Source organism: Electrophorus electricus, chromosome 23, assembly GCF_041902795.1.
Source record: "Electrophorus electricus isolate QZ-2024a chromosome 23, ASM4190279v1, whole genome shotgun sequence".
Taxonomy (NCBI): domain Eukaryota; kingdom Metazoa; phylum Chordata; class Actinopteri; order Gymnotiformes; family Gymnotidae; genus Electrophorus; species Electrophorus electricus.
The window spans coordinates 9,054,875-9,115,822 of record NC_137519.1 but is presented as its reverse complement, the minus strand read 5'-3'; the positions used below and the strand labels follow the sequence as shown (position 1 = coordinate 9,115,822).

The 60,948-nt window shown below is 39.7% G+C and overlaps 2 protein-coding genes across 5 annotated transcripts in view; one reads left to right on the top strand and one right to left on the bottom strand.

The window, feature by feature from the left end:
- Window positions 1-346: 346 nt before the first annotated feature.
- lrrc4cb (leucine rich repeat containing 4C, genome duplicate b) lies at window positions 347-28,170 on the top strand. Of its 3 annotated transcripts, none has more exons than XM_027013790.3 (2): window positions 347-763; window positions 23,234-28,170. In XM_027013790.3, the coding sequence occupies exon 2, from the start codon at window positions 23,288-23,290 to the stop codon at window positions 25,181-25,183; it is 1,896 nt and encodes a 631-aa protein (XP_026869591.1). In that variant the 5' UTR covers window positions 347-763; window positions 23,234-23,287; the 3' UTR covers window positions 25,184-28,170. The 3 variants fall into 3 exon arrangements, with proteins under 3 accessions (XP_026869591.1, XP_026869589.1, XP_081562561.1); XM_027013788.3 differs by lacking the exon at window positions 347-763 and adding an exon at window positions 6,856-7,944; XM_081706435.1 differs by lacking the exon at window positions 347-763 and adding an exon at window positions 14,609-14,629.
- Window positions 28,171-55,586: 27,416 nt separating this feature from the next.
- hsd17b12b (hydroxysteroid (17-beta) dehydrogenase 12b) overlaps window positions 55,587-60,948 on the bottom strand; it is a 16,015-nt gene continuing 10,653 nt past the window's right edge. For both annotated transcript variants that reach the window (XM_027013829.3, XM_081706320.1), the window contains exons 8-11: window positions 59,916-59,997; window positions 57,977-58,042; window positions 57,641-57,790; window positions 55,587-57,228 (exon numbers count right to left, since the gene is read on the bottom strand). In XM_027013829.3, coding sequence (XP_026869630.3) covers window positions 57,121-57,228; window positions 57,641-57,790; window positions 57,977-58,042; window positions 59,916-59,997 — 406 coding nt within the window. In that variant the 3' untranslated portion in view covers window positions 55,587-57,120. The remainder of the gene's footprint in view (window positions 57,229-57,640; window positions 57,791-57,976; window positions 58,043-59,915; window positions 59,998-60,948) is intronic.

Here is a 60,948-nt window from a genome sequence, read left to right as displayed (position 1 = left end):
GTGGATAATAAACACAAGCATCAGAATATAACACCTGGAACCCGTCAAATGTTCCAGTTTAAGAATGATATCCTTGCTCCTGGTTCGATCGAATAATTCTTAGTATTCACTGCAGGGTCTTGTCTTAGAAGCTGAAAGCATTAGTTGTCTTTGAGAGATATGGACTGTGGAGCCGATTTGTAGTCTAGACTGGTCTCCTCACGTGTGCCAAAGCAAGAGGGAGAGAGAAAGTGGGAGAGTGAGAGAGAGAATGGGGGTGGGTGGATGAGAGGAGAGAGGGGAAAGGATGCAGGAGAGAACAGAATCTAATGCAGCGCAGTGTCATTTATCGGGGAGGAGAGCACCACGCACAGACAGCTATGATGTTTCCTAGTGGTGCATTCCTCGAATGCATCAACCAAAAGAGAGGAGCATGCCACACTTCAAACAGCAAGTCAAATACAGGGAATACAGCATGCTTTTTCTTTTTCCTCACCTTTTTTTCTCCTTAAGCCCATACTGGGAATATCTGAGGACAAGTGTGTGTCTCAGTGACAGGAGTTCTTGTTAGCTCCAGTTGCAAAGCTGAGTCACCAGAGGACTGCTTATGGGGGTGAAGCATTGTTTGATTCTGGCTGCCATCTGGTATGCCTTCATTGCCTGGGGATATGACTGATAAAAGACAGGCCGTTGTGGATGAAAGCTTCATGGGCTGCTGTACCAGGATTGTTGTGAAAAAGAAGGAAAAAGAGAGAAGTGTCTGGAGAATGATCCATGCCCTGAAGTAAGGATTTCAATGATTTATTGCACACTGTTTTAGTTGATTGTGGAGGCCTGGTGAATTTCTTAGGATTTTTGTAGTTGTTGTTGTTGTTGTTATATCGTGGCTATTCCCCAATGTTGAAATATGAAATGGCTTATTGTTACAAGTGAAGGAACTATATACATAAATGTTTTAGACAAATTTATGCAAATTAATTTAGATATAAATAGTAAATAGTGCATGAGGCTCCAAAGTGGATGATGTCTGCTCCTGTTCCCATTTGATACTTTTAATTGTAGACTGACCAATATAAAGAGATATTATCAGAAAATACAGATCATTATTTAGGTGCTTGAAAAAACTGCTAATTGCAAATTAATGAAATGGCTCTTCTAGTTGACATAATGAAATCTGTCTAAGGCCCTGAAAATCCAATTTTCAGGGGCATTCACCTTCATCAGAATGACTCAATAGGGAATGAATGCCATAATCAAGCTAATCAACTCATCTACTCCACAATTCTGAGATGGTTCGTAATTTCAAGTAGGCCACTAACAGGACTAGTACTTGGAGATCTAACATCAAGGGGATCAAAAATCATGGAGTGCTGAGGTCTAAGAGATTTTTGTTTCAGAGTTTATATATATATATATATATATATATATATATATATATATATATATATATATATATATATATATATATATAGAGAGAGAGAGAGAGAGAGAGAGAGAGAGAGATAGATAGATAGATAGATAGATAGATAGATAGATAGATAGATAGATAGATAGATATAGTATTGTGTGGGAAACGACATTTAGGTGATTCTAAGACCAAAACAGGATATGACTGTATTGTTCCATTTATTCCTTTCCTACAAGCAGCATCCCAGCTTTAGAGAGGCCTTCATAAAGGCCTTTGTTTAGATATAATGCATATGTGATGGTCTACTGCTTGAATTCATAAGACAATGTCCATGTTGTACCACATACGCCCAAACCGACAGACCAAGACTTCTCATTTTTCTCACTCTTGCCCATGAAGGTAAACAAGAAATGTGCAGCATAAGAAAAAAAAAAAAGTCATAGTGTATGAAGTGAACAAGCACAAAGTACATTCCATCTTCTCCAGGTTCCTTTTTGATTTCATTTGGCTTCTCTCGCCCCTCGTCCCCACACTACATGGGAAAGGGCAGGGGGTCGGACTGCTGTAATGAAGGCTGACAGATCAGACAAGTCTGAGAGAGGTCTCAAAGCCCAGCTGAGGGAAGGCGTCTCTGGAAGTGTAAGGCATGATTGAGACCTGCCGAGGCACAAACCCAACAGCGGGGCCATGGTTTGCCCTTCGGTTGTCTCTTAACAATCACATGCCTCTGCTTTGTTCAGTGAACCTCTCAAAGACATATCAGAATCTATAATGCATTGTACACACTCTGAACTACAAGGCCTTTGTCCCGGTTTAGAGTTACAAAGCTAAGGAAGCCAACTGACCGTGAACCATAAACTTCTGAAGATTCAAGGCAAATATGGGGAAGCAGGATTCATCACTATTTATGACTATTGTCTATGTACTGTGTTACCCATTGTTATTTGATAGTTGGTGTGATAAAAGTAAAAAAAAAAAATAATAATCTGTTTGTGGGATGAGGGAGAGATTGCTTATGCAATAGAAGCTAGTGCTGCCAATATGGATTGTTACTGCAAAATAATCTGTTTGATTTTCTGTAGACAGAAGAATGAATTAACTCTGGCCTTGAATTTATACATACATGAATGATACATTCTCAAGGCTAGACCTTCAGGTTGATATGTCACATTAAACCACTATGGCAGAGTTAAGCACACATGCAGGTATCTGGTCTTTCTTTCTTTATCACCACCCTGTATCTTGCTGTAAGATGTGCACACATCCAGTCTATAATGTGCACACACCCAGTGCACACACTCTCAGTCTATAAACTGCAATTTTACTTATCCAGTGCCAGTGAAGTGATATTTTCCTGACACATTAAATCAATTAGAAATCATTCAATCTTTCAAATCAAGCACAGTAAATGAAGAGCCAGTGGTTCGTGTTACAGGACACAAAACCTTACTTATGTCCTTATTTTCTTATTTTAGGTCTAACAAAATAGATTTTCTTTCATATTTATTATAATGAAATCTGCATTTTAATAAGATTTCAAAAAACTCTTACAAATTGTGAGGGGAATTATATCTAACTTCAAAACATCTCACTAAGACTATGGCCTTGATTATGGGAGGCATGCACCAAACATGCACAACTTTAAAGACATCCGTTCAGCAAATTGAACTTCTTACACAGCGAGGCCCTCCGGGGTCTACTCTCTGTTTCATCCACTATACCACAAGGACTTGTTTGGAGGAAGCTGCTCTGTACTTAATATTCCAAACTGGCTTCACTTTGAAAGTTCTTTTGGTTTTAATCAGGCTGCTAAATATTTGCAATGATATGAGAGAGCCTCAATACACCCTTTTTTTCTTTCCCTCTAGCACTGAAGTTTATCCTGAACGTCTTGAGGATGATCTGTTCTGCCTTCAAATGCATTATAGATGAGTTGTTTGGCTCTTCCACTTTACTGTGCCCCTCAGTGTTAATCTGCTTGATGTGGGCAGTGTTTTATCGTGTTTCGATTTGGTGTTTCCTGTTCTTTAAAGCCTGGACAGGGCATCATATTTACAGAGAAAATGGATAGTTTCCATTATCTTTCTTTCTCTGTAAATCTGTAATCTGAGTACTAATGAAGTGGCACTTATAACAAAAATGTAATGAAATGATCTGTAAACACATTTTCTACACATGCACACAACTGTCTTGATAAACTACTACTCTAAAATAGCACCTATGCTTCAAAACCTTTTGGTAATGCCATCAGTTTTCCAAACAAAAGTACAAGAAAATCTAGATAGAGGGATATTTCTTAGTTAATACAAGCCCTGTTCTTAATATTTACACAGTGCATATAAAGGAAATTGCCAAAGCAAATGAGTAAATCTGTGACTAATTTTAATGCTGGAGTGAAAGCCCACACTATGAGAAAATGGTCTTAAGCAAGAAGGGCATGAAGTAGCAGAGAAGAGGCTTCCACTTCACTGAAAAACCTGCTAACTCTTCAGAGGGCATGCATTTCCTGTTAAACATTTCCACAGTTTAAGATTGTTAGCTAGAGGAAGACAAAACAAGCTTTACTCTAAATGTAAATTATCAAGAAAATGATCATTCCTAACCAGCTACTATGAAGACCTGATTATATTCTTTGACAATTGCAACAACTGTAAAACTTCTTTCTTTTAAAAAATGGCATTTAAAAAAATCTAATTGGAACACACTAATTATCCTACTATGAAAAATGGTTATAACATGAATCACTAGCCTGGGCATATAAATTATAACCTACATTTGAGCATTTTTCACTTATCCTGACATAATTTATACTGTGTAACTTAAAATAAAACACATATGAAAATGACCTACTCTACAGTGCACTACCCTAGAAATGGCAAGATACATGAAACATACATTAGGTGCTTCCTCTATAAGTCCCCTCTTCATTTGGCCCTACAGAGGCTGCCATTCACCCTGTTCAATTATGTTAGCACTTCTCATTGAACAAAAAGCGACCAGCCTTCTGGCTTCAGTTGGCCAGCAGTGAACTTACACATATTCAGATCATAACAGACTGGTTTCCTTAGCCTGTTTGTTGATAATTAATGTCTTGTTCTAGCAAGGAAGCACATCTGTTATATACAGTATGTGTGTCCTTTGACTCTCTGTTGGTAGTACTCCTACTTAATGGTACGAGAAGTATTTACAGAAACAACAGTTACCCTGTTATGTTACAACAAATAATTTCTCCCTAAAATTTTTAAATATAAAAACAGTGCCTTAGACTCACCTCTAAAAAATCTCTCTCTCTGTTCCTGCTGTTCTACTACATTGTTAGATAGCTTATACATTTGAATATCCATACACTGTCACTCATAATACATTTCATTATAGTTTCCTCTTTGACAGAGTCATCTGTTAACGCCATATGAAAAATGCTTGTTGATTCTTCTCTGTGTAATATGCCCAGAAAGTTTGTGACAATAAGCCCTGTGGTTTACCTCAGTGCTATTTTCTCCCCAGTGCTGAATTTATTACATAAATGATTTTTTAAGGCCTGTGTAAGTGTTGCCCAGTCAATATCTCTGATTTTCAGAACACAGTATTGTCTGCACCCAGTGTGCCACCATGTTGGCATTGACCCACCCCTTCTGGAGTAAATGCATTGTTTAAGTACTATCTGAACTCCTTACGCATATTCTGTGGGATTCATCACTTGAGGATTACTGATGAATAAACAGCTCATTTTATTCAGAATCACAGTCAACCTGCTGTTAATCCAGGTATCTCTATCTAATATAAGATACCTTGAATCAAGACTAGACATTCAGGATCAATGTAAAGGGGAGATGATTCTGAATTTTAAAAAGGGTTGTCATACATAGGAAAATGATCAGTGAATGGGGGAATTGGCTATGTAACTCCGAAATGATTCCTCTTTCATCTTCATATATACTGGAAAGGTTTCTATATTAAATGGTTTATGCATGGCTGGACAAAATCAGAGAATTAAGGTAAAATTTATTTTATTTACTTAAACTAACTGCAGAGAAAAATTGGATGGCACATAAAAAGCAGACATACTGGCTGGCTGGCTAGATGACTTTCTTGATGAGTAGGAGGATGAATGATACTTAAGCCAGTCACCCATGCCTGGACTCTCCAGGGATCCTGACTGAGCTGGATGTGATGTGGCTGTCTGTGTGATGATCCTTGACGGTCCCAGCCTCTCAGGGAGGCCAGCTGCTTACAGACAGTGCAGGTCTGGTGCTACAGTGTCCTTATGAACACTGCTTCAACCATTCACAGCACGTTTCACCCACTCTGCTGGTCTGAAACCTCTGGCTTGCCTAGAAAAACCTGTCAACTTTTAGGGGCAAACTTTAAGAGTTGAAAAGGAAAGCAGGAGCTGACAGTTTCTAAAGCTTCTAGGACTGTCTTTCAATTATTAACACAGCTGTCCCACTGCTCTTGTTTTTTCTCCTGTATGCTTAAATATTAAATGGCTCCCTCCAAAGAAAAAAATCTATATGATAAGGCCCATGCAGAGAGCAAAGGCTGAGCTGCATCCTCTGAACTCAACGAGACCTATCCCATAGAGAACACAATGCCTTTCAACAAGACTCGAAGTGTGAGGAGGAACTTCTTTTGCAACAAGTCTAAACTCAGAAGCAAAGAAATGTTGGAGTAGATTTTCCTCTGCGTCCTTATCGATGTAGAGGCTGTGTGTGTTCTGCTTAATCAGTCAAAGTATGATCCAAGGAATGTTCTCTGTCTGGTTATAAAACTTTTCAGTGTTTCATTCCTACCTCATATTCCCTTCAAGCATGTGGAGAATGTTCCCTTATTAAATAATGGAGAAAGCACGGTCAGCGTTTAATTTTCCAGTGGAAAAAAGTGCTCACTACAGCCGGTGAACAAAGTGCCCTACTTTTGCTGAATGAACCGGTGCACGTTCAGTCTAATAGGGTCGTCATAAAATATTTTGGTTCACTGGTGTAAACAAGCTGACGTGAGCTGTTTAATTTTCATTGCCATCTGCCTGCAGTAATTTCTTGAGATTTTCAGAAAGATCAGTGCTTCTGTGTGTATGTTGTTGCATTGGTACTATCACACTCTATACGCTATACTTTCTAAACAACCACTGGCAAAGTCTTGAACATATAACTTTACAATTCTAATGGAATTTTTTTTTTTTTAAACTTTGCATATGTAAAGGACTACATGAAATGTAATGCGATGCGTCTGCTCTGTGCCCAAAAAAATCTCATGTGATTGTGATTCAGTTTAATGCTGATTGCAGAATAACTGAGGCAATGCCGGTAGGTGGCAATCCTACATCGTGTCCATCTTATCAAATAAAAAAGAAAAGATGCCCATTAGCGCTCTCCCTCTCTCGCACGCGCACACACACACATAGCAATTAATAAAGTTAACTTAAATTTATACTATTCAAATCTGCATGACTTTTGGTCTTGCAGGGAAAAACCAGCAGGAAAGGTTTAGAGACAGAAGTAATTTCGCCTGATTTCGCAAAAGCCGTTCAAAACAAATGCGCAGTAGGTTTCTGGTCTGATGTAGCATACTCAAACCTGGAACAGACCTCGTTTGCTTCAGGAAGTGCCGTAGATGTTAAGGCTGAAAGCATACCCTGTCTCCGACTGACTGGGGTGTTTTTTTCGATTCTGTAGGCGGCTGCATTGCGATTTCACCGTCATCTTCATTTATCTTTAGTGCTATTTTTTAAAGGTATAGCTAGCCGACGTATTCTGCGCAGTCTAGTACCAGTAGGTAGGCTTTGGTGTGGGTGGGAGAAATCTCCAGCGCCAAATTATCTCAGTTTGAATGCAGCCACTGACGTTTGAAAATGAGTTCGTGCGATTCTCGAGGAGCACCGGTGAGGAAGTTAAAGTCGTAAGCATCGCATTATTTCGCCTACGCTGTTTCTTCAGCTCCGCAAGGAAACGTGCGTAATTATCGGAATTTTAGGTTTTCTATTTATTAAATAATCTGTTTCACCGCTGAGGAGAGCTCTGCAGTCAACATTTTGTGAACGAAAATCGCTCATAGCCTACAGTTTCCAAGGTGCGAGTTACAGCATGATGAAAAGTCTGTAGTGTACCTGCGAGGCGACGCTGTAAGACATTGAACATCGGCGAAGTCAGCGCGTTATATTTAATTTATGGATTGCCGTCATGGCTGAGAAACGATGTATCGGTTTAAAAGGAGGTCTATTTTCGCGATCTCTTATACAATGGGACCTTTCAAATAACTGCTGGATTTTTTCCATCGGAATAAAGCACCAGCAAGGCTTCTGAGAATACCAGTGGTGTCTCTGGATGTGGATACCAGGCAGCGTTACGTTTGCGGCAAAACGTTGACAGATTTATTCCCCATTTATTATTGGGATTTTTTACACCTACTTTGCTTATCAAAGGCTGTTCGGCTATTGTAAAAAGCGGCTGGCCCGACATCTCGGTAAATCGTGCATGGATTTTACATTAACTTGAGGTTGATGAGGCTGCAGTGGATCATCTATGTATAGTGACATCGTTTGCTTCTCTCATTAAAAATGTGTAAGTAGAAAATGTGTTTTCAAAACGTCGTATATTAGCCGTTTTCCCACCTATTGTATTTATATTTTCTTAGTTTATTCTGAGTTTAATTCAAATGCATCAGTGCTTCATCTATCTATCTATCTATCTATCTATCTATCTATCTATCTATCTATCTATCTATCTATCTATCTATCTATCTTCCCTCTTTATAAGTCAGTGTAAGCACGAAGACATGAAGGGTGATTGACATTCGTAGTGCGACAGTGTGCTTGTAGAATTGGGACCCCACCACCTCCACCCTCCTCTTCTGTTGCTCCAGTTAGCGTTACTTTTGCTAGAATATGGCGTTGGGTCATTCATATTCTGCTCACATGTGTAGGCTTTTGCAAAGACGCAAGAGGAAAAGAGGTACCGTGTGTGATATACTCTTGACATCTTATCCTTACTGCTTCCAATAAGCAAACGATATAAAAGGCATCCTAAGGGCAGCTTGTGCTGAGTTTGTTACTCATACAGCCACAACATGGATCACATCCCTGAACACGTTATCCTATCTCCAACACATTTCTGATGGTGATTCTAAAAAACCCTAGCAAAGGGTGACAGCTCACACAGTACTGTGTAGTGTTTCTTCAGCATTTAGCCCTATAAGGCCCTTCAACCTGGTTGGAGAATGGCCAGGTGACAGTGTGAGCTATATGTACTATTTGCATTCCTAACGCACAAGGTGAGAGCCTAGGCTGTACATTGGCACTTGAGGAAGATTATGTAATTTCAGTGGATGATTCATAGTGGTGGGATGTTGCTTCCCTAATACTGTTTGGGCATGAACAGTTTGACAGGAGCTGTCTTTCCTGGAAAGGTACTGAAAGCACTCTGGCTTCTCCATGTTAGACCATTAAAGTAGATGGACATCACAAGACAGTTGTTTATGTACACAATAGGTCTAGTGCTTGACTAAATTTAATGGGGATTCTTCTTTTAAAATCCATGTGAGTCATGATCAGGGCTTAATATGTGTCTAGAAAACACTGCTTATTTCATTGCCTGTTTGTAGAGATATCAAACAAATAGAGTCAACTGAGATAATTGCGTTTAATTGGTACTCTTCTGTCTATTCCAGTTCCGGAAATGATGTGCTAAATATAAACATCATCTCTCCAAGGAAAGATCTGTTACTATCATAATGTAGAAAGATCTGTTACTATCACAATATGAAATGCTACAGTGCATTCACCTACACATCAACACAGTGATGTAGATGGCTCCACCTTAATTCAAGTTGTATGATTTCAGAATTTAAAACATATTATGTATTGGCATCTTGGAAGCATAAAATAAGGCTAACATGATTGTTTTTATTATGATTTTACAGTTGTCCTTATGATTCTAGAGACCAAGCAAGCAAGTGCGTTTATGGAGGGATCCAAAGCCCATAGCTTAGTCTGTATAAAATGTGATTAACTAAGCATGATTCTACAAGCCCCTTAATATGAGGGAATGATAAAGGGCTAAAATCTTAGTTTTCTGGATCGCAGACAGAAAGACTAACTCTTATTATCTTATTACTGCCAGAGCCATAATGCTTTTCATAGAAATTGCTTGACAGATGCTCTGTTTAGTTTTTTGCATTCTGGCCCATAATCATCTTATCCAGCTTTAATGAATGGGACAAATATCAGAATTTGTATAAGAAAAAATAAATCCACTAAAAAATTAAAAGCATAATCGCATTTAGACAATACATTTACTCACTCATCTATGTGCTTGCTGCATAGCCATGGGGTGTGGTGTTTTAAATTACACTCCAGTATGACATGGTAAATGACAGATTGGGGTGTGGAATGTTAATTTCAGCCTTTGGGTCATGCCTGGTGTGGTTTCCCAGAAACACTAACCAAAGGTCGGGTGCTACACATTTAAGTGCATATTAATTGTCCTTGTAGCATTGTAGGTGATATGATTATCATCTTCACCACTGTTTAAACACATCACCAATGAAAACAGTTATGTCCTACCTAGACCTGGACAGAATCTCCCTGTCCTGATTCTTCATGGACAGTCCCTTTCAGGGCTGCAGCTCTAATCTGTTTGAGAAATTGTTACTAAAATGATAACAAAGTGCAACTTGTGAAGCTTTGGTTAATATTCAGTGTCAAAAACTTTCCATGAGAAACACACTCAATTTTTTCAATTGGGTAATCAATTGAATTTAGCCCTCCACTCTTGGCAGTGAAATACTAGCCAGTACTACAGTACATTTTTGATTGATGGCATTTCCTCCAAAGCCACTCCGAAGAACAAGGTTTAGCAGAGGTCTGTGGTGAGGATGGGCTCTAATGTGGTAAATTAAGTTCCCCCAAAGCAAGGAGGGTGTGTCTTTGAACATTTAGCCAATATTGCACCCATTAACCTAAGTAATGCCTGCCATTTAAATGAAAGTAGAGCAGTGAAATGCTCCAGCTTGACCTGATGCTACATGAAGTCCATTTCTAACGTGGGTCAGGTATGGAGTACTCACACTGCATGGAGACATTAAAAATGTACAGTTACAGACAATGTAATATAGCATACAAAGACTTATTTTGAAATGCAAAAAAGGGAGTCAGAATCAGGCTGTTGTTTTATTTTACAAATTCATTGCAGCGGTTTCCTGCAGTGCAGATGCATTTGGGCAAATATGTACAACTTACAGGTAGCTTATTCCTCAGTATAGCAAAGGTGATGACATAGACAGAGAAAAAGTCCCACCAGCAGTGATTCAAGAGTCTGCTGATCGCCCGGCCTTACTCTCTGTTCATTGCATTTAAAAAAAAGTCATGGTCCTTTATTAATCTTGTATTTTCCATATCCCTCAATCCCCACTGGAATATAAAGCAACAGCAGCATGCCAATGGAATTTTAAGTGGGAGAGTGTTCCTCTCCAGGTAAAAATGCTTGACTTGTGAACCATGAGTGCCAAATCCGCAACACCTAACACTTGTTGGATGCTGCCATGCTTATGTCAGTTGTTGTGAAGCATAATAAAACATTGAATTCTGTTCTCTTGTGCTTGTTGACCATTTTGGGATTCTTTCATTGTGTTTGAGATGATGTGACCACTACAGCCATCTTTTTTACAGCATTGATGGTGATGTACAGTTTTTGGTTGTCCTGAGCAACATATGAACAGTATTATGTGTAATAGTAAGACACTTAGCTATACAATATGGCTTAATAAAGTACAACCTTTTTTAAACAAACAAATAGCATTATTCACAATTAAAAAGAAATCTTTTATACATTTTTGAAATTAGCTTTTATAGAATCTAAAAGATCTTAATATATATATATATATATATATATATATATATATATATATATATATAAACATTGACTAAGAAAAAACAGAACTAAAAAAAATGGAACTAACGCTTGCAGTCAGCAGATAGAAGGGTCTGGTTTTAGCCAAAATGGGTGACGCAAATTGCTGGTATTTGTCAGGAGGTTTTTATCAAGGGAGTGCAGTAGAATGCCACATGAGAGTGTTACTGCTTTTGGCTTGCCTTTGGTGATTAGCCATTTTTACATCTGATCTGCTGCCCAGGATGATTTAATCTCAGGTACTACAGGGCCTCCATTCTATGTCTAGGTTTGTTAATACTGTTGCAAGTCTAGATACTTTCCATGTGTTCATGGTTTTCTTTCAGTCATTGTCAATGTAACAATAAGTGCTTTTTCCCAATAACAACAATGACCAAGTTTATGTATGGCTCCTGTACCAAGCAGATACCCATCTGATCAATGGGGCTGTCCATAACTCTATGTTCTGCCTGGGTTTTTCTTTTGTTTTTGTTTTTTTCACTTTTATATCCCTGTAAGGCTAGTCTGTGCTTCAGTACATCTTTTCCTGCATCAGAATCAATTATATTAATCTCCAAATGCCTTTTCTTGTGTAATTTCACTGAACAGATCACCTAATGTGCAGTATATTAGTAAATGGCGACCGGCAGAGATCGAGCGGCAACTTTGAGCATTGGGGGATGGGACAGCGACCAAATGATGGCAGATGAGCGAAAGTCTGAACAGGCTGCAGTAGTTGAAGTCCCACAGCAGATGTCCGACGCCATGCGTGGATGCTCTGGAAAACCCTGTCTGAGGGGCATATGGCACACTGGAGGAGATCCAAAGTATTTCACACACGCGCAAGCATACAGGCAAAAACTGGCAAAAGTTCATCTGTTTAGAAGGCTCCCAAAGTTAGACACGTGTGCCTTCTCACAGCGTCTTATTAGGCAAACATCTCATTTTGACAACAAATGGATATTGGCTGTGTTGCTCTAGTGGGCCTTGCTGACCATAATAAATGTATCTGTGGTTTCAGAATACGCTGCCCTCAAAGTTTAATCAAAGCTACAGTCTGTTTCATCTTGAAATTCTGAAGTAATACTTTGTCTCTTGATTGTTAATTTAGGAAGTTTCAAACATCACCATATCCCACTAATGACCCAAACAGTATAAAATTGTAATATTTGTCAAGATTAGTCATCAGAGACGGAGAGGGAGCTGTTCATGTGTCAGCCTGGATCGTGAATATTGATTTGCCCTGATTGCACTATATATTTGTCATTGCAGGCATGGTGCATGCAGTATAAATTTGGGTTGCTCATTATTTTGGAACCCCTCTCTAACCCCTCCCGTGGACATCATTCGCTTCTCTCTTAGCATATTTCTGATATTGGAGGGAAACTGGAGGGCAGGTGGCTTTTTCAAGCTTCTAAGATCAGTTGGCATGAATTCTCAAAACAGAAGGATGTCAAAGCAAAGCGTGTTTTAGAGGCTCTTATATTAGAGGGTGTCTAGAGTACACACTGCTGAAGACAATGATGAGGGATGAACTTGTTCCACAATACCAAAGGGAGCCATCGACATTTTCCAGCATCTGAGATGTGCAGGATGTAAACAATGATCTCTGGCCCCAGTATTCCAGAGTTATAGAGCTGTAAGCATTGACATCCATGGAGTAACACAGCCAGTGTTGCACTGGAGCAGTTACTGCTATGTGCACTTGTATATGTATTCCCTGAAATACATATAGTCAGAAAATGTGCGATTTTTTTCAGTGACAGACCAAAAAGGCAGTAATTTATAATATGTAGAGTCTGTGCAAGCAGGAGGAATAAATGTGATGCACTGCCCTGCACAGAGAGTCAGTCTGAGGCCCCATACAGACTGGATTTATGTGTGCTGCTCTGCCAGCTGCAGAGTGCTTCAATTGGCCTGGCTTCATGCAGAGTCAATACTAATGACTGAGGAGACTATACGGCCACAGTGAGATTATAGCTCTGAGGCCGCAACTGCGCCTATTGTCATCGCAAGCATAGAAAGTGATGGTTACCACGGTCTGACTCTTTTCGTCTCTTCGTAGAATTGTCTGTGCTATACAGTCATTAAGGCTAATGACTACCCAGACATATTTGTTTTGAACTGTGAAAAATACCGACATCCCTCAGCAACATGTGGGCGTGGAGAATATCGTATCGGAGGCGGGAAAAAAGCGGAACAGAATGCGTTTATGCCATTTTGCCAGCGGAGCAACATCGACGAACCGAGACAATATCATGCTCTTTCACCACTCTTTCACCACGTCGCTTAGCTTTGGTAAAACAGGTTTGCGTTTTTAATTTGTGTTTTGTTTTGTTTCGCATGTCGTGTAGTTAGCATGAAACATTGGAGCCACATTTTAGTACTACAGATGAACGTCCGGTTGGAAAATCTACCAGTGGCCGGGGGGGTTCGCGCAAACAAGGTCGTCCCATACGTCCTTCCATGAATCAGACGGAATGTCACCACTATGCTACCTCATAACAAAGCTTAAACGCAAGCCTGGGTGGACCCTTCGGATGACCAGCATGCACTCCATACCGGGCCCTCTCCGCAGGATCGCTCGATATAGTGACAAGTTAGCAAGCACGATAATGATAACGGATAGCGACTCACTAACGTGGTCTCCGATGAAACCGAGCGTGGTGCCTGATGAGTAAAGTAGCCTGTCGTGCATTAATTGCCCTTAAGGGGCCACTTGGCTGGGCTTGAGACTGGCTGCCTCCACGCCACTGAAGCATGTCAGTATGCTCGAACAGCAGAAGATATTTCAGAGGATTGAGAATATGTATGCGGGGATAAACTCTAGAAAAGCAGCGCCGTGCAAGCAGTGGTTCCCTCATTTGCGCCTATGCAGAAGGGTCAGGCCATCCCTCTTTCTTGCTTTGTCCTTTCCATTCTCCTCCTGCCCGCTAGCGCCGTGCTCTTCATTATCGCAGACGAACCCCATACACAGCCACACGACGTTCTCATGGCAACCCTTTGCTTGTCAGCGCCGCTTGTAATGGTGTGGACATTGGGACTTTTTTTTTTTAAAGATTCGTGTCAGATATTTCTGTCTGTGCCTAAATTATAGCCGCCCCTGTTCAACTCCATATGTCTTCTTTGTGAATCAAATGAGGGAATATACTACGGGAGTTCAATAAAGAGTCATCTACAAAAGTAATTTCTGTTTTAGATTTTGCATTTAATTACTATGCATAGTGACTTACCTAATGAATAATGAATGTGGCTCCACACTCTATGTGCTCTGACTTTTAATGCAGTGCTTTCACTCCTCCTCCCCTCTTTCTAGAGCCAACATTACCTTGACTGAAATCTACCAGCTAAGTAGAACCAAGTAAATATTCTTATGTGTTTGTTTTCACACGTTGTCGGAAAAAGACCAGCTGGTAAAAAAAACGTAGTGGGGGGGGGGGGGGGGGGCAGCTTTGTGAACTGATTCGTCGCTGAGTTTGACATGGAGAAATGGAGATCTGCAAAGGAATGGGAAGTCAGTTGGTCAGATGTGCGCTGTGTTACTGTGTGTGCAGGCGCATGCTTCTCACATGGACTCAAGGGACTTCGGGAGTGTGGCCATGAGAAAGTGGAGCGTCGTGCGCTTTGCAGTACTAAACATTCTCCTTTTATATATATTGGGAAAGGAACTGTTTTTGCAGGTTCACTATAACACCATAGTGTGGTTGCCAGAGCAACCTATGATTGCCTGGCTCCGTGATTTAAAGAAACATTGGCTTTTAATTTAAAGACAAGTTTAGTTGTACACGGCCATTATTAAAAGATAGTTATTTTTAAGACAGGCACCATAAATGTCAAGAAAGTCTATATCAATTTGCTATTGCAAGCATTTAAAAGTGACTGCAGTGGCTCAAGTGCAAACGCATGAATTATTCCTAAGCAAGCTGTCTGAGCGAGTGTGTGAGTGAGAGTGTGTGTGTGTGTGTGTGTGTGTGTGTGTGTGTGTGTGTGTGTGTGTGAGAGAGAGAGAGAGAGAGGGAGAGAGAGAGATAGTTGGGGAGGATTGGGGTGGGTAGGGGTTTAGTACATGTATATAGAGCACTGAGTCACCACTGCTGTGCAACAGTCTGGACACAATATGGGGTCCATTTGCAGAATTAGAAATACAGCAACTTGAAAGGGCAAGGCCTTCGTTTTCACAGCAGCAACCAGTGGCATGGGTTTTTACGATATCACTTAAGCACGACTCACTTTGTAATGTCCCTCCCCAACCCATCATGCAGGTGCCAAGCAGATGCTGAATCTATCGACAGAGCTGTCCATATGTCTCAGCTGTTTATAGGCAACACCTTTAGGGGATTTTATTCAAGCCTCCTTGCTGTGGTTCCAAAGCAACCAAGCATGCAATAAAGGAGGAGGAGCTGTGGAGGAGCTTTATTTACAGTGATCAATGTTCTAATCTTTGTAAACTGCAAACAGAATCCAACTGAGAATTCAGCATAGCAATATGCTGTAGATACCTTTGATTCACATCTGCTAAATGTTTATGACTGCTTTGTCTCTGTGAGTTGTAGAAACCATGTGTTGAATCTGTAATTTTCTGCTAAGATTCTGTGAATGAAAATGCTGTGCATTATTCCTATGCATTTTACAGATGCAACACTTTATTTTGAATTACAGATTAGCTGTGCATAGAAATATGGTGGTTCTGGTCCCATGCCAAGCAGTATTAAGCCTGCACCAAGCTTTAAGATGGCTGTGCCTTTTGGGGGGCTTTTAGCCTGGTCAGCGCTCTGTCTCTTTGATTCTCTATCTGAAGAGTGAAGTGAGCTGAAGGGCTTGGGCCAGGGAGTGATCACTCTTTACTCAGGTAGTCCAGATGAAGAGCCTATCGTGCTCTGCCACTCCTGAAGATTAGATGTGCCTTGGCTTGGTGACCATTTCCACAGGGAATGAAGAGGGAAACAATAAGTGATTTAACCACATGCACCTGGTGTCTCACCATTCTGCTTCAGTGTTTATTTGTTGTGTCTGGGAATAATGTTTTCCAGGTCCTTTGTATTGGCTAGCCCTGCAAGTAATGGAGGGTGTGAATGCCTTGCTAAAAACTCAACCAGGGTACAAGGAGAACATGCAAGAATCCCTTCCCCCCTGGATGTGTGGTAGCAGAAAGGTGGGCTGTTGCTAGTGCAGCCACTGCAGCACTTTTGTCTAGTAATTGTATTCCTCCTCAACTTCTTTCCGTATTACAATATAGATTTTCTCCCTGGGTTGTGTTAGGGGAGCAGCACATAGTTCTGACAAACACTTCCCCATGGACAGATTATCTGATACAATGGTGTTAAGGTCCATTGTTATGAAGATGACTAATAGCGTTATATGAGTTGCAAATGTGATGAAGTCCTTACCTTTCCCAATGTGCTCTGCTCAGAATAACTTGATGGGAATTTCAATGCATGGCAACTGCGCCGGCATTAATTTGGAGACAGGAGCTTTCAGCCGCCATGTCTACCACTTCCATACTGCTGTACGTGCATGTGTTTAATTTCATTCCGTTATAGCCCCTCTCTACGGGACACGCAGGACAGAGCAGGAGATTGAATGCTTGCTAATCCACATTTTATCCTCACCTGCCGCAGTGCTGTGGGCTGCGGTTTTGGCAGAGATCCTGACAGTTTAAAAGTGCACCAATATTTTTGCTAACAAGGGTTTCACACAGTCCCAAAACATGGGGGTGCACCAACACGCAGCCTATAAATTACCCTGGCACATAGCACTCGCATCCTTCCCCATATTGTGTCTGACTCTGAGATGAGTGTGGGGTTAACATGGAGATGCCGCACCGTTCTCCCTCTCTTCCTCCTGTCCGAGGCTGCTGTGTGCTGGGTGTGATGGCTCAGTGACTGGTGTCTGAATCTAAGACCAATCGTAGTCGGTACTGCCCCTCAGCAGGATCTAATTATTTAATGATTGTGCATAAAATATTTAATGTGACATGGTCTAATCTGGTTAGATTTGATCATGTTTATGTCATGTTAACAGTAGCAACCACTGGGTATTGCACAATTACAATAAATGAATGTTATTGTATCAAGAATGTTATCGTATCACTCATTTGCCCTCTCTTGCTCATTAGAAAGAGGTGGCTAAATTAATTAAGTTGATTCAGCCAGTGCTGCTAACTTTTCATTTAATCATCTAAAGAAACTAACAATGAATTAGCAAAATGTAAAAGCTCTGTATTTATTTCCATGGATGCTGAAAGCTGCTCTGCAATGGATTAGCCACTAAAGCTGTACTAATGAAAATTAGAGAGACCCAATAAACCTGCAGCCAGTTTTTGTTTTAGAGCTAAACTACATAAAAGTGCATTAATGTAAAGTATTACTGCCTAGGTAACTGGAGATTAATGGCTGTTTCAAAATTTGATGAAGTACATTATCATATCCACACTAAAAATTAAGTCTAAAAAGAACCAATTTATTTTGCCACTACTCTGAGACTTTTTTCATTAATGTCACTTTCATATCTCTGTCCAATACTCACCAAGTCACATGACATAATTTGCACAATTTATAATTAGCTACCTTGTTTTGTCTGTTTGAAGGGTATTACTTGCAGTACACAATGGCACATTATATTATGGGTTTTGTTTGTGATGCTCCTTATATAATTATCAAAATGATTCTGTAACCAGAAGAATGCTGGAAATTGAGAATACCACAGTGCAATGAATCAGATTGACCGGGATGATCGATTTGTGTTTCTGGTGAAGTTGGGGATCCCGATCATTTACACACAAATACACATTTTAGACGGCACCTGCCATAATCAACATGCTTTGTGTTTGGATGTTACTTTCACCTGAGGCTCTGCCGAACTCCACACAATTACTGCATATTGATAAGCACAGGCATTACTTGGTCTTCAGCAGAAACATTAGGACAGTGCAACTGGCTCTCCCTGAAATCTAATCCACCCACGCCACCAGACACAGCCAAATCAAGAGGGAGTGGAGCAGCATGACTGTGCCAACTTAATTAAGTTATTTATCAGTGTCATTATGATAATGTAGGCAGCATAAGTTAGTTTAGCACAATCTGATGACTATGCTGATTAGTTTGAGCTTCACACTCAACTAGTTTATGGAACAGTTCTCTGCAGTTTTGGGAATTTGGAATCCCCCAGTGATATGTACCCATTTCCCGTAACTAAACAGCCTGAAGAGTATTTCTAAAAGACAAGCGAATTATTGACTTTTACATGATATTGAGTGGTAGCCTATTCGTGTTGAGAATTGTTTCTGTTCAATGTTTCAAAATAAAAAAATGACACAGTCATTCTTTGTAGTCCCGATGCTGACTAAGGGAAATATGGGCTACCTCATTTGTTTTAAAGAAAACTGCAAGTCAATCATTTCACCTTTGCCCTCTTCATAAACTGGATTTAGAATGAATTTAATGGCACATTTGTTAATAATCAAGGATCACTAGCTTTCTTTGGATTAAAAAAATCCTCATTTTTGGTTATATTCAGATTTTCTGGAATCAGAATAGAATACATTCACTTAGAATTGTCACTTTGTGCAACCAATCATTGTGTTTGACACTGATATACTACTGCCTACAAACATTTCCACTGTGAAAAGACATTTCCACTGTGAAATGGTCATTTAAGCCCTTTGTTTAATATTATTGTCTACTCAAGGTGAACATACCATGGACCTTTACAGCATTTCAGCCTTTGTAAATTCTAATGAGCTCTTGCATTTGTAAAGCCTCGTCTTTGGCTGCTGCACACTCTCCCCATTTAAGTAAAGACCTTGGCACACAGCCTATGAGCCAAACCTCTCTAAGCCATTGTTTCCAGGCCCTGAGGAGCCAAAGGAATGTCTCCTGAGAACTCACTGTTGTATGTTGTTTGTCCTTTTGTAGATCTAGGGCATTTAAAAAAAAAAGGCGAGTACACTCCATAGCTTTGTATGTTGTGAGCAATTTAGTCAAGGTACTTATGAAATGTTGTTCCTCTAAACTTCTTAGCATTGCATAGACTTTTGCTATGCAAGCAGGAAACACATAGATTATCAACAAATTTCTATATATTGGCAGTTATAGACTTCATATAAAAAAGTTAATGTTGACCTGCTAAAGCCAGTTTAGTGCAGGTTTTTAACATGTTGCCTTTTATTGCATACATGTGATACAAGCTTTCAGGAGTTTAATTCATGCTGGAGTCTGTGATGTATTCATTCTAATAAATTGTACCTGTGCACAGAATGTCTGATTTCTTATCTAATTCATTTTTTTCTAAGTTTTCAGATGTTTTCAGTCAAATTAACTTTGATCTAAATTTGGGTAGCCAGAGATTCAGTAGATATTTAATGTGTCACAAAGCCTAAGATTTAGTAAAATAGTCATGACCTATCCAGTTGTAGTTAGATAGTCTGTTGTCCTTGCAAAGTTGTCTTCATGTCCTCCACAGAAACCAAAGAATAAAATCACCTGTCAGATTACAAACTTAACTGGGGGGCACACAGTGTAGCATAAAATTACTTTCAGAGATAAATGATCTGCTATTGTGGATATTAAATGCAGGATTTACCATTGAATATTTTATCTTCCCAGAGGGAAGGAGTCTCAGTTAATCATGAGAATCATTTTTTGAACTTGTTTTTGCTTGAATAGTTTTATGAACTAATTATACAATGCCTAAATGCAACTCCTTCCAAATTATATTAGCAATCCCAGCATCAAACCTAGAAAAAAACTTTCTCACCTTTTATTGGGTAAAGAGAAGAAGGTCAGCCTGCATAACGCAGTTTGTCCAGGAAGGGCTACTACCTCTCCACTGTTCTTTTTTGTGCTATAATGGGGAGAGTGGATGTTAAGAGAACATTGTGCATTGCCTTCCCATAAAAAAATGACACATTTTCTGATGTCTGGGAGCTCATTGGAAAAAACCTGTTGGCCATCGATTGAGAAGTTAAATGTGGTGGATGATTGATATGGAGGTACGGCCATTCTATCAGAGATTCTGTCTTCCACATCCACTCCTATGGCCGATCAATAGGGCTTTTTACTGTCAGATATTCTTAGGTAATTGGATGAATGAACCAGTCAGACTTTGGCTTTGGTAGTAGGCAGCAACAGCGTGTGTGTGTGTGTGTGTGTGTGTGTGTGTGTGTGTGTGTGTGTGTGTGTGTGTGTGTGTGTGTGCGTGGCTGTCCCTGACATGCTTATATTCTCATATGCTTACACATGCAACGCCCACTACCATGTCCTCGCTAGGGCTGTGTCGAGAATGATCTGCCACCCAAAGAATTACTAACAATGAATGGGGTATAGGTGTTGGACTGACTACACTGCATGGCACCCGATGGGCTTAAATGCACCTATAAATACAATAAGTGGTTATTTCTAATCATACGGGTGATGTGTGTGTGTTTTTTATAGAAGCTTGCTTTATTAAAAACACTCCAAGCCTTATTTCATTTCAGAATTTTGAATAAAAATTTTCAAAAATTCTACAAGCTCAAAGTGACATTCATCTCTCCACCTTTAATTAAATGTGTAAATGCTGATCAGGCAGATTGGATACACTGATATTTATTACCTGTAACATGAGCCAACTAAGGAATACAAATGAGCTCACTTATGGTATAACTCAAATTACTTTCTGAGCTATTTAATGTTTGCATCACTACATAATTCAATAAACACTGTTGGTCAACTTATGTGAATAGTTTTTCTGCTTTAGATTGGAAGACAATATAAAATTACAGTTCTACACAAATCCTTTTGTCTTGTATTGGTATTGAAATGGCATCAAAAAGAATTATTTAGATTCTATAAAACTAGTTCATCTATTACATGGCCTAAACAATACTATAGTATGCGCATGGTGCTTTGTGGATGCTGATTTGCCGTAGCTCCTTCAGATACCTACAAGGGTAAGCAGCAAGAGATGTCTCACACTCTATATTAAGGTGCCGTGGGTGTACTTGAATGCTTTGAAAAGCACCACTCTGTACTTATGTTTTGGTTTTGGTTTCAATGCCACAATACCCCTCAGATGTGTGTATATATTTACTGTTTACAAGAATGTATGCAAGGAAAATAAACCTTACAGTAAATTAACATTTACTGCACTTATTGTTCATTTTGATATAGCCTCTAGTTTAGCAACCAATCATTGCCCCTAAAAATTTCTTTATCTTCTTCATAAATTCACTGGTTATTTTTGGTTTAAATAAACAGGCTTCTACTAGGACATGGCCTGATTATGTCGTGCGCCTCATTAAAAGTGTGTCCCACGGAAAACCCCTCAGCATCTCATAGCAGAGTCAGTTATGCTGTTGCTAAGTAGCATTTCCTGCTGAATGCAGAGATTAATCATCTAAGTCTCCCTGTGACTAATTCAATCACATTTTAGCATTTTCCTAGATTGGGAGATAATATGCAAATCTGAAGCCAGTGCTTTTTCAGATGCAATTTCTCAAAGATTCAACTTCAAATGAACTTTCTGGTCAGCTGCATCAAAACCTCGACACCCAACATTTTGTAAATACGAGTGTCAGAATGCTTACTGAGAAGCTTTTGAAAAAAATCATGACTTTAGACATATTTCTTAAAAGTATTATAGTAAGCACTTTGAACTCTTTAAATATGATCATAAGAACAAAGTGTATTGGGGAAACTTACCCAAAGCCTTTATTTCACTATAGGTCCAACGCAGTGACACACATCAAATGTGCAGTGCACTTGGGTCCAGGCAGAATGCTGAAGCTAGTGCCATTGGCACTATTCTAGGCACCAGTGTTACTGATGTTACACTGATGAGAAGATTGTTGGGGAAAAATCACTAGCATAGTCTCTGTTCTTTGTATATGTCCTGGGGTCCTCAGGTTTTCTCCATAATGGGGCAGTCATTCAATTGATCTCATATGCATAAACGAAGTGAACTGTGCATTGGGAATGCAGTGCAAATTATGCTATTGTTTTCAGCATTTTGTTCAAACCAGTAATTAACATTAGGTTTTGTTTTGTTTAGCTTCACTGAGTGTGTTTAGGTCAGTCACCTGTGTGCCAGTTATCCAAATATTTTCAGAAGCATTATCTTATCTTTTCTGCACTTTCTTTCTTTCTTTCTCTTTCTCACCCAATCTCTCTCTTTTTCTTTCAGACACACACTAGTGCACTATATTTTTAGAGTGGAATACTGATATTAGCACATACTTACGTGAAAGATAATAATCTGATCATTCATAAGAACCCTCTGAGAATGGGGACTTAGCTGAAGAAGTGTTCTTAAACATATACTTTGGTATTGGCACATTTCTAGTGAATGTTGCTTTATGTCTATAGCATCCTGTATAGTACACACACTGAAATCCAATGGAAAAAGATGTCGCTTATCCAGCACAGCCCTTCAGGGACCTGTCTGCTACCTCATCCACGTCTCTGGCAGCATGTTGTGTCTAGATTTCCATATGTCTCATTTTTGTGCAGTTGAGTCAGGATTCAGTGATTTAGGATGGTAGCTCTTGACTTGCAGCTATTTTTGCATTTGACACCTTATTACATATTGTCTTTGCTAAAGGATATTTGCTTATTTTTTTAAGTTTGAAGAACTCATTTACTCATTTCATGCCTTTAAATATCTATCTGTTTACATGGCATGTTTAGTAAAGGCATAATTACTACATTAAAGTCAATTTTGGGATTGTCATATAGACATTTGATTGTGTACATATTGAAGAATTGCACATGCACAGATTTAAGATGGTGAGACTGTAAAATGTCATTCCTTCTTATGTGTGATAAACCTTAGGAAATTATTTTAGTACAGAGGGAATAATATCTAAGCTTTTGATTTTATGTTTAATCTACGTAATCTAAATGACTGTCTTTCAATGATAGTAGCCAGCACATTTAGAGACTCTGCAACATGATATTGCTTTGTTAACATATGCTTTCCTCTTCTGCAGGCTGCTTCATTACAACATTTTGCAGAGAGAGAACCAGCAGACAGTAAATTATGAATGTTGAACAAGATGACCTCTTACCATCAGCGCCAGATGATGAGAGGTCCTAGATGGAAAGGGGCTTGGTTTGACCCCTTATTCATCCTGCTATTGGCTCTGCAGCTGCTTGCAGTGGCAGGACTGGTACGGGCCCAAACCTGTCCCTCTGTGTGCTCCTGTAGCAACCAATTTAGCAAGGTAATCTGCACGCGCAGAGGACTCCGAGAAGTCCCTGACGGAATCTCCACCAACACACGCTATCTGAACCTTCAGGACAATCTTATCCAGGTCATCAAGGTGGACAGCTTCAAGCACCTACGCCATTTGGAAATCCTACAGCTCAGCAAAAACCACATCCGCAACATTGAGATAGGCGCCTTTAATGGGTTAACCAGCCTCAACACCCTGGAGCTCTTTGACAATCGCCTCACCACCATCCCAAATGGAGCTTTTGAATATCTCTCTAAACTCAAGGAGCTGTGGCTTAGGAACAACCCGATTGAGAGCATACCTGCCTATGCTTTCAACCGCTTGCCTTCCTTGCGAAGGCTGGATTTGGGTGAACTTAAGCGCCTCACCTACATCTCAGATGGAGCCTTTGAGGGCTTGAGCAACCTCCGCTATCTGAACCTGGGAATGTGTAACCTCAAGGAGGTCCCAAACATTAAGCCCTTGGTTCGACTGGATGAGCTGGAGATGTCAGGGAACCAACTGACCGTGATCCAGCCTGGTTCCTTTAAGGGTCTCAGTCACCTCCAAAAGCTATGGATGATGCATGCCCAGATCCAAACTATAGAGAGGAACTCTTTTGATGACCTGCACTCATTAGGTGAGCTCAACCTGGCTCACAACAACCTCACCTATGTGCCCCATGACCTTTTCTCTCCTTTGCGTCATCTGCAAAGAGTTCATCTGCACCACAATCCATGGAATTGCAACTGTGACATCCTGTGGTTAAGCTGGTGGCTCAGGGAGACTGTGCCCACTAACACCAGCTGCTGTGCCCGTTGTAACTCTCCTCCAAGCCTCAAGGGGCGCTACATTGGTGAGCTGGACCAGAGCTATTTTCAGTGTTATGCACCTGTCATAGTTGAGCCCCCCACTGACCTCAATGTGACTGAGGGAACATCAGCAGAGCTCAAATGTCGGACAAATTCACTAACCTCAGTTAGCTGGTTAACACCAAATGGTTCTATTATGACTCATGGGGCATCCAAGGCACACATCTCAGTGCAAAATGATGGAACATTAAACTTCACCAGTGTCTCAATGCATGACACTGGTACCTACACCTGCGTGGCCAGCAACATGCTGGGGAACATTTCAGCATCCGCTGTCCTCAATGTGACCTCCATAGACAACAGTGGTGTCACCTACTTCACCACAGTCACTGTTGAGACTATAGAATCCCCAGTTGATGGGGAGAGCAGGACCCCAGTTCAGCCTTCCTTTGCCTGGGTGTCATCCTCAACTACAAGGGGAACCCCCATTTCCACAGAGAAAGCCTACACCATCCCTGTGACAGACATAGATGTGGAGGGGCCTCTAAATGGTCTGGAGGAAGTGATGAAGACCACCAAGATCATTATTGGCTGCTTCGTGGCCATCACGCTTATGGCCGCCGTCATGCTCATTATCTTCTACAAGATGCGTAAGCAGCATCACCAGCAGGACCATGATGGGCCAACGCGCACAATCGAGATCATCAATGTAGACGAGGAGCTGACAGGCGTCCCAGCAATGGAGAGCCACCTGACTCTTCCCCCGCTGGAGCATGACCATTACAACCATTACAACTCATACAAGAGTGCATACAACCATGCCTCCACCTTCAGCTCACTCCACGGTTCTGCGCACGAACCTTTACTAATCCAAGCCAGCTCAAAAGACAATGTGCAAGAGACACAAATCTGAATCCTTTGCTTTGAACAACACAAGTTGATCTGTACTAACAATGTTGTAGGTTTTGGTGGCACACGTGTAGTGGCGACCAAGACAGTGTGGAAGATGTGTTACTGAGAACTGGGATGTATGTATTATTTGAACAAGTGTCTTTACGAGTGATTATTTATTTAAAGATACATGTAGTGGCTGAATTAAAAAAAAAAAAAAAGAAGTTAATATCCTTTTTCCACTTGTACCTATTTTTCTTTGAATTTGGGGAATGAATGGTTTACAAAACAATGCGCTTATTTGTGAATTTAAGGTGAAACCACATGCTTTTGACAGCCTCATGTGAATAAAGTGTTACATTCATGATACAGACATAATTGTTGCATCTGTGGGCATGCTGCAAAATTTCACTTCTACATGTTTTCACAATCTGGTGGAATGCAAGAAAAATCTGGCCACAGAGGATTTAAGACTGTAAATAGCACAGTGCAAGTGGACGTGATAAACCAATCGGTTCGATGCAGAAGGTGCAGAGATGAGAATCAATAGTTACAATTCCCTATAAAAGGGAATTCCCTATATGCTCTAGTGCCATATTCTAGATTTTCTTGCTGTGGCAGCGAATGGTGCAAATGTTCATTTTTGAAGACAGCAACACAAAGATGGCTATGTTTTAATTATCAAGTCAAAACTGGGAGGTGTTGCACACTAAAATCTAAAAATTATCCTTCAACATTATTCATATGGAAGAGATGTCTATTCAAACATTAATTCAATGTTTTCTTTTTTGTTTAGTTATCTGAGGACACACAATACTGTGAATAAGAATTTTTATTAGTTTTTAGTTGTTTTTTGATCTGATGCAATAGGAACATATGTGTAATAATTACAAAGCTCTACAGATGAGCTACAGGTTAGATCTTCACATACTATCATTCATAAGACTTAAGAATTTCAGAAATTGGATCAAACAAAAGTCATGAAGCAACACATCAGATCTGACTGTTTTGCAGATTTGCTTTTGGTTGTGTTTATACTGAGGGCACTGATCAGATAAAAGGATGATCAACCTTGTTTAAACACTGACTTTTTAGAGAGTTTAGCTGCTGTAAAAACAGCATTGGCATACTTTTCAATCAAAAGCACAACTACTTGTTTAATCTTACCGGTAGCTCCTTAACATTTGTATGGAAAATCCTTGCATATATACTATTGGGCTGTTAACAAAGACTGCAAAGGACATATACGTGCACACACACACACAAATGTCAAATGTTGCTTGTTAGATGTGTTTGTGAGAGGGGGGAGTGCAATGTAATTTTTTAGCATTTGAAAAATATAAGTTAATTATCATTAAATTAACAGTACTCTTTTGAATCTCACTAGATTTAACACCATTTTGAGATATTCTTCCTCAACATATCATTGTTGATTATTAAGGTGTAGGGTTGGGGGGGGGGGGTTGTTTGTTTGTTGTTTTTTATTATTATTCAATTGTGAAAATGAGATGTAATACTGTATTGGTCTCAAAATGAGATATATGTCTCAATAGTAAAACAATTAAGTAACTACAATAACTAACCCATAAAGAATGAGACTGTGATTGCTGATTTACAAAAGTGCTGCTGCTCTAACCTATTAGACTCTGAACAGTGATGTTTGGTAAGTTCAGTGTGGTGTAGTGATTAGAAGACCTTATCTTGGTCAGCAAACATTTTGAAATAATATCCCTGCCTAGAAAACTATAGATAAACTGATCACTGTCAATGTCCTAAATGCATCAATAAAGCAAAAATTCCATAGAGAAAACAGAGAGGAACCCCAGGATGAGCAATAAACATGCTGACAATTATTTCGCACCAACCATTTATAGTCTACCGGGAGTCCATCATGAGTTATCTAAACAGTCCAAAAAAGATGAGGTATATGTTATATCCCCTTTGCTTTGATCTTCATTTCATGATTTTAAATACATCTGATATTTGCGCTTGATTAATTTACCATTTATTGTCACTGCTGTATTGAGTGTTGAATTGTGAAAAACCTTGCACATTGTACAAATGTGCAGATGAATTTCAGATGCAGATGAAAGACTGCTGCATATTCAGTGCTATGTTTATGGTGGCATTTTTTCTGACTTTTCACTCACAATTCCATTGGAGACTAAATGGTTTTGGAGGCTTCATAATGATTCATTTGTTGCACTAAAGGTAAACCATTGCTTCCCTAAAAGTAAGGTAAACCTATGTGGCATTTTTTGTTTGTTATTTAGTTTGCTTGTTTTTGTTTTTTGTCTGATAAACATGAATGTGAAGTCATTCAGGCCGATCTTCTACTTGGTATTGTACAGAATGAGTGAGGTAAATTAGAACTATAGATAAACAGTAATGAAAGAGTGATGAACTGGTCATTTCTCAATCTGCTATGAGTGTTCCCACATCCTACAGTATTTTCTACAGTTATTGCGGCTAGACCACCAATGCACACAAAACTCCACCATGTATCTACACCATCAATCAGAAGCATTTTGTTTTCTTTTATTGTTGTGATTTGTTTGTTATTGGTAACTCATTTTAGATTTCTGTAATGAACTGAAGTGATGAATTCTGGTATTTTCCCTTTTTTGACAGAGAGAGAAAGACAGAGAACATATGCTTCTCTAGAAAGATTTCTAAAAACTGTTTAAGCATTAACAATAACATCTCTAAGTGCAGTATCTCAGATGCTGTTCAATTGATAAAAATACTGAGATGTGCTTATTTGAAGATTGACCATTTACAAAAAAAAGAAAAAAAAAAGATTTATTAATACCAGAGGTTGTAGTTCATACAATACATGCTATAAATGTAAATAAAATGTTGTTTTTTTCTAAATGGTTGGGTCGTTGATTAATAATCTTAGGATTCTGATGAAATCTTAAGTATTTGTGTCAATGTCCAGAGAAAATGTTCATTAAATTATGTCTGACATTTTATACCATTTAAAATAAAGTTTGTCTCGCTTTCATATACTGTACACACTTGCACCCACACACAGTGCAGCTTTGAAGTAACATTGGACTATAGCTGTAGCAATAACTGTGCAATATTTTTACATCTCAGGATTGCTGGCTACTAACCTGACACCATCTTAAACAATATTTTACTTCCATTAATGAGCTTCTCCATGCAATATTTTATGTAAAACTAATGCAATATTTTATGTAAAATGTGTACATTTCATTCTCACGCTCAGTGGTCGATTACTGAGGAGTAGGAAGTATGGCAGATTCATTGTGTATATTATATATTTCAGACATATTGCATTTCAGATCTGACCTGTTAAGAGTCTAGTACCTTACATAAAATTACTCTTAGAAAAAAAAATCGGGGGGAAAATTAATTGGTTAATGTCAGGTATGATACCTAATTTCTGATTCATGACTATGATTCAATTGAACCAGTTAACATGTAATTAGAGTATGAGACAGTTTAAGAAGAGACACACATTATAATCTGCTTTATGAACTGAGTAGGAACATGAATCATGATTCTTTATGTGATTCAAATGTAATTCTGGGAAGCAATTAACCCCAAGGGTGTGAGCCATTCAGCATCTGTTCCCTGAGTGTTTGCATTAGCTTGTTTTAGGCTGCTTGTCTCGAAGAATGGCAGCTAGAGAGAATAAAACCCCCAGGAGACCTTGACAAGTCTAAAATGGGCTTAGGAAGGGCATCACAGTGCATCAGCTCCTTATAAATCCAGTATATGTGCACAGCTATTATTATATACAGCTAACACATCTGCTTGGTAAAGAATCGATGCAAATATACCACTGAAAATATAGGGCAGAACAGCTTCATGTATGTAATAAAGATTTGGTGTGGATGTGCATGTTTGGGGCTTCAACTTCATTGTCAGCCCCATGAGTTTGTTTCTCTCAAAATAACAAAAGAAGTTATCTTCTTATCTTTATTTCATGTGTATGGGAGGAAAATGCTCTTGGCATACGTACAGTCCTATTGTTCATTTTGGACACCCAACGTTTGGACACCCAACTTGACTGATGTCACCTGAGAGCCAACCGACCTCCACATATGAGCAGGCACATCTCAGTTAAAGATAGACTTGATTTTACAGCACCTTCTGTTGAGTTATGAGCTGCTTGACAACTAATCCATGGGGTGTAAGCTGAAGTTTCTGCGGAACCAGACACTTGTGAATAGAATTTATAGGCACCCTGCATTGTCTCATTCCCTGTGTGATTAATTGTGTTGGGGCCCTGACAGACGGAAGTACATCAGTTAATTAATTTTGCCTGGACAATGCCATTAGCCACACCATGCAGAGAGAGAGAGAGAGACAGACAGACAGAGAGAGAGAGAGAGAGAGAGAGAGAGAGAGAGAGAGAGAGAGAGAGAGAGAGAGAGAGAAAGAGCCCTGTACACTTACGCCATCAGACTGCTTGCCTATCTCTGTACTCACACACACTAGTAATATTGAACCTGCTCCTGCTCAGTGATTCGCATAAGTTGTCACGAACATTAGTCACCTGCACAGGTAGCGCTATCTCCTGTCACATAAATGACTGAATATGAAAGGGATCAGTTAGAAAAGCGTATTATTTGAAAGATGATTAATCCCAGTAAAAATGCTTGAAATGGATGTGTCAGTTATATGTAGTTATTTTGCAATTAACGTCCAGTTATAATTGTGAATAAGGAAGAGAGGAAATTACCTCTGCCAGAAAATCCACATTTTCCACTCTCAGCTGAAGCATTTAGGTGTCACACCAATCTTTTATTCTTCCTCCTTCTAGACTGTCAGAGGTGGAGCCAATCAGGGAGGAGGAGCTTGCCAACTGCAGCCATACTGTTGATTACCAATGGAAAATAACTGGGTATCACAAAGTTGGGCTAAATATTTATATATTCTCTCTACTTATTCTCTAATAATTTGCATATATCTGTGAGTCTATCCATATGCTGTAATTATCTTTTAAAATAATCCAAACTATTAATATAGAACTACTTTATTTCTACACAATCTGGCCTGCTATTTCACTTTAGTGCAGTTTTAAATGTTTACATTGTTCATGTTAGCTACATATTTTGTTATTTAGCAAGAAATAAAAATAGATTTCAACTACAAGACAAAAACAGCTTTCAGTGATGCAGTTCAGCTAAATCAAAGCCCTGTTTAGCATGCCTTTAAGTATGGGACTGGCAAATTGCAGCAGCAATTTGATATGGATCATTTGTGCGGGTCCCTTGCTGAGCGTGTCTTGTTGGGTGTTTGTGGTTTGAAGGCAGGGGTCACCCTGAAACACCCACAGAGATTGCTCTTCAACCCAGGGGGCAGCCATCTTGGCTAACTGATGTTTCTTGCACTCTGCAGTCATAACATCCTTCTTCAAACAGCAGCCGTGATTGTAATGCATATCTTAAGTCTCTTCATCTTCGGCAAAGAGTAATTAACAGCTAGCATGAGGAGTCTGTCTGCTGCTAAACTGTAATTACAAGTCCCATTACTCCAAGGGGGTGTTCAAAGCAATTAGCATTCTTCACACCGACATCTGAAAAGTAAAATGGGAGCATTTAGTTCAGTTTTGATGCTGTAACATTTTCAAGAATGCTTACTAAAAATCATCTACCAAATATTTATTTAAAGATTTTTCCTTTCAAGTTCAGTAGTTTCAATGCAAACCAAACTGCTTATAAATCCTATTTTCATATGAATGAAGAGTGATATCAAGTATTATGTATGCTTAGCAGATGTATTATGTATTATGTATGCTTAGCAGAAGAGCAACATAGCCCTAACATAACCTTAAGGTAGTAGAGACTGCATCACTTGGACACTATCTCTAAATGTTGAGATTATCTTGAGGTTGTCAGGCTTTTGGGAAAGTCACCCTAGACCTCCCTTCTCTCAGCATGTATAACATATATTTAGCTACTTGTCTATTTGGGGACCTACTGTGTCAGGACCTGGAATGGTGCAGCATTAGCACTGATAGGGCTAGACCTATTTATATAATATCATTCAGACCTTCATAGCTGAATAACCTCCCGGGGTCGACCTTGCTATGTTATGCTACTTCACCGGAATCCTGAGGGATGCATATGGAAAAATCAGGACTAAAAATATGGGGACATTCAAGCAATCTCAAAGCCATTCAAATCATCCAACAGCTAACATATTCTGTTTATTTTTACAAAATACTGTGAAACATCCACATTCCTGTTTCCTGTGATAAGTTTTGAGTTTAAAAACAGCTGCCAGTGGTTGTCTACTGTCACAAGACAACAACAGACAGCCAAGCTCCCCATGCTTGGCTAGAGCTTGGTTGTTTTTATTAGATGTGTTCATGCAGATCCACTGTGCGATTCTCACTTAGCCATGCTCACAAAGCTCCCTCCCTTTGAATCTCATCTCCTAGCAAACAGGATCACTCAATTTGAACTAAGCATCCTGGTGCTGCATACAGCCATAGCTGCTTTCCCAGAAGCTGACAGAGGGCTTCAGTATGTGCTCTAAGATACCTCATGACTGTCGTGTCTCTCTCTCTCTCTCTCTCTCTCTCTCTCTCTCTCTCTCTCTCTCTCTCTCTCTCTCTCTGCCAATGTTTCCTCAGGCCGTTTTGCCATTTTCCAGCTGTGCGTTCTGCATGGAACTTTGTGTCCTTGTTTGTCATCATTCTGCTACTCTAATCACATTTTAATTACTTTTTCTCTGTCACAGATGGCAAACATCAGCATAAAGCCTCGGTTTGGTTTGCACATGTAAATCTTTCTGTGGATGGATGGGATATATGTGGCAGCTGGGTAGGATTGATGCATATAATTTTGCTTCACCATCATTTTGGCTCTCCAGGATTGCTAGCTGAAATGAGCAGTCTGTGGCTGCAGGACAAGCCAGAGTGATGCAAGGATGCTCCTCAGAGCTGATGGCGCACATTTAGAAATCATTTTGGGCCCTTGATGATGCGCTGTCACCTAAATTGTTATTCTCCAAATTCCTTCTTTTTTTTGGCTAGAAAAGAGAAACAGTTTGATGGTTGCTATCTGTGAAGGTGGAAACACCTGCTGTGCTCTTTGCATTATAGAGGAACTTTTGCATTATACCCATTTATAAATGTCAGGTATAAATACAGCATAATTTAAGTTCGCATTTTCCTTCTTGATTGCCTTGTCTTCTTTGTTAGGGAAATTATGGTGAAACCTTATCGGAGTTGTACCCACCTGCATTTAATAGTGGGTTGTGCTGCATGTACAATTTTCTGTTCCAATAACACAATGAGTAAGCTATTTACTAAAATTTAAATTATAGTACAGGAGGTTAAAATAAGTGTTTAAAGTGTGAACATTGAAATTGCCTTCTATGACAGTATTCACACTCAAGAAGCAGGAAAAAAAGCATTGTGTTGTGCCATAAAGAGATTTTTCTCTCCTTCAGTTTAGGTTTGGGATGAAACAAAATTTAACCCACTGAACAAATCCACATGTCTTTACTGCAGTTAACTCCAGATTAGCGACCATAGACCCCTGATGCCAGCACACTATTCAGAGACTGGTCACCAAACCGATAAAGGTTCTCACCTTGACTGCATCATGTACTTCACCTGTCCTCAGGTCAGGAGGGCATCACCATGTTTTAAAGCTTCAATATGTAGAGTGTACCAGCAGACTGCAGTGACAGGGAACTCAACTAATGCAGAATTTTATTAAAAAGACTCTGCTCACCCATTTCTATGTTGGCCTGTGGATTTCTCTCATTCTACTACTGTAAGCACCCATCAACCCATACTCAGGTCATGCCTCCTCCTGGCTGCCTGGCCAATTTGTTGTGAAGAGATTATTCAGGTTCAGGACAAGGGAAGAACACAGCGTATGAAGTATTTTCTAAAAATCAACAATAAACTTTATTTTAAAAAATCCATTCTCTGCAACAAGGAGCAGTTTAATCTCGAGAGGAAAACCTAACATTTAATTATTTTTGTTAATCTTAAATACCCAAAATGTTCTGCAGAGGGGGAACCTTCTTACTATGTCTGATTGGCTTATTAGAACTCTCTTGCTCACAGTTGGCTGCCAGCAGGTCAGCTGGCTGACATGGCTATGGCAGACAGGACTCGTGTACTGGGTCAGACTGACCTGAGCAATGCTTAAGCTTTCCTCCCTTGTCAGCATTAACACATATTGCTCTTAGATATGTATTGTGAGTTTGGTATGAGCGGGATCTACTAGTACTTTTCATTGGGTCTGTCTTGCATCCTGGAATATGTTTACCTTACTTCTCCCTGATAGCAAAGGGCACAGCTCAGCACACACCTCGTGCCCAAGGCCACTTGTACATTCATAGCTCAGTTAAGCGTTCCCTCACAAGTCACATTATGAAACATAGAAATAAATTCCTATATTGTATAAGTATGAAATATAAAAGGTAGAAAAATTTATATTCTGTTTCTTATTCCACAACTGTAATTAAAAGCAAATGTTGATGTCTGACAGTGTTAAGTATTAGTTATCACTATCAAATTCCTTTCAATCAAGGCATTTTTAAATGGTTACATATATACATATTGCTTTTTATATAAATGAAAGCTTATAAGTATTTAACAGGTATTTTCTATAGACTATAGATGTGGTTTTTAAATGTAGCATCCAACCTAGATTTTGTTATATTAAGATATATACTATAAATGTTTTATACATTTATTTACCCTATACGTATTATAACTAAAGTTAGACTGGCTAAAATACGAGAAACTATTCATGTCAGAATCTGTTAAATACCCTATCCTGATTTCAGAATGGATGTGTACCATAGTTATATATCCAGCACCTTTAATTAAATCCAATGGACATTACTTTAAAAAAAAAATGTATATTAGACTGATTTAATCATGATTGGATTATTGTACTTTTAGTGTGTAGAGAACACTAGCAGGTAATTATGAAGTCATCTTTTGAACAATACACACCGTTAACATTTTCAAAGCTCAATAATTGCCACAACAAGGTAATAATCTTCCTTTGAATTTTAATCAGTTCCTACAAAAAACTGAGTGAGAATTGTAATAGTTTGCCATGGTAATTTGTTTTCATTTATTGTCACTCATTTATGTATTCATTACTTAAAAATGCATTTTGTGTGAGAGCCTTGCAATTAAGGGGCTAAAATAATGTGCCACATCAAATATGCCTCTACTCTGTGATTTATCATACAGCCTTTGAAGTCCTGAGCATCATGATATGCAAGAGGTCGGCTCCAGTAACATGCACCAAAACAGTGTCCATTTCACAATAAATTCACCACACAGATGGCAAGGAGAAAGACCCACATTGGCAGCGACATTATTACGGCAATTTTAACAATGGCAGTCCTAACACCTGACAGCCTGAAATGGGACAAAAGGTGGGGGAGAAATCCAATTTGAACCCGAGGCATGCTGGACCGATCCGCCTCAGCACTCCGGCTTGGTTCAAAGGGAAGGGTCGGACACCAATACAATGGGGCCGTCGTCACGCTGGCATTTCTCTGGGTGAGAGTCCATGATGGGAGAAATGGATATGTGATATGGGCCATGAGTAATGGAGGTCTGCAGTGGCGGCATTTGTCACTTGCGCGTGTCTCCGCAGCATACGAGCGCACAGACTGAGCAGGAAATCACACACTACATGTCATTAATCTCCGTACAAACAACAACGCACGTATTTTCTGTGGCAGCAAGACACTGCCACCTGCTCCTGGCATTTAGATATATGTTGAGTGTCATGATGAATCACTGATATCTCTAAGCTTATAGGAATACTTTATCTGTGACATCCTTGCATCCACTCCGGTGCAAATGCTGTGTCATATAATAAGGCTTTTATGGCTGTTGACATGTTTTATTGAAAATGTCAAGGTATTCTACTGGACACAGAAGCAGCACTTTTTTTCATTTAACATCTGCTTCTGACCCATCTCTTATGGTATGTGAGCCTTCAAAAACTGCCAAACAGCCACTAAAAACTCACACTTGTAAAAAAAATTGTCTTTGCCATGTGACAAAAACATCTTCAAGCCCAGGAAATGTGCACCAGTGATATTGTCTCATTACAGAGAGCCAACAAAGCTTAAGAAATGAATTGGGAAGATGCACTGTAAAGCATGGCCGCTGGCTATAGGTGAGTCATGGTCAATGTTTCCTTCTTTAAACTTTTAAAGTTACTGACAAAAGCAGCCTCAGCTTCAGTGAAATAAATTATTCATGCACCCCCTCATGAATAGATTTCTTGCACCAGCACTGAGAGCTGAGCTTTCAATGTAGCTGCAACCACCTGTTGGGGACAAAACACACCTGTTGGGAAAGGCATAGCGAAACTGAGCCCTGAATCCTGTCCACCCATAATAAATCATTTCACTTTTTCCATGCCAAGCGGTGCATGTTTGAACATGATGTGGAATGTGGAAAATTAGACAACATTACTGATGATGACCAATAGCTAATTTGCATTGTAATTTTTAACTACATGATAACATATACAATACCTAAAAATACTTGACTGCGTAATTCTTTTTTTTTCTTTTTTCTTTTTTGTGCTAGTTCAGTTGCTTAAGCAAAAACCATCTGAGCAGGTTAACAAATAACAGTGCAGCTCTGCTGCTACACAGCAGAAGCAAACTTATTAAAGGCTTGAAAGGCTGTGACCTGTTTGTTGTGCTACAGTCAATTGCTAAAGCTCACTTATCAGTTCAGTAGTGGACTTCAAATACTCTGGGGGCAGGGGCTTGTGGAGCATGTTTCCAAGTCTGCAGTGTCTCACATACAGCAATGGGTTAATGGGACCTGCCTCCCAGGATTAATTACTCCATTTACATAATTTCCAGGAGATATGGGAAGAGAGATACTAATCAGTGTTAGGGTACAAACTTGTACACTGTGGAAGCTGGAAAAAATGGTCTCTGTTTGGACATAATGTAAATTATGATTATCATAACATGTTGACATCAGTAAGTACACTTCGAACATAGTTTCATTATTGCAAATTTTCTTTAAGTATTCACACCTTATGGTGTGCTTAAGGCAGGGGCAGTGGTAAGAATAATTAGGCAATCATAGAGTCTGAATACGAGTTCAGGCTTGTAGCATGTGTGAGACCAGAGACTCTCATGAGTTTTAGTTGTGCACCATTTAACAATCTGAGATTGTGTTAAATCAGCTGAAATTACCAATAAGCATAATTGTACGTAAATGCTAAAAGCCTATCTTCAATATCAGATCAGAAAAGCTTGCACTTATACTGAACTGATAACCGTACTTTAGATGTATAAATTCTGTTGCAATGAAAGTAACTTGTAATCCGTATACATTAGAAACTGTATACATGCCCAGTCAGACAAGCTGTATTGCACATACACCTGTCTCTAATTACACACATCAGTAAAGGTTAAATTGGCAGTGTCTTGTTTGGTCACCAGCATGAACCACCTGGTCGCTGACAATATCTAGAGTGTGTGCCCTTCAAAAGCTTTCAGAATGAAGGTGACGGGCAGAAACCCTTGGCACCATCTGTAGTCAAACAGCAATTTCCTTCACAGAAACCATTTTGCCACTTTCATTTGGTTCCAATGCTGCCTCTCTCGGACCACTGGTGCTGATGTGTGAACATCTACACAGAAAGCCAAGTGCAGTCAGCCCCCCGCTGCACACAGAGAGAGTTCAAAAGTATTATCAATACCAGGAAATCAGCAGGCTGCTCGCTGCTAAGGATGCTGCATGCCACACCTCAATATTTGGGACATATGAGGTGTCACTGGTGCTTTCATTTCATTTGAAAGCAAATGAGTCAGGGGGGCATCAAAGAATGTGGAATATTAATCAGATGTTTATTCCCATTTTGCCAAATGCTAAGGCCTACGAGCGCTAGAGTCTGCATGTGCAAATAAATGGCTGTTTATTCATGCAATTTTTCTTAAAAACAATGGTCTCAGAGAAATCAGCTGCTACTCCACGGAATTGATTCAATTTCAATACAGTCCTATTTCCCCTCACAGGTGCATTCTTTAAAAAAGAAAAAGGAAAAAAAAGATAAGCAACAGGATTTTCCCTATTCCAAACAAATGTTGGAAACATCCTGTTTCTCTGGAACTTTGTATACCTTACTGCAATTTTGATGGACGGACGGACAGACAGACAGACAGATCTATCATGTAGAAGAAAGCCAGCCGAGATGTACCTAACAGTTATTCAATAGTCCAGTTCAAAACGTTAAGATACAAACGTAATAATATTTATATTGAAGTCCATGATAACATACACAACAGAGAGGCATGCTTTGTCTTGTAGTAAAGGTATAAATTTGCTGCTGTTTGTGATCATCGGTTTCTAACAATATTATCAATTTTATGATGGCCGACTATGACACGTTCTAGAATGAGTCTGTAAGGTTCTTTTTAAAGGCGTATCAGAATCTACCCTCCACGCAGGGGAAAATGATGGCTGGCCAGGAAGAAAAGCCTTAAACAACGTTAATCATTTCCCCGCTGCATTTGCTTCCAGGAGGAGGAGAGAAAATAAAGAGCCCTACCAATTGTGCCATGTTGTCATTTGAAATGGATTCTTCCGTTGTAAATTTTTGCAGTGTCATCGTTCTCTGCCGTTTGGAAGTGTGTACCAGCATAATAAATGAGTGAGCAAAGATGGCATTCTGAAGTACCTTGGTTATTCAAAACTGGTTTATGAACAGCATAGGTTTTGTTTTACGTTTTACCATACCGACAGACTTCCAGTTCGAAACCCCCATACACTGATTTCATTTGATTTTGGCAGCTCTTTTGTTAAATTAATTTAAAATATAATAGGCCATACATGATGTTGTAGTGTTTCTGGTAGTCTTGGGAGTTTTCCTGTCCATATTTGAGGCCAGACCTCCTCTTGATGTTAAAAGAGGATAAACTCTTTTATATAACCGTAGGCCAATCAATGCTGATTTGAAACGTAGTAGAAAAGACTTAACTGTCACCACTGATAACTGAGAAACCTTTTTTCATCAATACAAAACATATTTTAGCCAAATGAATCCTGTTCACACTTATGATTATCAGCAGCCAAACAAGAACCAAATCCATCTTTATCAGAACACACAAAGGTAGTCAATGGCTGTTAAAAACTGCAGTAGAACTCTGTGATATTCCATTTGAGGCCTCTTTAAAATATCAACAAATGACATTCCCCAATGGCATTACTGTGTGATTTAAGCTCACGGGTAAATTTTTGCTATCTCTGCAAACATACTCTCCAACGCTATGCACATCAAATTCAGAAGACGTGGGAGTGGTTTCATTATGATAATACTACAAAGATGAACTCCCCAAGGGGTAAGAAATGGAGAAATATCCCCATGAGAAAAAAAAAAGTTTTTAAATTGTTTATAAATGAATATATCCATGAGACTGTTACCATGTCTGTTATTCAAGATATAGTCATGCATTATGTCATGCCACAACGCTCTTAAGAGAAAATTCACAATTGCATTCTTCTGGAAGTTTATATTTAGTTTGTTTTAATTTCAGAATAGGAAATATTCTTCACACAGACAATGGAAAAAAATCATGATAAACAAAATTACAAAGTATACTTTAACACAGAAGGAAAAAACACTGATGTGCCATTTGGGGTTTCATAGATATGAAAAGTGGTTCACATTTAAAAGTCATATTAATAACCTTGCCTTGAGAGTGACTATAAATTACATTGCAGTGGCATACAGTCTTGTGCTCTTCTGCTGAAATGTGTAACAAGGTGTTTTATGTGATTACCCAATGGTCTATTTCAAATTAAACCTTTAAGACTTCACATTTAGCAAGATAATTATACCCCTAAATGGCATTTTATACTTTTATCAGTTACCAACCAGCCTTGTAATAATTAATCACCCATTTGGCAATTGCAGTGGTTTAGTCTGAAACAGACTCAGGGCAGCTGGTTGGATATGAACTGAGGGATGTTTAAGCCTATGACCTTCTTAGGCATTGTGGACTCCTTAATTTCCAACGAAAATTAAATGTCCACGTGCATGTGTCTCCGTTCATAGGCCACACCAGGTAACATGCAGCATACTCCTATGTGCCCTGTGCCATAGTGACCCCTGCTGGCTGGATGACACTGGACTGCTGTTCATATTTTGAATAACAAATGAGGAAACCTCAAAACTGCAGCTATGTGGGTACATAGTCAAACAATGAATGCAACAGAGTAGATATGTGAAAATGTAGATTTCAGTAGCTCATCTTACTCTTCACCCATTTCACTCATCATATGTGCAGTCCATGTGATCCTGGAAAAACCATGAGCATTCCTTGAATATAAAGAATTGATCATTCCAAGCCAATTGTCCCACTGCAGAAACCACCCAGTCTTTCTGCACAAGTGAACTCTGACTGACAGCTCCAGGTGTTAAAGGCAGGCCAAATATTGTCATGAGACTTAGCCGGATGAACATTGTCTTTGGTACAGCACAACTGACCATATTTGATTGTTCCTCCCAAAATAACTGCTTTCAGTTGGGTGAAGAGCATTACCCACTGCTAAGATGAAAGGCACTAATTATTCTAGGAGTGAAGGACTAGCAGAGAGAGAGAAAAGAAAGGGATTCCTCAGCCTCGTCACCCTGCCATCTTTCTGATGGTGCATCTCCATTGTTCAGAACTCCCATTTGGAGCTCCATGCTCTGGGTTGACTGCTCTCCAACCTACTGCAACAAGGACGTCCCTGTGTTTCTAATAAAAGGCGGAAACAATGCTGGCAGGCTTCCATTTGTGCGACAGCGTGCAGTGCAAAGAGGGAACATGAAGTACAGCCACTTTGCATAGCCCCATATTTTACCCAACATCCGAAATAATGGGCCTTTCCTTCTCTTCCCATCCCGTTCTTATAGAGCCTGTTTACAGCTTGAGTTGGGAGGAGAGGAGCTTCTTTTCATTGAATGAAGGAAAGTCATTTGGAAAGATGTGACAGTTTAATAGAAATGTGTGAGGTGAGAGTCAGAAGGGACAGCAATTGGGAACCAAGATGAGCAAAGAAAGCCCTGGGGTATTACAGTATGTGGACTTCTCCAGCCTGTTACTACTGTGATGAAACCAAGAAGCGAGAACATAGAGAGATCTTGACCAGGAAAAAGGCTAAAAACTGGGCCCATACTCATGTCATGGAGCCTGACGTCTATAATTTCTGAAAAATTCACTTCATCAATATGGACAATGGCAGAACAGAAGATTTTTTTTAATTATTTAAAATTAGTCTTTGGTATTTATAAATGTAACACTGTAGATATGACAAATACCAAAATAACTTTGAAATGTTCTACTTACCATGTGAAGCTTAAGATTAATGTATGTTGATATACAAAGATATACTGATGTGAGAACTCTTTCTTAATTATCTGTATGATCTACATTAAACAGCACAGGTAGTAATATGCCCCCCTCCACCACTGCCCAAGATGTCTGTTAACCCTTTATAATTCAGGCTTTCTTTACACTCATATGAATATTTACACTTTATGAATATTTTTAAAGCATGAATAATATCAGAGGAAGCTCTCAAGCGCTCATTATTTACAACTAAGTAAAGTGCAATAAGTAATTTCCTAGTTGCTCTTACATACAAAGGAAACAGTACTTAAGCAGTTCCAGATTCCTTTCTAATGGATATTTTTAGAAATCTGTGTGTCAAGTAAGGAAAGAAACCTAACTGCATTTGTATTCTTATTTTTATGTATTTATACTGTATTTATGTACTTATACTGACTCCTGTCTTTCACAGGGATTTAACATACAGTGGACTAAGCATACGAGCAAAAAGACTTTACAAAAAGATTTTTCAGAAAGATTATTATGGATAAGAGCATCTTCCAAATTCTGTAACAGAATTGTAGTCCTTGTAGTCCTAACATTGGTGACATCAGTAAAATTAGAGCTTTATTTCAGTACAAAAGGTGGATTTTTCATTTTCATTATGTCAGCAAAAAGCAAAGATTTGAAAATGCTGCTGTGACAATTTGACAAAACCTCCTGATAAGGTCTGTCTTCCTGCTCTGCATGTTTTCTTGTAAGATCTATGCATCTTTTTTGCTTCCAACCATCTGTTTAATTCTTTATTATACATTAAGATGAATTGATTGGGGGGTTTTTTGTTGTTGTTATTCATCAAATCCATTTTTTTCCATTGCCTTTAATGGCTCAGGAAGGTGGGTCAGCGCCGTTATCTGCCGAGGGCGATGGACTTTCCTGAACTGTGGGTGTTAAATTGCACTGTCGAGAGAAATCACAAACATTACACTCTTATGCTGAGGGGCAAGACGGGTGATTTGGAAGACTAATGCTGGTGTCAAAAGAGCTTTTGTTATTGCCTTTGCTCAGCATTGATATTGATGTACCTGGTGCGCCTCTATTGCACCAAGGTAAGAGGGTGCCGGTGGCCCATCTAATAGCAGCTGCCCCATACAGACACTTGTAGAGCGGTAGAGATATGTCTGAATGTAATATGTGTGATTAAAGGCACAACATGGCATCCGTCAAATAGGACAATATTCTTAGAATAGCCTCTTTTCACTTTTTTTTTTTTTACTCAGATGACCAGGAAAACCTATACATGTTCCTGCCTTATAGCCTATATGCATGATGTAAATTCAAATTAGTTATACAAAATTAAAAATAATTCTACTAAGTGATTTCATAATAGTTCATGTATTATTCATAAGTGAACCTGTCTCTCTGTCATTCTCTTTTTAATACCCTAATCTCTATCCTCCTTGTATTTGTCTCTGACCTCCAAACAATTCTGCACTTGTTGCCATAGAAACATAATTTTCCTCTCACTTGCAGGGCATAAAATGTAACTTCAGTGAGAGAAAGCTTAGGCAGTTGCATGCCCGTCACTAGTACACAATGTATGGATTCATAAACACTGCTGTCCTCATGGTAGCAGATGCTACAGGATTTATAATAAAGAACATTTAAGTAATAAACTGGGACAGCTGAAAAGAAACTGAAAGAAATAAACAAAGAGAAGGCTATTGCAGAGACAGACAGTAAAAAGTGAGAGAAAAGGAGTGAGAGAGAGAGAGAGAGAGAGAGAGAGAGAGAGAGAGAGAGAGAGAGAGATCAGATATAGCTGGAGATGAGTGCCAGAGAGGAGCAGAGTAGAACAGCCAAAGATGTAGGCTAAAAGGCAGATGGGTGGGAGGCTGAAGAGCTGGAGAGCTGGCAGCTAGAGAGTGAGTGAGTGAGAGAGAGAGAGAGAGAGAGAGAGAGAGAGAGAGAGAGAGAGAGAGAGAGAGAGAGAGAGAGAGAGTGTGTGTGTGTGTGTGTGTGTGTGTGTGTGTGTGTGTGTGTGTGAGCCTAGCATTTGGCATATTAACAAACAGAGCACTCAAATCAGATCTGCAGTCATGGTTGCACAGTGCTACAGTGGTTATAGGCTTCACACCATGCATTCTTTAGAGATCAAGTCTATTTTCAGGATATTAGTACTGGCAGTTTGATGAAGACATTTTTATATACGTAGATACACGCAGAACATTTGTATTTCATGCCAGATCAGTGGTAAACAGCCAGCCATTGAATTTAAAGCCAATGAATTGCATTGCTTTTAAATAGATGGTGGGGCATAACCGTGAAATTCATTTGAATGCATTTCTGACTCTTTTCTGCAGTTTTAGACAGTAAAAGCACTTGTAAATAGCAAATCACTTATAAAGGGTTGGGAATGCATACATCATTATATCCTTTTGTATTGATGCTACTAAAAACAAACATCAATCAGATGCGCACTAAAAAATATAAATGTACAGAAAAATCTAAATTAGAAGTGTAATGTCTCTAAGATTAACTTTTTTATTGCCAGATATTTTTTTTAATTAGCCAAGTATTCTTCCAAAGATCATTTTCATTTTCAGCCAAATAAGTTTAAAATGAAAATCAATACTGCAGTGGTCATAACTCATGACTGCAACAGCACGGTGGTTGTAGGAGTGTGAAAGGATCCATCTTACTTGTTCAGTGTCTTGAGAATCTTGTTCTCATATTCAATACTGAAGACATTCACAGGCATGCCTTCTATAATTTGAGTTAGATTTGATTTTCACCTTAGGGCATGACAAAGTTGATAAACAGAGAACAGCAGAGCTGTCAGGACACATTATAGGAAAGGCTAAATAAATATTCGCTGAAGGTAAAATAAATCTTTTGAAGTAAACAAAAATAATTAGATATCCTGCTGTTTTAAGGAGTGTGATATAACCTATTTAAATAATTGTCACTGACAGTAATTTGATATCTGCTCTAAAGTTACTATGACAAGCTGGTCACTGCATAACTGCATGTTAAGTACCCATATCCATTTTGTGCATTTGGGTTATAGATCTGCATTCTTTTGATATGCAGCAGTCATATTTTAATTTGTGTTTGTGATTTTTCTTCCCCCCTGTAATTACATGTATTCTCATCTCTAAACAGCTGAAGAGTTGCGAATATGTGAAGGCAACTGCCATTTAACTACAGAACTTAGCTCATAATGATGGCCTGTTCCTCATATGCAGAAATATGAGAGAATGTCATTTTATGTTCCAAGACCATTCATTACCAAGTCGTATTCTCAACAAAGGGAGTAGGAGGGTGTGAGCAACAAAAAGTGGAACAGCATTATTATGGCTTCCCAGTGTTCATGTACGTTAAATTAGTGACAGGAGCCTTGTCACAGTGAATGATTTTGGAGGGACTCTCATAGCTCTTAAACTTGAAGCAACTCCTACAAATGGTAATGATCAGGGAGAGAGGGGATGCAGGTCCAACTGGGAGCCCCGATTAGTTGTTTTCAGACAAAAGTGAACCTTTGACAGGCCTTTATGATGTGGTCCATTCTCATGCATAGTAATGTTACTGAGCTCTGTACACTCTCCCTCACTCTCCTTATCTGACACTCTAATTATCAGGGCCAGAGAAAGGTCGTTTTGCCACTAAATTACCTGCTATGCATCTGATTATCTTGTCGTTTTAGCAGAAGATAAGTCGTCCTTACACTTAATTTGAGAGGCAGTAGAAGCAAAGAGGGTGTTACAAAATATCTAGTAATCCATGCTCCTTATCACAAATAATGTACTGTCACATATATGCACTGGAGATGCTTTAAGAGATACACAGGGAGGCATCCAGTTTGCTTTAGTAAAAAAAGAAGTCTTAAGTCACTTTTGGGTCTCACATTTCTGCGGTTTTCTAATGTCAGATGATTACCTGGGCTAAGCGTAATCCTTCACTGGAGTCTGAAAAAAGGTGTTGGCAAGGATAAGAAGTTAATTTGTCTTTTCATAAATCATATTCATTCATTCTGCACTTTGATTACATTTTTGTCAAAAATAACTTATAGAAAGTGATATCACAATAAGTGCTATTGTATAAGAGGCACCTGCTAATAAGATTCGGCTTTTTCAGAGTTTAGCTGTTGGCTATGAGTGTTCTGCACCTGTTGTGCTAAATTAGATGCCTATGAAAAAAACATAGACAAAATTGAGGAGACATGAAGACTCCTCTGGACACAGCACTAGTGACTTGCTAATTACCCCCCCCCCCCCCACCCCCATCTACAGGGGAAAGTACAGAGTGGATGAAAATGGCAGGGTAAAAAAACACTTTATGCCATCAGGTCATTTAAACCCTCACAAATACTGAACTAATTACCTGTGGTTTGTGCTTGCTGCAGCTGCATGTTGAATAAGCCCCGGTCAAAGGGCAGTGTAGTTCAATAGATGTCTTCTGGAAACTGTCGACAGGGCATATTTGTATGCTTTGCATAAACAAGTACATGCTCTGAATTCTTATATTGAAAGCTGCAAAAACAAACATGAGACAGACATTTTATCAAAGTGAAATACACACACTCCCAGTTCAAAGCTGAGAGGTCTAAAATCTTCTCACATGTACAATAAAACCTAGAGCATAAATTGCAAAGCATTTTAAACCTTAGCTGCCCAAAGAAGCTGGGCTCATCAATTTACAATTCAAATCAAGTGAACTGCAGGAACATTCAGGAAGAGTTATCTTCACTTAAAGGGCATGATGAGAACTATCTAAGGGAGTATCTTAATCATGAACAATTGTTTGTCATAAATGACTTTTATTTTGTTTTGTTACCTCCATGTTGCATTGCTATTTGTATAGAACTTTCCTATGCAGATTTAGTCTAACTCGATTAACTACTAAATTATGGAAATTAATCTGATCACCTACTTCTGAAATGTACTGAATGCAAAGCATATCATAATAGGTTTATTTAGGAATGTCACGCAACAGATCTGTAAAGAAATTAATTTTAACAAAAAAGTAAACTGTATGAATGGCATCTATTATTTTTGTATGTTCTGTGCAGTTTCCTGGCCCTGTCTGGAAGGAGTGCAACACCTGTGGAAACTGATTTTCTAGTCTGACAGATGCTGCTCGATACTGCTTTTCACCCCCATTGCTTAGTCACTACCATTATTAAACAGTTTAGTCACCACCAGCCTATTCTGGGATTTTTGTGTCTGATGAAATTGATAAGATTAATTACATTCTGCAATTAGTCTCATGGAATGAACTGTTACGGCTCTGCTAAGTTGGGGGCTTACTGAGGAAATCCACGTTAAATGGGCTGCTGTAATGTACCGTTGGCTCCACGTAAAAGCCTGTGGTTTTGGTGGGAGCTACAGAATGTGGAGATAATCTGATTTTCATTCCCCTAAACTAGAATTTAAAGATGCGCGTTCTTTTCTTAAAGACTCAGAAAACCTAATTCTGTGTTTTCTTTCTAATCGTGTTAATGTTGCTCTTCTGGGCACACAATGTACACATACAACTCATGTTTTATGATTACCATTCCAAAGTGCAATAAACGGTTAATTTAATTCTCTGGATTTTTTTTTCAGTTTTTTTGTAAAATGGGTGGCCATTACGTTGTGTAAGGATTACGTGAGCTTTATTTTCAAGTCTGTAGGCTGATGACCCCATGCACTCTGTGTTCCTGCCTTCTTTCAAGTTTTCTTGGAGTTAGCGAGCGAAACCTATTTTGCAAACAAAAGCCTTGGCCACATGTATATTAGTAATCTGCATCTTTGGGGTGGTTCTTCTTTTAAGGGCGTACGCATGGTTGTGGTCTCAAATTGAAACGTCGATTGTAGTGTTGTGGATCAATGTACTCCAGTGATCATCATGTGACAGATTCTACGCAGGCATAAATTAGATTTTATAGAACACATGGTCTCACACAAATCAGGGTATCCCAGTGACATCAAGATTGCATCTTTTAAAATGATGAGTTAATTCTAAACATATCAAAGAAGGCATTAGATTAGGCTATATCGACATTAACTACAAAAACTCAAGATAGTCAATGTTTGGCTGTTATGTTGCAGTGAAGTCTATGCAAATGTTTACTGTCGATGGAGCTAGCTGTGTCTAAAGCTATAGATTCATTTTCCTTCTGATAGAAAACATAAAAACCTACAATTACCCATGTACAAGGCTCATCTTGTACCGGAATTATTTTCACCAGTATTCTCATTGGTAGGTTCATGTATGTACTGTTGTAATACTTTGGTTCTTTCTCTTTGCGCTCTGTTTGAGAAGCATAGGCTGTCAGTCATGCATACTGATCGGAATATTAAGACCCCACCCACACCATGTTGAGCTAGGACTGATGAACCAGTTTGCTTGTTTTTTGAGGAGTGTTTTATCATGTTTCTGTTCTATGTTTTTAACTGAAAATGTGATTATTGTTTAATATAACACTCCAGTTTAGTATCATACCAACATACTTCTCAATGTGTTCTGTGAGTTTTTAAGGAACAGACCTTGAATAACTATCACTAAGATGCACACGACACCCCAAGAAACCTGTGGGCTTTTTGTTTGTGGGGGGTTTTTTTTGTTTTTTTGCTGGTTTCCTCTGCATTGGGATCAGGCTACGTGGAGAACATCACTCCATCACTCTTCAGTTGAGTTTCCTATTAGAGGTGTGTTGAGTGAGAGGTGGCTATAAATTGCATTTGCATTCATTAGTATCCCTTGTATGTATTGCCATCAGGTTAATGTGAGTGTGTCACTGTGTTTGTGCATGCCTGGATTGAGAGAAAGAGAGAGTGAGAGTTAAAGAGATGAATGCACAAGACAGAGAGGCTCTCCTGTTTAGGTAAAAATGGATTTGGGCTCCATTAGCTGATTAGGTGTGAAATGACATTACCTCCCACAATGTGAACTTAATGCCAGTAATTTGAAGATGGATAACCCTTTGCTGAGACCTTTTCTGTCTGTCAGTCATTTCCATTATAAGATTTCAGTCTAAAAATATTCTAATGTTTTAGCAAAACTTTTTACAATGTCAGAATTGTGCTAAAGATTCTTGAAGTGAGATATTCTCATACAAAAAGTGCAACAAGCAAACATTTATGAATGGCTATAGAACTCTATATTAGAGCTTGTCACAATTGTTGTGTGTTTTAGTGTGACAAAGGATGACTAGTATTTTAAATGTGGTACTGCAATGCGCAGTGTCCCACGGTCTTTTTTTTTCTATTGCCTGAACCATCTATCTGTGATTAGAGCCTAGATTACCTCAGTGTGAAATGTGCTCAGCTAGTTGTAGAGAGAGGTACTTCATCAGTGTTTATGCATGTAGATTAATGTATTTCCTGTTTTGCTTCTTCCCCAGGGGTGTGAGGAAACTAATCACAAGAGGTCTTGTGATTTCATTACACACAGAATAACATGTCAACTGGGAACCCAGTGGATAATAACAGCAGCTAATGAAAAAGAGGTGCTGGTGGCTCTGTGCTGAATCATTGTGATTTTCAAGAGCATCTTCAGTGTACTGTCATAATGGTGAATGTCAGATCTACATTTCATATTGGTGAGATTGAAAGATTGGGCATTTTTTCTCAATATATTTGTATTTGCACAGATGAACAATGGTCATTCCAAAACCTGACCAAATTGACAGAGGACATATCATGCCCATGGTCAGTAAAGGAACACTTCATGACAACATAATTAGCGCAAAAGATACATTAATTTTGAGGAGCTCTTCTGCAAACTTGGTGGATTTAGTTTTAGTAAAGTATGTCAACTAAGTGTGATTTTATTTCTTAACATTTTTATTGTATTTGGTACCCAAATAGTAAATGCTATGTGACTGACTGCACAGTCAGTTTATGTAATCATCTTTCTTCAACCTTGTAAAGTTGTAGCAAACTACCTAAAAAAACAACATTAAAGATGCATTCTCTAAGAAAATGTCATAATATTGTTAAGCATGTAGCCAATAAACCCCTACCTCAGTAATGATTTATCATTCTGGGAGAGATGCAGATCTGAAAAGCCTTGCTGGCTAATTTCCTGCTCTGTTCTCATACCTCTGATCATAATGTCTCTTATCACTTTTCCCATAGAGAATCATCTGCCATCCCAAACATTACCATAGATTTCCGCTGTCTGCCGTCTGGAAAAGTATAAAAGAAAAAAAGAAATCACACCAAAACACATTTTCTTCGATATTAAAACACAAAAATGTGATAGTCATCTTGGCAGCCCAATAGGCATATGATTGAAGATGTAGGACCGTACAGCAGTAAATGTGTGAGGACAGAGACTGTTGTGCTTTTTTTCTTTATTATGTGGGTGTGTTTATTCGTAGCTCCCTCCAAGGTGTTAATTTCATAATCTGGAATAAAGCACTTTCGGTGCCAAAACCTAAATCTATGAAGCAACCTCATCAGCTGTTATCTGTCAAGAATTGAAGTCTACGGTCTCCCCTCCACTGAGACAACATTAGAATCATTCCATCACGTCGCCTCTTCATTACATCAGACAGTAGCAGCCTATCTTACTAGCTCATAACTAATATGCTCCATAAAACCAATACTGTTTCCAAAGGATTCTAACTCTATTACCTAGCCAAACACCTGTAACCTGTTCACATACCCTTGGTTATTTGTTCAGTATGATGACAGTTATGATTCTTTCATATAGGAGAACAGTACATCACTTCAGCTATATCAAGATAGTCTATGAAATTTGACAGTGGTCAAGAACAGGCCTATGGGACACTATTTGTATTGGAAATTGTCTTGTGGTCTTTTTTTTATCGAACAAACTGAGCTGATTGCTTGGAGCCAGAGGAGTCCCTAGAGTAGGGAGCAATTATTGACTTTGCTAAGTCAACCTTTAATGTACAAATCACCATACAAACCCATGTCCTTGTCACAGAGCCTTTCCCTCTGTGGTGGGGAGCATTCTCCTCTCAGTCAAGTACACATTAATTCCTTTCAATCTTCACACTCAATTTATTCTGAAATGTCCCTGCCAATATGCTTGGGTCTCTGAATTAGAGAAGGTGCATAATATGGAAAAGGAAGAACAATAAAGGGTCCTCACCATATCTTCATGTATGGGGAGGTAGGTGTTGGGAAACGAATTTATCCCTCCCAAGGATATGCGTGGTCAATGGAGGAGTGTAAGCTAATTGAATAAAGAAATACATACCAGAGAGCAAACATAATTAAACCCTTTAGATATGCTGGGGCTTTTTAAAGGTGTGATATTCTCTCATGCTTGTATGTCATCCTTTTCAGTAAAGAATGGAATTCACTAATGACATTTTAATTAATATGCAGAAGCACACCCTTTTTAAACTATTTTAATGTAAGGATTCAGGATTTTTTTTTTCTTTGTTCTTTCACAATGGATCATAACTGCACTGTACCACTGCTGTTCACCTGCACAGCCAGTCCATTTATTGAAGCCATAAACTGGACATACCATTCCTTTCATAAATGCACCTATTTATGAGCTTGTGCATGGAGAGCATTGATCCCTGAAAGACCTCTGTATAAATACTTCAACTAATGATTGTAGCAGGTTAGGGCAGAGACTGGGGTTCAAGGAAAGAGGGAAAAAACTGACCCATAATAATGAATAGATTAACCTCCATTCTCACCCTCCTAATGTATTGGAGCTAGTAGGAGATCAAAGCTATCCATCAAAATTACACATAGATTAGCCTCAGAAAGGCCATATGCGATTGAAGCTTTGTACATATTTTGGCAGCATGTCAAAAAAAAAAAGGGGGGGGGGGGGGGCTCCATTGATGTCACTACCATCAAAGTCTATCACAGTGCTTTTCTGTAGCCTGCCGGGTCTATTTTTACGACTGCGTCATTCGCAGCTAAGGAGCGCGGGTCACCACATTTCCATCTCATAAGGTTTGGAGCAGCGCTGGGAAAGCTGAAGTCAAACCACAGAGCGACCGAGGTCTGGGCGGGCGCTCACATTTGTCAGGCGAACGACGGAAGCTGATACGAACGTCTCCGGAAAGGTCTTTGTCATAGCAACACACCGACCAAAACGCTTGGAATGAGTGGGTCAGGGACAGGACAACAGTGACACCCACTGGAAGGAAAGGCTCCACTCCATGTGTGCCGAAGAGCCAGTTGGAACTCAGAGTAGGCCGTCAAGTAGCAATAAGACGAAATTAAATGAGCGATACGAATGTTTGACTTCTAAAAATACAGAAAAAGAACATGTTGCACACCAATTTTGAATAGCAGACAGAAAATGTTACAAGCACATTGTGGGGCGCTGGCGCTCCCCTTTGACATATGCCTGCCATTAACAGGTTGTTGTGAAGTACATTAATAATTCAATCCGGAAGCAAAGATCTGCACCTTTCGATAGAGCCTGTTTTATCAGCGCAATGCCATAACTTTCAACTCACCAGCCCTGACTGAATAATTAAGCCATTCCCTGGGTTGTGCCAAGCCTGAAAATTGTCCTTTTGTGTCGGTACAGCTGTGCGCGTGGTGTAGTTCAAATCCACTACATGACAGCATCTGTTATTTTTTCTTTAACTGTTATTTCAATTATAAATAGCAAGTTTGTTGACTCAAAACACCCAAGGAAACAACGTGTTACTAAAGACTGCAGAAGCGACTGAAGTAACCTAGGTTACGTAGGAGCGCGCGCGCGTCCGAAGATCAATATTTGTCTTCACACGTTCTAGCAAATTTCAAAAAGCTTTAATTATCTGACATTTCCCAGATCAAAAGAGGCATAAAACAACCCAGGTTGCACTACAAGGCGATCAGAGAACCACTCTCAGCTAGACTTAAACGCCATGCAGCGCCACAAAACGTAAGGATATCTGGAATCAGGAGAAAAAGAAAAAAGAGCACGCTTCATATTCTTAGACGTACCCCATCTGCTGTGTTGGACAACATACAGTGTTCTCGTTTAGTCTTACGTGAAATAGTGATTACTGTTGTTTCGCAAATGGCCTTGACTGCGCAGAAGTAAATCGATGAAGTGTCTGCTCGCTAAACCCCAGAAACTCACTAACATCGATGAAACTACGCTTAGATTATGAAGACTGGTTCACGTTCAGCAGGCAGTCAATTCACGGAGTCCCCGTGAAGCTAAAGTAATTTATTCCAGCCTTGTGTGACATAATGTGACTTCATTAATGCGCGCTCCTTGACAAAAGGAAACTTTATTAATGAAATCACGTGTTAACGTGTCTGGATTGAACAAGTACGCACTGCTGCTCAAAGGATCAATCCGAGAACCGAAGCACCGGGGACGTTAGCTACATAAACTGCCGCATCGGAGTAGGATAAGTAAAATTAAGAGATGCATTAAGTTTTGTTTTGTTTTTTTTTCCTTCGGGATGTATTTTGTTCGTGTTCCTGCTTTGTTCTTCAATATTTGTCACTAACACTTTTATCTACTAGGAACTAGCTGAGGTCTGATAAAAGAAAAACGCTCGACCAAACAGGTAGTAACTATTCAAGATTGCCTATTAAATTTAACAGGTTAAGAAGAAACCCATAAAAAGATTACGAAAAATCATATGGCTCGCTCGGGACAAAACGGTTGCTTTACGGGCACAGAGAAATAGCTGGTCAAAATGGCAGAAAGTACAAATACAAATATTTAGATAAAAATTTATTTGGAGAGGTCAGAAGCTTACAAAAAGGGCCCCTAAAATTACATTCTATGTTGCTTTGATTGTTTTGACGTGCCATTCAGTGTCATGAGACAGTGAGATAAAAATAGGACTTGTGGTGCTAATGCTATACAGCAGCATGAGCTCGGCTACGGCCGTCATCCGAGGGCCTAGCCCTGTGTGTGCAGCACGTTTTTTTACACCATAAGCAACATGCTACACGTTTAGCCGTAATATAAATCAAAGGATGTGCAATATTCATCTGAAACATTTCGCACAGACATTTTCAAATACGTAAATTATATTCATTACAAAAAGACGATATATTCGCCAAGTAAAACTCCTGGGGGACGGTCAGTCTGGCTTCAATGTGAAGCAGCTACCCGGACTCTTCCCTAAAGGTAGTCCCTCGTCAATCAGTCCGCCCGTTATATTAAGTCCGAGTCGCTGGACTCCATGCTTCCCTGTGTTGAGATGCTACCAGAGTCCTGGGATATGAGCCAGTGTCGTGCCTGCGTGCACCTACGCAGACTCTCCAGGGAGCGCTGATATGAGCGGCGTGCCCGATCCTCATCCAGGCCCCCTTCCTCACCCACCTCCTCTGCTATCTTGGCGCAGGTGAAACGGGTCCTGTGGGGGCGCCCAGGCCGGGCATTCTCACAGCCAGAAGCCCGTGGGTGGCCTGCAGGGTGGGGGAACTCCTCCGTGGCGAAGGCCACCAGGTGAGCAGGTAAAGCGTTGAGGCAGGACATCTCCACTGCAGCCATGGGCACTGGAACGCAGGTGAGGTCACAGGATGTCTCGCAAGTTCTTGATGACCTGTGAGGTGTTGCAGAGACTCCTACACTGTGCTTTCGTTCTGTCAAAAAGCCAGCTCTCTATGGGTTCTTCCAAGAACACGGGAGTTCAAAATATAGTTTCACACTCAGAAGCTTGAATGTCTTTTTTTTTTCCCCCTAAAAGCAGGGCACAGGTGTATTGCACAGAGGAGATTCGGTCTAATGGTGTTATCCACGCTGTTGCTGTCTGCTTCTTGCTTGGTGTCCGTGTTGAGTGCTTGCATCCAGGAGCTCTAGTGGTGCTTTATATAGAGCCGTGCTTCCCACTCACTGCTCCGTAAGAGCCTGATCTCCTGCCAGCCCCTCCTTCCGCAAAGCCCTTTCGCACTTCCGACTTCCATTTCCAATCCCCCGGAATCTCCCTCCGCCCCTCCCCGGAACCAGGCATGCATGCAGTGTGCAGTTGGTAGTGGGCGGACGGAGAACATTCAGGATTTGGCAGTCAAAGATATCACAGAGGGAGATTAACGTAATCAATTGAGAAGAGATGGTGGGGGGGGGGGAGAGAGAGAGAGAGAGAGAGAAAGAAACAAGGATAGAAGGAGAGCAAGAGAGAGATGATGGGAGGTTTTAAGAAAGCAGTATGATCTTGCGTGCCCATACTATGTGACACCATATGTTGAAACCAAGGTGCAGGGTACAGAGTTATAAGCTCAGAATATCTAATAGCACAGTAAACAGATGTGACTGACTGAAATATTAGTGACAACAGAGTACTGAGTCGAAGGAAGAGGTGACTACACATACAACATGCAGAGTAGCTGCTGATCAGGGAGAGTCACTATTGAGCATATCTTAAAATGCAGACTTAAAAGCTTCGTAGTCCTTGCGACCAAATGTTTCAATCATAGACATTCAAGCCTATTTGCTTCAGGTGTAGTTATAGGAATGAGGGTAGAATTATTATTAAACTAGTGTACTTATCAAGGTTTCCAGAGAAACAGGATGTTTCGAACACAGGACTTACACGTATGTATGTGTGTGTGTGTGTGTGTGTGTGTGTGTGTGTGTGTGTGTGTGTGTGAGTATACATACAAACAATATATACAGATGAAATTATAGTAGTAGGTTTGACTGTCTAGGAGTGAAACATTTGGCATTGGTCCCAAGGATTATGGACTTATTTTATATATATCTCTGCTCCAAACATTCTGTTTCTCTGGAAACTTTGATAAGTGTAGTAGTTCAATAATGTTAATTATATATATCTATATATAGATATATACTGTCCAAACACCCATCCACAGGTATCAGAGGACCCAGGGTGTGCCAAGAAAACATTGCCCACACCATTACCTCCACCAGCCAGAACTGTTTACCCCTGACAGGAAGGGCTCATCCATTCATGCTGTTGTGCCAAGTTCTGACCCTCCCATCAGCATGGTGCAACAGAAATCTGGATTCATTTTACCAGATGATGTTTCCCCACCACTCAATGATCCAATTTTTAGAGTCTTGCTTTTCTGTTTACCTTGGACATCAATGGCACTCAAACTGCTGTTACAGCCCAACTTTGTAGAGGACCAAGTTGTGTATTTAGATACATTAGGTGGAGCACCAGTGTGGTATTCAGCTGCAATATGCTGGACTGGGCACCTCCTATTTGCCAGAACAATTCTTGATCTCTTTCTCCAACCCCTTTCGTCAATGGGTTGATTATGTTCACAGGATCCCCTTTCCCTGGATGTTCTTCCTCGATCACCCCATTCCTGGTATCCACTTGACACTGTTGCACATATTTAAAAACCTACATATACTGGCCCCAGCTTGTCTAGCACTGATGACCATGCCACATTCAAAGTCACTCACATTGCTCAATGTTTCCATACTAATGTGAGCTCACACTGAAGCTGATCCATGTAAAACTTGCTCACCTGATGCTCCAATTGTTTTATTTATTTATATATATATATATATATATATATATATATACAAAAAAAAAAAAGAGACTAAGTGAATGAGATGCCATGTTAGAATGTATAACAAATTACTGTGTGTGGATCCAGAGATGTGACTAGCATAACATCACACCATGTGTTCACTTCTTCAAGGTTAAATCACTAATAAGTGCTTGAAAGATCTGTTAGGCCTACAGATCCGATACAATGGTATTCCACCTTGATGCTGAGAGTGGCTATGGAGAACCCAAGAACCCATTCTCTATCCGCAACAGGCTTCTAAAGCTGCAGCCTTCGCCTCAGCACTCTGACACCTGCGGGGTTCCATTCCACCAGCGTTAACACATGGCAGTGCAGAGCTGGAACTAATGCTTTACCACAGTGGACTTCAGAGCTGAAAGCCAGTTTGGTGTCTCCACCTTTCTAAAACAAATGAGGTCACTCAGCTAGGGTTTGCTAACTAACTGCAGAGTTCAGTCAAGGAAAGACCGAATCACACACTGCAGTGGCCAACTAGGGCCAGATTTTGGTCCCCAGCCGTCCCACCTGCTTTGCTCTCTGACACGGGTCCGTCTCTCTAATCTCTCCTGAGTGCTCCAAACAGAAATCTAGGTATACTAGTGAACTGCAAACCACCCTGAAATAGCATTTGCACTCTTCTGCATAGGATACAGTACTCATACCAAGCCGCAGTTATGAGAAAACGTTTCCTTTATTGTTGCTTGTGAACAGTGACAGTATGTTTGTTTGGTGATGTATATATATTTTTATTAAAGGCTGTCTCACTTAGAAATGTTGCTTTATGAAATAACACCATGGTAAAGAGACAGTATTCTTGTAGGGGATGTGCATGTTAGCCAGTTCTGAACCCTTATTCATAACATGCTCATGTTGCTAAATTTGTTTCCTCTTGTGCATGCTACAGCAAAATGGCCATCATTGAAATGCTGTAGTTACAATAAAGCAATTTTCACATTCAAAATGAAACAGCCACACTGGTTTAGTGCAATGCAAGTGTTGTTTGTATAAAAGATGTATCCATAAGAGTTTACATAGAGACACTTGTGCCAACGGTTTGTGAAACATACTAAAGGTAGTGCATGCAGTTCACAAAAACTGCCATCCTGCAAACTATGGGTGAAAATGAACCAGCGTCATTAAAGCAAAAAAAGTAAATGCTCATTTTAAAGGAACATTCCAGCTCTTTTTAACGTCATCTCTGGTTAAAGGTATATATAGCACGTGGTCAATCACCAAGGACGATAAGCACATGAAACACACTTAACAGAAGGCCAAGGTCAGTAATCTTTATCAGTAATCTTTATGCTTTTCTTAGTCCAGGGAAATGCATCAAAATTACTGCCTGTGGCAATTAGCCACAGATGGAGTAGATAAGATACTATGCAGAAAAACACTTGATTTAAAGAGGATTCAAAGTACTGTTGGCATAAAATAAAGTAAGTGCTTTGGAATGTTATAGATAACTTATTTAGAAAAATTAATGTTACAACAAATGTCATTTAAGGACGTCATATGTACCTTCCTCTAACAAAATATAACCGTTAGGGACACAGCAGTCGAACAGTAGTAGGGACAATTGCCTGAAAATTGTTCAGCATTTATTCTAAAGCAGGCTTCAGTTATACAGGGCTGTAGCACTGCATAGTAGGGGGTCTTCCAGCTGAAACAGTTGGTCACCTAATAATCAGGCGTCATTATGAGGAAAACACGTGTGGAGTGCTCTGGCCCTCCAGAACTCTATAGAGTATAGTTGTGGATTAAAAGAGGAGAATGGAGGATCTGCAATGGAACATCAATTTGGCCTCTTAATCTGTATCCAGAAATCAAGAAACATCATATGTAGGCTGCAGGAACCATTTTTAATTTAAACCAAAGTGTGCTGACAAATTGTAAAAGGATTTGCAGAATATTCCAGGTACCACTTGCCAGCCTTTTTCTATTAGTAAAGCCAGTTAGAAACATTTCTCTACAAATTAAGCCAATTTTAGTTTTCGTTAGCAATGATACTAAAGTGCTTGTACCTCCTCTGTAGGGAAAATAAAAGTATCGATTCAAAGCATCACGGAATGAATGATCTTATTCAGAGCATGGTGGGTGTCTTGGAAAGCAAAAGGAAATTGGGGGGGGGGGGCTTCTAGAATTCTGGGGTTGGTCCATCGTTCGCCTCCTGGGCGCCAGCCTCCTGCCCGTTCCTCTCCAGGGCTTTTTAGCCCTGCTTCTGTTTCTTCAGGTAACGTGCACGCTGAGACAAGCCCATACTCATGAGGTATTTCTTAAACAATCTTGCAGGCAGCAGAGCTGTGGTCACCCAGCCCTGCACAAATAGAACGGAAAGACTGGTTAAATCACGCTCCAGTGCAGCATATTAGCCAGCATATTACCACCACTCCGGTCATTCAAACAGCCGTGTGATCAAATGCAGGTAACATGCACATTTATCTGTCCTCACTTTATGAAATTCTAATATCTTCTGAACACATTTAGGAAATGGTCAAATAGGACTGGGTTAAAAATACTGAACCTGAAAACAAAAGCTAAAAACAGTCCACTTTAATGCACTTGCTAACAAGCATGCAAGCAAACTGAATCGATTCGCATGTTCTAGATTGAAATGCAGCTGGTCAGTACTGAACAACATAAGAGTGTTTGACCAGCAAGGAAATACTTTACACTCCCTGGCATCTGGAGGCCAAGTGATGTATGTGAAAGTTTCGCCAGGTTCTTACCATGATGGCATGGGGCAGGTAGCCACTGGTCTGGCTCTGCAGGCCCACGGTGCTCAGCTGGGCCGCCACATAACGTTCAGGTGTTGGAATGTCCAGGGAGGCCCTCTTGATTTTGCTCAGCTTGGTGGTCACGTAGAAGGGCAGAACACTCTAAGGGGATTGGATGTTTTACAATATACCTTGATGACGACTTTCCATATTCCTCATACACAAAAAATAAAAATAACAATGTAAAGTATTTAGTACTCAGAGGACTATTTTCATGGTACTTCTCACTCTGCTTCTGTTTGTTTCTATTCTCACTTTCTTTCTTGCCCTCCAAGTTTTTCCACTTACCTGAATAATGATGCCTTTGTTTTTGTACTCAGCATCAAGCCCACGAGAGAAGTAGTCCACAAAAGCCTGGTGGAGAGGTATCCAAACTCACTGTTGTTCATTGAACATTGCACAAGTTTCAACCCCAGCATCCCAACACAAAGACAGTCGACACCCCCAATTACACTGCTACAACAAAGCAACATTTTTCAGAGGCTTATAGCTGCTTCACAAAGCTTTCCACCCAAAGTACAGGAGCTAATGTGAGTTCCAACCATGAAGAATGAATGGGAAATTCAGGTAGTCTGGACGTGGCGAAAGCAAACTAGCAATAAATTGGTGGCCACGAGTCACATAGTTTAAGATCCAAACATTTTAGGCACAAAGATAAAATGACAAAGATGAAGGTAATTACAAACAAACTGCATATTAACTTACTTTCGCACATATTCACGAAGCCCTTATCCATTCTGATCCCTTTCTCTATTAACCGATGTTCATGCCCTCAACCCGAGCCATTACAAATTAATCCCAGTGCTTGCCCACTGGATTTGAACATTGCAGATTATCACTTCCATTGTTCAATGTGATATGTACACAGGAGAAAGACCTTTAGGCTACCAAGTTTGTTCAGCAAAAAGACCAATTGGGATAGCACTGCAGTCATCACATGCTGCATACCGTCAGCAACTTTTAAACAGTGGGAATTAGGCACAGCAGGCTACACTAACTTTTAAAGCAGCCTACTTTTTCTATATCCACATAGCAAGCTATGAACTAGAGCTTGTTCCCTTAACGGAGACCCATCATTTTGCCACTAGTTTCCTGCTGGCTTGCTGAGTCTTGATCAAGCAGAAATTTGAGCTGTGATATTGTGAATTCACTGCTTAGCACCGTTTCATGTTTTCCCTGCTGATGTATACCTGGTTAAACTCAAGAAATATTCAGTAATTAGCTAGTGTGCTGGATTAAGAGTTTCAGAGCATAGAAACTGTTGAGTCCCAAAGCTTCTGCTCTACCTTCATGGATGGGTAAGCTAAGCAGGTAGAAGTGCTGGTAAATTCAATTTTCCCACCATGACAGAGAGAAAAAAAAACGAAAAAAAAGATATTTTGGGAAAATCTGGGCAAAAACAAAATTGCCAATTTCATTATCCATTGTTCAAAATCTCCCCTGTTATATGACACCAACTGATCTGGGAGGGTAGAGGCTTCCTCCATCATTTGAGAAGCCAGGCACATCATCTTTTTTGGAATTGCTGCCTATGTGAGGCCTGCAGTGCAGCCGAGTGGCCAAGTGCACCCGCTGCCCTGGACTGTGCAGACATCAGGTTTTATAGGGGAGTGGGGCTGCAGCTAAAAGCAGAGCAGGGTGAACTTTCCATATCCCTGGAGCACATGTCAGCTGGGCACATCTGCAGCACACATCAGCTGGTCACATTAGCTAAACCACACAGGCAGAATCAAACCCATGATTTAAACACCTCTGTAAAGCACTGTACAAGCACTGTTTAATTGCCACACTCTTGGTTTTCCTTCTTTCATGCTTACATGCTCAGCTTTTTAATTAAAAAGTAAATGCTTTTAGAAATCAATCAAAAAGTAGTCATGCTACTTGAAGCTGTTTAATGAGTCTCTTGCACTAAGCATCTAGCAGTGTGGTACATGTACACTATTCCTGGGAGTTGCAGACACTTGTTACCAATGTAAAAAATACTTGGAACGTGGTGGATGTTTTTTTGTCCTTTTTTTCATTCCATTATTACTTATCCTATTCCCTCTCAAATAATGTGTGTCATGAGAGTATTAGTTATCTCTAAAGTAAAAAAGTATTTTCCACCATAATGGGGGGGGGGTTAACTTCGCAATCATCAGCTGCATTTTCTAAATCAGTACAGGAGCCTTGGTACACCTCATGTCCAAGCCCCTCCCCTCCAGTAGTCGTGGCAGAATCCACTTGCCTTGGAGGAGGAGTAGAGTGTGAGAAGCGGGACAGGGTACATGCCACTGGCAGAGGCAATGTTCAGGATCACCCCTTTGGACCTATAATGAAAACACAACAGATCAGAGGCTTTGAGTATGCTTTTTTTAAATTAAGTTTCCATGTACTGTTTTTTTTTGGGGGGGGGGGGGGGGCAGGTCAGTGTTGTACTGAGAGCTATTGTACTGAGCTATTGTACTGAGAGATTAGTTGTATGTACCCTCTTTATTCAGCCAATTGTATTAACTCATTTTATAAATAAATTAACAATTATTACCTGTTGATTTCGTTCCATTACATTTTTCTGTTCACATTACAGTACTAAATGTTTTAAGCCGAAATATAGCATGTAGCAATTTGCAGTAACCCTGCAGCGATTTTGCCTGCTGCTGACCGCTTTGGGAGCGGGTCACTAAAATGCAAGCAACCATTCTTTATTTCATTTTTAAAACGTATTTGTACTCCTACTGAGGCGTCTTGAAAAGTACAGTAAATCCCAACACAGCAATGACAGTCCTCTCCTCCTTCTCACAACAGTGATTTCAGCATGACCTGACAAAATGCACCACGAGGTGCTGATTGTAGTCCGTAGTAAGCTCGCTTCATTTTCATGAAGTTGAGTAACGCTCAGCTTTTCAACACTGTCTTCGCTTGGTTCGCAACGCGCTCGGTCTCATAATTGAATTGAATTGAACTGAATAATTGAAACTGAAATCAGTGTTGACAAGATGGAGGAAAGGATCATCGTTGCTGTCTTAGTTTTTTCCTGTATTTTTCGACACAGATCTGTAGGAATACAGATACGTATTTTAAAAAAATAAGCGTGGATGGTGGTGTCTGAAATAGTTGGTAGACTTGGACCGATTAATTTGTTTATGTTATTAGTGACCAACGTGGCCAGCAGGAGGCGAAACAGGAGTTTCGCCTCTCTGCAATGTCTTTCAGACAGTACCGTAGCGCCCCCTAGTGCTGCGCTAAAGAACAAACATTTATCTTAATTGAAAAGATCAATT

Excerpts from the sequence above, each read along its gene's own strand:
- lrrc4cb (XM_027013790.3), top strand. The coding sequence starts at position 23,288 with ATGTTGAACAAGATGACCTCTTACCATCAGCGCCAGATGATGAGAGGT.